This window comes from Amblyomma maculatum, chromosome 11 (assembly GCF_055883805.1).
Source record: "Amblyomma maculatum isolate TAMU_Amacu chromosome 11, ASM5588380v1, whole genome shotgun sequence".
Classification (NCBI taxonomy): Eukaryota; Metazoa; Arthropoda; class Arachnida; order Ixodida; family Ixodidae; genus Amblyomma; species Amblyomma maculatum.
In genome coordinates this window covers 139,265,191-139,328,844 of record NC_139354.1, presented here as the reverse complement: position 1 = coordinate 139,328,844, position 63,654 = coordinate 139,265,191, and the positions used below count along the sequence as shown (strand labels likewise).

Genomic DNA, 63,654 nt, shown 5'->3' with positions numbered 1-63,654 from the left:
GGGTATAGTCAGGCTGATGATGAAGATGATGATTTTAATTATTGATTTAGATTGGTTAACTAAACCATCATTCTATTGATTAAAAATTGGTTTCTACATTACTAACATTATGTCACTTCTCTGCTTTTAAGCCACCAATCTTCCAGTCGGTTTTTGCTAGTTTCCACCGCCGGTTTATTCACCCGGCCACTGGTATCTCTAAACTCCAGAGCTTCAGGAACAGTGACTGCGCCTGCATTAACTTCCGGATGGATACCATTACTTTCAAGTATAATATGGTCAATTGTTGCGCTGGAGTTACCACATACAGCGCATGCGTCATCTTCATTGTTAAATTTCTTTTTGTAGCAGCGTGTTCTAAGGCACCCTGATTTAGCTTCAAAAAGTAGGGCACTTCCTCTTGAGTTATCAAAGAAAGCTTCCTTCCTGATCTACATTTTACACTTTCGGTGTAATTCAGCACCCTGTTTCTTTTCCATCTAATTTATCCAATTTTTAACTTCTGTATTCCTCACCGGTTGTTTAAGGGTCTTCATTTCTCCGTCCTTGTGACTAGCATACTTACTAGTTAGTTTCGTAGTTCTTTTCCTACATTGTGAGTCAACGCTTTTTAAGTACAGGTATTTAAATACTTTAGCTTCCCATCTGTTGCTGTCCAATTTCCTCAAGCGTTCCTCATAGAATATTTTACTCTGAGCATCCCGCACTTCGAAAGATGCCCAGCCCATATCTCCCTGTATCGCCTCATTTATGGTTTCGTCGTGGGCACCTAGTGCTAATCGTCCAACGGCTCTCTGATTTATTTCTAATGTCAACTCTACCTCTGATTTTAGGCACAAAACCGCATTTCCGAAAGTAAGTCCAGACACCATAATGTCTTTCCAATTACCCCTGAAAACCTCATACCTGTTCTAACCCCACAATGCCCTATGCTTCATCATCCAGGCATTTCTTCGCCCTTTCGCCTTAAATGATTGCTCATGCTTTCCAATGTATGCCAATCCTTCGTTTACCCATACCCGCAGATATTTATATTCTGCTACTCTAAATATTTCAAGGCCTTGTATTTTAAGACTCTGATCAGTTGAGCCGTTCGAACTCATCAGATCCGACTTAACTGCGCTAAAACTGAAACTTAGAACGTCCTCTTCGTCTCCGCAATACTTAACTAGAGTTTGCAATTCTTCCACACTCTCAGCTAGCAGCACAATATCGTCTCCATACATCAAACCGGGGAGGCGCTGCTCTACCGCCTTTCCATCTAATCTATATGACAGGTTAAAACCTAGGTTACTGTCTTGTATCCTCCATTTCAGGTTTATCATATAAAGCATGAACAGCAGCGGTGAGAGAGGACAGCCTTGTCTTAATTCTTTGCATACTTTGACATCTTCTGTACTTCTTATCCCTTCCCATGTAATTTCTACTTTATTATCCCGGTATATTTCCTGTAACGGTGACAGAGGACAGCCTTGTCTTAATCCTTTGCACACTTTGATATCTTCCGTACTTCTTATTCCTTCCCACGTAATTTCTACTTTGTTATCCCGGTATATTTCCTGTAGGAAATCTATTATCTCATTACCTATACCTTCTTCTTTTAATATGATCCACAGGAGCTCTCTGTTTACGTTTTCATACGCCCCGTTTATGTCAAGGAAGGCCAAATACAAAGGTGTATTTTCCGCTCTAGATATTTCGATGTATTGGGTAAGCGCGAATAGGTTATCATCTAAGCGCCTACCATTTTTAAAGCCGTTCTGAAGTTCGCCGAGTATCTTGTTACTTTCTACCCTTGCTTGCACCTTTAATTTCACCGCCTGCATGGCTAACCTGTACATAACAGATGTTATGGTAATCGGCCTGTAGGATTTTATGTGCATCCTTTCTCCTTTTCCTTCATAAATCAAATTCATTTTACTCTGCCGCTAGCTGTCCGGAATTTTCTTAATCGTTATGACTGTTTCCGGAGCTTTTAACAACGTTTCCTTACTTTTTGGACCAAGTTCATGAATCAGCTTGATCGGATTTCCATCTATTCCTGTAGATGTGTTTTTAGGATTATTTTTTCTCCCTTTTCCTAGTTAAAACTGGTCAGTTCTAAGATGCTTTGTATTCTGCTACCTTGTGTTGCTTCCTGATTTGCGGAGATTACCCTATCGTCGCTCTTAAATGGCTCGACTATAACTGATGTAATGTAGTCCACTGCGTATCTCCCTTTAAACAATTTCCCTCGTTATGTTGAATCTGATCCTGCTTTCTCTGATTCTTCTTCCCAAGCCAACTTATATGGTTCCAAAATTTTCTTGCTCCGCCTCTAGAGGCATCGTGTATGTCAGCCGTCCAGCGATCGGTGGACTGCCTTATTTTACTTTGGACGAGGGCCTGTCCCTAAAGTTTGGTTTGTCGATATTATTCCCATTTTTGGTCAATTTCCTCCTGAGATACCTGTGCTTTCTTTGCACTCGGTGTTCCCTTGAAGCAGCCCGTCGTTGTTCAATAACTTCCCTGATTTCCTTATTCCACCAGCTCCGTGGCTTCCTCTTTCCATTCCAGCGGTTTGTTGCTGTAACCTCCTTAATTTTCCTCCTTATGAGTTGTTCTACCTGTTCATAATCCCAGTATTCCATGGGGCTTTTCTCTATTGCTTCCTCTATTTCTGCTGCTATCTGCGTTATTTGATTGTCGTTTAATTTTGCGTTTACTTTTTGTCTAAGTTCCATTTATCTTTTCACCAAGGGTCCCATCTGCAGACTAATACATTTATGATCACTACCCAGACTAAACTCCCCTTCTTCGTCTAGTTCCATTTTTGTGACCTTGCTACAAATTTCCTGCGACATTAGACAGTAGTCAATGGTCGTCTGCCTGTTGCGGAATTCCCACATGATCTGGCCGTCACATTTTGTTTCTCTATTAGCTATAACTAGATCGTGTCGCTCACAGAGATCTAGCATTAGCTTCCCGTTACAAGCCGTGTATCCATCCAGATCGTCGATGTGGCCGTTCATGTCCCCCAGCAGAATAATATTGGCCCCGTCTCCAAACTGGCTCATATCGTCACTGAGACATTCAACAAGATCCTTGTTTTCTTGCCTTCATTGGTGCCCTGTTCCTAAATGAACTACCCCTAGCCATGTCTTTACAAGATGATTTAATTCTTTGCCAATCTGTTCCCTGGTGTATCAACATACCTACCCCTCCAACCTTGTTTTTTTCGTTCTCGTTCTGTTGCACCCTTCCCAGACGTAACCTTCTATAAACGGCGGATCTTCTAGATCCCTGAGATGAGTCTCGCAAAGAGCGTACACACCTATTTTGTCATTTTTTGACTGCTGTTCTATCTCTAGCCATATCGCTCTTTTTATACCTCATTGCATGTTCATGTAGCTGTTAAATTTCTTTTTTGTACTTTTATTTCTCGACCTCCTCCTTGCCATTTAATGGGACTCAGCCTTCGTTATTACACTTGCTTCTGTTTCACGTCTAACTACCTCTGTGTACGCAGTCCTCTCGGACCCCCTAAAAAAGCTACAGCCCTGCTTGCCAGGCGCCAGCCGATCTGTGCTCCCACCCTTATGCTAAAATGAATGCCATCTCGCTGAAAAGCCCTACCAATACCGGCTTTATGGACCTCGCTCTTTACCTCAACCACTTCGAAACGCTTCTCCAGGCTTAAATTTCTTATGTCCTTATTAACTGTCACCACGTCTTTTTCCGGCTTTCCGTTCGATCCTAGCACCTCCGGTACTGTGCATACAACTATCTGCGCTTACTGTGCTATCTCACTGATATCGTCAACTTCCTTAGCTAAACTTTCCACCACTCCCGCAGCGTCACCATATAGGATATCGTTTAGCCGCGCGGCTACTATCACCATACTGCGCTCTGCGGAATTTTTCAACAGCCTATTTTTACTCTCTTCCAGCACTGCCCTCATTGTGTTCCCTGTTAAGGCTCCAACTAACACTCGCTTTTCACCGTTTACACGTTCCAAGATATCTCCCTTGCACCTGCTCATGTTAGAATTTCCGGCGATAAGCACCTGGGCCTTCTCTCTCTCTCTCTCCCAACTGTTGACTCCTGCTTTCGGTTATCTGTTGTCCTTCTCTGTGTGATTTTCATTCTTCCTTACTTCTTTTTTTTCCGGCTTCTTAGTAGCTGCTTCTTAATAACTCTGTCGGTTCGGATCCGCCTGACCTACTTTGCTTATGCCTTTAATGCCAGTGCAGGTCCCAGCCACATTGCCCGCATTGGAATGTTCGTCCTCTTTGTTTCCAAGGGCAAAATCCGCCTGACCTACTTACGCCTTCCATGCCTGTGCTGGTTCTAGCCACGTGGCCCACATTGGAATGTTTGTCCTCGTTGGTTCCAAGGATAAAGTCGGCCATTTTTTTTTTTATTCGAGGAAGCTGTCCAAGCAATTTCTAATTTTCTGCAATTTAACAAACGTACTTCATTTTCTAAATCATCCACACGAGACACTAAACTGCCCTTTTCTCGATCAAATCTATCTAGGCGCGCACTCAGCACGCTACACCGACACAAAAAGCCGCTGCCTTCCGCTTCATCTACAGAGTCAAAACGCGTTTCTTTGAAATTAACCTGCGCCTGAGACTGAGTACACTTTGTCTTATTTGGATTGCACATCTTAAGCATGTATCGACTGAACTATTTCCAATAAGAATTCTCAGAATATACAAACTGCCGAAAGAAGACACAAGAAACGACTAGCAAACACGCGTTAACATCAATTCTGCGAATGCCAATAGCCTAGAAAAAATTATTTAACTAAACAAAATAGTTAAAGAATGAACGCCGAGAAAACCTAGCTTTCGGCACGAAAAACCAGGCCGCTAGGACAAAGAGCTAAACTCTATTCTTTAGGCTGCACCTAACCTAAGTAGCTGAAGGCGGAATAAAGTTAATAAAAGAAAGAAATCATTTATTTGACGCTTCGGAAGGTGCCACTGTCGCCAGTCCGTCCGTTTCCGGTAGCCACGTGCAATCGGAGGAGCGATGGAACACGCGTCCGCACCACACGGCTGTCGACTGTCAGGGAAACTGAAGGGGCCCAAGGTGGATGAACATATTAGTTTGGTTTGGGCTTATAAAACTTAACGGTCAGCTTGGGTACAGCTTGAATGGTACGATATGACGAGAGTTGTCTGTCCTGAAGCTTCCCCCTGAAGTTTGGCATGAGTGGAGAGCATGATGCCCATTTTGACTGGCTTCCTGGTGTGGCCTAGAACTAAAGATATGGTGGCCGTATTGTAGCAAAGACAGCCGTCGGAGGCATTTCTCGGGGTGCCTTTTTAATCTCATTTGGTGAATAGGGCCACATATGGGCTTCTGCCGCACGAGGCGGACTTATAGTTGTGCGATGGCAGAACGAGTCATTGATCCATCGGGTCGTTTGTGGGAGAAAAAATAGGCACTTCGTTTACGCAGAAGAAGCAATGCCGCCTCTTGAAAATCGCACTGCTAAAGCTGCTAGCTCTCAGGGGACCGCAGTGCGTATCCCGGAGTATTGTTAACAGCAGCGTCAACGCAACAATTATTGCTATGCGGCTTACAGTGCACGAGCAGAAAATGCGCATCATCACCTGTACTATTACTAAAACAAATGAAATGATGCTGCACTATTTTGTTGGCTCAAGTTTTAAAACTCTGTTGTGCAGCTTTTTTTTCCCATTTGTCCGCTTCCGTCTGTGATATGTGCGTGATAAATAAGCGTATAATCGCAATTTCAATGCTCAGCCGAGTTATGTACGTGGCTCCGCGTTTTCATATCAACAGGTGCGACCTGAATTATTTCGATGTGGGTGTCATTAGAACAGCATACAGGAATACATTCCGACTGTCAGTCAAAACCTCTGCAGAGCGCGTGCTACAGTTGATGGTGCAGAATACGGTGGGCGAGTTGTATAAGGTCCATTTGTAAAGTCAATATGCCTGATATCAAGGATGCAAGTTGCTGGAAGACTTGAAACTTAGCTGCCTTTTATATGCGGAACCAAGAAAAACGACAAGGTGGCGCGAAGAGAATGGGCAAGTTTGGGACGCCGCATTTTCTTAAAAAGAAAAGACTTCAATAGGAGTGTGAGAGACAAGACAGGAGCTGCTTTAAATTAAAGGAATCCTTATTCACGAACGCTCTCGGTCGTTTAGGATAGGTCTGAAAAGATCGGTGGTGCTGACAGGGCATACATCCAATGGATTGTCAGCTCGCCCCAATAAAACTAGAGGTTGATGAGGTAGCTAGTTTTACGCCCTAATTCCGAACATATCAATACAGACTCACAGGTTCATACAAAAATTATATGTGAAGCAGAATTGTGTCAGCAGTTTTTATAAAGCCTGATAAAACTGTAGAGCGCGCATCGCACGAACCGGTCATTTGGCCAACATGTCATCTTAGTGAGCGTGGACAAGCCGCTGCCCAATCTTTTCTTCCTCCGCCTCGAACTAAACACATCCGTTAATAACTTCGGCAAACCTAATAGAACGATCGCGCTTATCGCAACAGACGCTGCTGATAGGAGAACAGTAGAATTTACGCCTATTACAAGATCATTTAATAATAAAATCAGCTCCTTGCGAATTTAAAATTGCATTTAGTATGCAGATTAGCGCCGTTAGGTGTAAGCCTGATAGCTAAATGATGCTGTTGACATTATTAAAGAGCCAATGCCGGAAGGAGTAGAGGCAGCTCCTCCCACATTAGGCCTCGAGGATTAGGAAGCCTTTCTGAAAAGAACCGGGGCGTTGGCCTTTCTGCGAGGGCTCCGTGCGCAATCCAATGAAATCTTGGATACATACTGCAGCCAAAATATGCATCTTTATGAACAGTCTCAAGATATTCACGAGAAGCCATGTTCTATAACTCTTTGCTAAGAGTGATGTCTACTAGTAAACCAAGAACCGCAAAACTGCAGAGCACAAAATCAAATGTACGTACCGCATTCAACATTAGAGTAAGGTATGTAATAAGATCCTCAGTAGAATTGAATTCACTAGAATAATTTGAAGTTGTAACGATACACATTTCCACAACAAACCTGTCGGGCCGTTCCTTGGGATTCCTTGCAGTGTCTGGAAAATAAAGTGTTCTCTTGTTCGCAAAGAGCTCAACATGTCATTTTCAAACTATGATTCAATCCAAACCTCAAACTCGAAACCCTCCCAAACTTTCTTCCTCAAACGTTGTAAAATATAAAAGGTGTTAGTTATGGACAAGCGCTAAGCCTTCACTAGTTTGCAGAAGACGTCGAATGAGCCACGCAAGAATTAGATCCCGGTGCTAAGCCTTTCTTATCCTAGATATGTGCACCCTGTGCACTCAGTAGTTAGTGTATTTTCAGTTAACTTCAGCGAATTCATTAGAAAAAAAATGCAGGCATCTACCACTGAGAACCTCCAGCTTGATACATACGTTTCGCGGTACATGTCGATTACGCAAGCTATGCATTGCCATACGAAAGTGTGAAAATTTTATTACTACTTATTGAAATAAAAGTGAAAGTTTCCGTAGTCGAATACCATTAAATTATCTCTGAATTTGCGCTCACTGAGTATTTGCCGGCAAATTGGGCAGAATATTGCGGTACCGTGGGTCCGCTAACGTGCATCTGCAGCCCGCAGGTGTTAGGAAAACGTGAACAAATTGCATTAAGTAAAACGTGCATACTGCTGCTTCCTTTCGTACTCAGTTAAACAGTGCTTTATTTCATGAAGTGTATTGAGAAACTAATGCTTACAATTGGTCAACGAGACACAACAAAAATCAAAAAATGTAGAAGCAAAGACAAGCCGAAACTGCTGTTTTCTTTTCCTAGGTTGGTTTGGCACGAGAATGCACTGGCCTTCCTGAAGGGTGTGCATGCGCCTGGTCTGTCAGCCGGGAAAACTGAGTGTCACTTCCAGATATTTCATTTCGTCTCGAGAACTGTTGTTATGATGACACGTTCCCACGCTGGGACCAAAATTGCTACGCCCAATGCTGTTTTTAAGTGCTCAGTGCAAAGCATGGGGATTCCCTCGTCGCCGTCTGTTTTTAAGGCGGAGCCGCTGCGCCTGTCTTCCAGGACAGGCGCACTTCAATGCAACAAACTGCGGGACTATATTCTAGTTGCATATTCTAAGCACACAAAGGAGCGACTTCGGCTTGCCTTCTAGAATAGAACACTGCCTTGTTCTATATATATCATACGCTACTTGAAGATAAAGCTGCATCAATAGGCCAACAGGGATGTGTTTTTCCAAACTGCGAGTTCGTAAACTCTCACTAGAAAACAGTGGCTCAGCCTTGAACAGTTTGTGAAATCAGATAGCATAAAGGTTGTACTGATACTATCATCGAATAGGAATGCTGTTTACGTCTTGTCCACCGAGTCGAGTTTGCGGACATCTGCGTCGCGATGTCGAATAAGAGTGGCCGGCAATATGCGTAACAGAGGCGTCATCGGGTGAGATAATAGCGGAGTCCGGAGCGCTGATTGACGATCACATGAGCGACTGCAAGCTGGCGAAAAGCAACACCAGTATGTCACAGTAAGATTTTGTGCCGACATTATCACGTGTCGTGGCACTATATGGCGCTCGTGTGACGTTGCACGTACCTGTGACGTCTTGCTGAGTTTGTTCTCGAAGAAATCTAAAACGAAACGGTTGTTGATAATGCTAACATAGTTAAACAATCTATGCTATGTCTTGCCTGGTTGCAATACATTTTTTTCAGCCCCATCGGGGGATCCATAAAATTAAAAATCGCGAAACAAGAACATACGTGAACATGCTCTTTTAATTCGTCAGGCTATTATTCGGCACATACTTATTATCATACACTCAAATGATGCAGCATTGGAGAGAAACCACACTACATTCATATAAATACCATCTTTGAACAAGCCACACTAATGTTCTTGCGTGATCTAGGGATAGCGTGTCGATCTTTAAATCTAAAGTCCCTAAAATGCTTCAATTTAACCTCTGCCTATCCCAAACCAAAGCCCGAGTGGGGAGAGCTTCCTAATTTTCAGATTTCATGCGGTTTTGTGAGGTGATTCAGCACAATGATCACTCAGACCACGAAGATGTCGCGTGCCAGCTGCCACCTTCAAAGCCCGTGCCCTTGATTTCTCGTTGACAGCGCCAACAACGTCGGTGCAGATTTTTTGACAAACAGGGCATCGCTTTAAAAGTCGAAAAGAAGTTTCTTCAAAAGTTTTCCCTAGCCAAGGTTTAACAGCCCCTTTTTAATTATCGTCTGCACACTATCATTTTGCTGGCAGTTGTATTGTGCGAGCTCACATTACTGATCGTCTTTAAAGCGCATGTAGCATAGCTGAAGGCACACCATAGAGAGGCAGTCAAACGTTCTTGGCTTAAGGTAGTGTCGGAAACCAGTAGTCATTGATATATTTTTACCAATTTTTCTTTTGAGCGTTTATTATTAGGGGCCCGGTCTATAACACCTCTGTACTGTTTTTATTTTAGTGTTTAGCGGCACAAATCTTTCAATATGAGAATGTTTTTTTGCTTCCTATACATACAGGGAGGCTCACCTAAAATCTGAGCAACTTTAAAAAAATGAGCTTTTTGAGTAAGGCAAGTGATTTTGTCAATAATGTTTGCTATTAAATATTCCAGGCCGATGTTTTGGCCCAAGCAAGAAGTGAACGCACGTGAAGTAATATAAAGTGTAATATCATAAAGGCCCACTTAATTGCATAAGGTAAAATAACACACATCCGAAAAGCAACAATATGACAAAACATTACATGTAATAAACGGCACAAGCGCATCTAGGAATGCCAATTGCATGCCAAAGTACTCATTTTCCGGAAAGCAGGACACAATAGACTTGATATACCTATATGATTTCAAATCATTTCATAATAGTATACGTAACTATTTTAGTCGTACTGAAATTGGAGCTGCATTGGAGAATATTCATGATTATGCCACGTTTTCGTTTACAAAGTTGTTTGAAATACTCGGAGTTGGTTATGTTAATATTTTCGGAAACACCGTCATATAGAAATGAGTTCATATTCTTCAATATAATATTAACTGCTATTCGCTAAACCCTTTCAAGCTGCATAATGCCTCTGTATTAAAGGGCTGCGATATGGCAGAGGCGTATTCCAGTTTCTACCTCAAGCATTCATTGAAAGCTTGAGTCTTTTTATTCACTGTGCACATTTAGGTTTTTCAGGAGTCATCGGTTTTCTCAAGCCAGTCACACAAATACTGAAAATTTGTTCCGATTATATGAGCTTGCAAATATTTGAACACAAAGGTATTTAAAGGTGTAAACACTTGAAATAATCTTTCAATGGTGTTAATATGTGAAGGAATTGAATACCATTTCGTAGCAGTCTACAAAAGCACATTTCTTTTTTAAATTCAGCGCTATATCATGGGGATTCGTCCATTCTCTATTTAAAAATACTGTTTTGTAGCAACCTATGCTGATTAGCGAATGCATTTCTTTCAAAATTGGAGAATCGTCTCTCAAGAGCCAAACAGAGGCCTCACCGGTGAGCGCGTAATATAAATTAGTCACATAGTTAGGAAAAAACGGCCCTAAAATACTCCTGTTTGGCACCAACTGGATAATACGAAGCACGCTATATGGGCAACTTATGCCTACAGATTGCCTTCTACTGTGAACGTATGCTCTGGTTCGTCGGTAGTTTGAGCCTTATAATTTATACAGTAGTTTGCTATGGAAGCTCATTGTCGAAGGGTTTACAAAATGTAAAAATAGAATCTCTTACTGACAAAGCATATGAAGCACTCGCAATAATCCATACAACATTGATGCCAGCTAAGATAGCATTCTCGTGGGTTTTCTGGAGCCGTGTTGATATGACGACTGCTTATTATCTTGTGCAAAAATCTTGAGTGCTGCATGCAGTAGCATGTTTCACTGATCAGCAATATTTGCTTGCGACTAAAACAGGACGACACTTATTCACAGTAACAATAAAAAGGTCTAAATTTTCGTGAAGTGGTGCAGCAGCACGTACGTCTGTTAATCTTGCACAGCGCCTTTGGCTATCACATTCACTCTGCCGGAACTCTGCTCGGTATTACGTCTCAGAGATCAGTTTTAAACGCCATCGAATCCTGTGGACAATTTAAATGAAGAAAAATTGTAGTGACTTATTCGCGAGTAATTAATAGCCCTTTTGCTGTATTTGTTTGGAAACCCTGATATTCTATTATACTTTGTAAGAAACAAACTGCCTGAATTATTTTATTTAAATCCGTGCATTTTCATTTTATCAAATGGTATTAAAGTCTTGAATTTCGATTTTTTGTGCAATGGATTACAGCTACGACAAACTAGCAAACTCGTGCACAAATCTAGAATTCTTGATGTTTTAGTTATTAATCCTACGCTCTATATTTATGAAGATATAGAGTGACCATAATTACCACCATTGTAAGAGTTTAAAGGTTTTAAAATGCCAGTGACGGTACCTCTAAAGAAGAAGGAGAAGCAGAAGACAATGAAGAAGAATATTATTTATTCAGGCATATAATCAGCGCATAAGTGAATTACGCGCGAATAAGGTATTACTGGTGGGAACAAGCGCCAGTAATTCTTTCTACTCCTCGCCACTCATCAACATGCTTAGGACTAGCTTTTAACCCACTCTGTAACCCGTTACGTGAGATTCACAGCAGAGTGCGTTGCCTCCTTTGAGATTGGATTGTCCAGTTTTAAGATGCGAGTGCGTATTCGGTGCCAACAGCGTGCATTCCCTACATTCTGTTATAAAATCTACCCCTTGGCTTTGAAAGCATCCCCTGCACCTGCAGGAAAGTGCGGTAAAGTATTTTTGCGCTGTTTTATTTAAATTTTGTTTAGTAATATATTTGGACGTTATGGAGCCAAGGAACGTAAAGGCCTAAATTATCCCGTGAAGCTATAGAATTTTGATTACTTAGCTCACTACGTAGGCTTTATTATGAGAAAATTTTGTTCGAAGTCAGTAGTCAACCGCCAAAAAGAATCTCTCGGGTATAATGTGGCATCGAGGTAGCAGGAGCTGTTTAATAAAGGTGTATGTATATTTATAGCTCTGCATATTGCAAATCTGCAGAAAGACTTGAACAGAAAAATTACTACTGTAGGTGCTTTACTAAAAGCAACGATATTTTCAGCAGTTTAGTTGGGCTCTAGTAGAATGAAAATAGTTTTGGTACTCGAGGGCTAATTGTACACAAAGGAATTTGTTGTGTACCTTATCGCTCTAGGATTAATAACGTAGAAACCATGCTTTCTGAACAGTACCTGATGGTAGAGAATCTCGCTCTTGAAACAAGCTTTCAGTGTCGAATAGATTTTCTTCACCTAATTCTGGGAAACAATAAGCAAATACCTCCTGTTATAGTGGTGCACACTTGTATATCACTCAATATTCATTTTTCACACGCACAAATCACAGTCTAGCATTCACAGCAGCGTTACAAACATTACGCAGATGCAGCTGCACGTTGATTGGCATGAACGGCGCTAGATGCGCTAATAACACCGCTTTTTACGACAACGTACCCAGTTCGTGTAGCCGAAAAAGCAGCGCTGCGTTTACGTCTCCATATACAAGAATTGAGCAAAACAGAAAAAATACGCACGTGATTTCAGGCCGAAATTTTGTTTCACCTATTTGTTTGCTCAATGCTCAGAGTTGTCATTTCCTAACTAGCATCCACCGGCTAGTCAGTTTGGAGGCTATATAACTACAGGGATTCGCTCCGACGGCATATGTACCTCCAACTGTATGATGCTTATTTTAAGTGTAGGTGTCTACAGAAAATTCGGGCACATACAGCGGGCACCGTTTTCGGAAAACAAACAACTTAAAACGTTTTCCAGGCTCTGTGCCACTCTCTTAATGGGCAAACTTCGTTCAATGAAAAGGAGACGTTGGAGGTGCTTGGAGTCTAGTATTAATGCAAAACTTAGACACCCTCTTAATATTTTTTGTTGTCCAATTCCCTGAATTGTGTTCAAACTCTGAATAAATATCTAAACATATATTATGTACAAAAACTTCTCTTTTAAAGCCTTAATTTGGCAGCAGATATATTTTCGTCTGTATTTTCTTGCTGTTTTATCGTTTTTATTTTTAATGTTCATTCAGTAGAAAACACCTTCCCTAATGTTCCCTTCATGCATATATTAAATTAATTTGGCTTTCAGGGCGTTTAGCGAAACATTACGCAGAGAGAGAGAATAGAATTGAAAGGCAGGGAGGGTAACTAGGCGATGCCCCGTAAGCTACCCTACACAGTGGGAGGAGAACAAAGGTAGAAAATAGAACGACTGAGCGCCAAGGAAAGGAATCTATCAGATGTCTAGAAATCTATAGTGAAAGGGGGTACAGAGCATACACTTAAAGTCTTGAACTCAACCTCGAGTCCTTTAATAACTTAAGGAGCGCCTTCGCGGCTTTAAAGCACACATATTGCGGATCAAAACGTGTCGCTTTCTAGGAAAGTGCATTCTTGAAGAGCTAAGGTGGTTTAGTCCCGAATATAGGAGAAAGTACTTGACTCGAATGTAGGTCTATGTGTTAAATGCTGCCGCGTACATGGGAGCTATTACTTTTTCGCAGCTCTGCACATCGTCGACATTGCCGCCTGCTACATTCGCCGCCCCTCTCCCCGTTCGGGAAGCATCGACCAGATTTAGCTACATTATGGGGAGAATAGTTGTCACTGTTATTTAGCATAAAAAGACTTCAGGTCTTTTGGACTTGGACAACCTCAGAACGTTTGGGACGCTCGGGTTGTGGTTCTTTATGAGAAACGACATAATATTCGAGGTTGCCAACATGTTGAAGACGGGATGGGGACCACAAGAGTTTTTCACTGAGTCCGCCTCGTCGGCTCCCGCCTCAAGCCCAAGCAAGGTCCGCTCGAAGATATTTCCCAGTTCGTCGTGCAGGTTGGAGCTCTCCGTAGCTCGGCCTTGCTGGTGCTGGATTTGCACCCTTGTAGGTTTGCGGGCCTCTTCGGCGCGTTGTAGAAAAGAAGCGACATCATCATTAGGACTTCCATCTACGTGGGGTAGCATGGAGGTGAGCATTAAGGTCACGTCGCCTCCATAAACTAGGCTGAAGGGAATCACGTTGGTCGTTTCCTGATTGGCACTATTGTATGCAAATGTATGCAATATATAGCATGCCTGCAATAGCCAGGTTTGAACGTTCTGCCATGGCGTATATTTGGGAGTGGTATGCTGTCGTCCGGGGGAGGTAGGTGCTAATGAGAAAAAGGATACGCTGGAGGAGCTCAGCAGAAATGCATCTCCTCTGCTTGTATTCAAAAGCTCTGGTGCGCCATGTCGCTGGACAATTTGAAGACCGAAAATTTTCGCTACTTCAAAGGCTCTAGCCCGAGGAAGAGCAGTGGTTTCCGCGTAGTAGGTGATGTAGTCATTATATACAATAATCCGCTTGTTCCCGCAGGTGTAGGCAGGCAACAGTCCGAGCACGTCCATTCCGATTAGTTGGAATGTTCTTAACGGTGATGTTTGGTTTTGTTTGGTTTGTGGGGTTTAACGTCCCAAACAGGAGAAGGTAATGGCAACCCACTCCAGTATTTCCTGCCAAGAAAACCCTATGGCCAGTCACAATACCATTATCGATATGGCGCCAGAAGATGAGCCCCCCCGGTTGGAAGGCGTCCCACATGTTACTGGGGATGAACAAAGGGCGATTCCTAGTAGCTCCAGGACGAATGAAGCGGCTGGGCTAAAGCCAAAAGGACGCTCAGTTGTGGATGTGTCGGGAAGCGACCGGAAAGTCCGATGTTGCAAGGAGATATATCACATAGCAACGTGGAATGTAAGATCTATGACGCAAGGTAAACTGGATATCGTCAAGCGAGAAATGGACAGATTGAACATTGATATCTTGGGTATCAGCGAGCTCAAGTGGACCGGAATGGGAGAATTTAACTCCGGCGACCATTATGTCTTTTATTGTGGGCACGAATCCAAGAGAAGGAATGGGGTCGCTCTCATAGTAAACAGAAGAATGGGCAAAGCAGTGCTAGGGTACAACCCCGAAAACGACCGAATGATTTCACTTCGGATCCAAGGTCACCCTTTCAACATAACAGTTATCCAAGTCTATGCACCGACCACTGCTGCTGAAGAAGCTGACGTTGAGAGATTTTATGCGGACCTACAATGCCTTTTAGACCGCACCCCATCATCAGACGTCGTTTTTCTCATAGGAGACTGGAATGCTAAGGTCGGGAGTGAAGAAATATCCGGAATTACAGGCAAGTTCGGTCTTGGTGAGCCAAATGAAGCTGGGCAGAGGCTAGTAGAGTTCTGTCAAGAAAACAACCTGACCAGAGCGAATACTCATTTTCAACAGCACAAGAGGCGCCTGTACACATGGATTTCACCGGACGGTCTGTACAGGAATCAGATCGATTATATTATTTGCTGGCAGAGATGAAGAAGCGCTATAAAAGCAGTAAAAACAAGGCCTGGGGCCGATTGTGGCACCGATCATCAGCTTCTTGTTGCCAAAATTAAGCTTCGATTGAGGAAAACGCAGAAAACCAGAAGGCCTTTCAGGTATGATCTGGATCAGATTCCATTAGAATATGCTGTGGAAGTGAGGAATCGATTTCAAGAATTAGATCTAGAAGACAAAGAGCCCGAAGAGATGTGGACTGATGTTCGTGATATAATACAAGAAGTTGCTACTAAGGTAGTTCCAAAGCAAAAGAAAGGCAAAAAAGCAAACTGGTTATCTGAAGAGGCTTTGCAAATAGCTGAGGAAAGGAGGATGGCAAAAGGTATGGGGGAAAGAGAAAGATACAAGGTTCTCAATGCGGATTTTCAGAAAATAGCAAGGAGAGATAAGAATGCCTTCCTGAACATACAGTGTCAAGCAGTTGAGGACAACAGCCAATTAAGGAACACAAGAGCTCTGTATAAGATAATCAAAGATATCAAAGGAAGCTTCTGTGCTAAGCTGGGCGTGATTAAGGACAAACGAGGCAAGGACCTCACTGAAGCCTCAGAGATAAAGAAGAGGTGGCAGGAATACACAGAAGAACTGTACAAGAAGGACCCGGATGTGCAAACCCAACATAGGACGATTGCGATTGCTGATCTCGAGCCCGGCATCCTGAAGAGTGAAGTTGAATGGGCCTTAGCCAGCCTTGCTAAGAACAAAGCTAGCGGAATTGATGGTATTCCAGCTGAGTTGCTTCAAAATCTCAACACGACGCTGTTAACACACTGCATACATCATGTCAAAAGATTTGGACAATCCTGCAGTGGCCACAGGATTGGAGGAGGTCAGTTTACATCCCCATTCCAAAGAAAGGCAGTGCCAAAGATTGTTCCAACTACCGCACGATCGCGCTTATTTCGCATGCTAGCAAGGTGATGTTAAAAATCCTGCAAGGTAGGCTGCAGCAGTATGTGGATCGGGAGCTTCCGGACGTGCAAGCTGGGTTTCGCAAGGGCAGAGGAACTAGAGACCAAATTGCCAACCTTCGCTGGATCATGGAAAAAGCAAGAGAGTTCCAGAAACCCATTTACTTCTGCTTTATTGATTATGCGAAAGCGTTTGACTGCGTAGATCACAGCAGATTGTGGCAAGCTCTCCAAGAGATGGGAGTTCCAATTCACCTCATCTGTCTCCTCAGGAACCTTTATGAAGGGCAAGAGGCCACAGTTAGAACTGGCCATGGTCTTACTGATTGGTTTCCGATTGAGAAAGGGGTGAGGCAAGGCTGCATACTGTCGCCCTGCCTATTTAACCTATATGCAGAGTGCATCATGAGGAAAGCCGGTCTGGACGAGTCTTCAGCTGGAGTGAAGATTGCTGGAAAACGTATCAACAACCTTAGATATGCGGATGATACCACTTTAATGGCAGAAAGTGAAGTGGAACTCAAGAGACTTCTGATGCGCGTACAGGAAGAGAGCGAGAAGTTTGGGCTTAAACTGAACATTAAAAAGACGAAGATCATGGCGTCTTGCCCTATCCAGTCCTGGAGCATCAATGGACAAGAAGTGGGAGCTGTGACAGATTTTCTGTTCTTGGGCTCCAAGATTACCTCGGAAGGAGACTGCAGCCATGAAATTAGGAGACGCCTGCTTCTGGGAAAGAGAGCAATGGTTAGCCTTGACCGCCTAGTAAAGAGCAGAGACATTAGTCTGCCAACCAAGATCCGTATAACCCGTGCTATGGCCTTTCCAGTTGTGATGTATGGATGCGAGAGTTGGACTGTGAAAAAGGCTGACCGCCGAAGAATTGACGCGTTTGAATTGTGGTGCTGGCGAAGACTCTTAAGAGTTCCTTGGACTGCCAGAAGATCAAATCAGTCGATATTGTCAACTATAAACCCTGACTGCTCATTGGAGGGTCAAATTCTAAAGTTAAAGCTCAGCTACTTTGGTCATCTGATGAGAAGAGAGGAGTCGCTGGAGAAAGATTTGATGTTGGGAAAGGTTCAGGGTTGCCGGAGAAGGGGTAGGCAGCGAACGCGATGGTTAGATGGCATTCTCGAGGCATCGCAGATGAAGCTATGTGATGTTAAGAAGATAGTGAGAGACCGTAAAGCGTGGCGTGACATGATCCATAGGGTCACGAAGAGTCGGACACGACTGAACGCCTGAACTGAACTGAACGTCCCAAAGCGACTCAGGTTATGAGAGACGCCGTAGTGGAGGGCTCCGGAAATTTCGACCACCTGGGGTTCTTTAACGTGCACTGACATCGCACAGCACACGGGCGCCTTGCTTTTCGCCTCCATCGAAAAGCGACCGCTGAGGCCGGGATTCGATCCCGCGTCCTTGGGCAAAGTAGCCGATCGCCGTAACCACTGCACGACCCTGGCGGGGCATGAACGGTTATGTAATAGGCATTAAAAGGCCTGCTGTCTTCACAGGCGGAACAGTTCGGCGCTTTCAATCATGGCAAGGTCAAACAAAATGCGTCATATTTGTTAAAATGAGGCCAGTGGTACCGATCTTTAACTACGGCTAGCGTCTGAGTGACTTCCAGGAGGTTAGGTGTGGGGTCGCCGTGGTAGTCTTAAAAAATTTCATCCCGTAATCCAGCTGGTACAAGCAGCTATTGTCGACTGCTGGCGCTAAAATACTTCTTGACGTGAACGCCGTCACATAAAGATAGAGAAGCCAAAGCGTGACGAAAAGATTTAGGTATCGGGCTGCTGTTGAAGGAGCCGATTACGTGGCAGATCTCGGGATCATTACTTTGAATTTCAGGGAAGTTGGGGGAACTTATCAGATTTAGAACTGCGTAGTCGTCACCAGCGGCTTCCGGAGCTTGTTCACAGGAGCAAGTCTAAATGCTAAATGCTTACGAAGAGACATATACGTTACAGTGATATTATGCTCTTGAAGTCGTAAGTTCCATGTTGCTAGGCGCAGAAGACTTTTTGAGGGTTGCCAGCCAGCAAATCGCATAATGGTCGGTCACAGCTTTAAAGGGTCCACCGTATAGGTATAGTCCAAACTACGAAATATACCACGCGATGGCGAGGCATTCCTTTTCAGTTGCAGAATAATGTCCCTCGGCCTTGGACAAAGCCTGACTAGAGTAGGTGATTACAAGTCGTTTCTTCTGCATCTGTCCTAGAACCGCGCCAAAACCGAAACTTCTAGTATCGTTGTGTCATTCGGTATCTGCGTATTCATCGAAATGGGCCAGAAGTGATGATGACTGTAGGCGACGTTTAAGCTCTTGAAATGATTTCATTTGCGGAGCTTGTCACGTGAAAGGCATATCCGCTTTATAACAAGTGTAGAGGGTGGCTATGTTTTAGGTGTTTTTCAGAAAATACTAGTAATTCCATCATAACGCAAGAAAGCTAGAACTTGTTTCTGGTGCCACGATGCCGAAAAAATAGCTATGGCTTCTGCTGTTTTCAGGATATGGAAGAAATCCGGCCTGGTTCACAGCATGGCATAACATCCCCAGCTCGTCGACAGCAAAATGGCATTTCTTGGCTTTCAGTGTCAAGCCCGATGATTGGATAGCTTCTAGTACCGCGTCTAGGCGAGAAAGGTTCTCAAAATTTGGAGCAAACACAGTCACGTAGTTAATTTTATATTTCCAAAAACATTGTCATAAGTCACTGAAAGGTTGCGGAAGCGACAAAAAGGCAGAAGGGAATGACTTGGAACTTGTATAGCTCGCCGTATGTGTGATGAAAGCCATCTTCCTGCGGTCCCTGTCATCGACATCTGTCTGCCAGTATCTACGCTTGAGATCTATGGAGGAGGAGTATTTGTGTGGCATAAGCGAACTAAGGCGTTGTCAATTCTGTGTAGGGGTGAGCATAGTTTTCTATAAGAAAACGAAAAAAGCAATTAGTACGCATACGAACAGCACTATCTGTTCTGCGCTGTTCCAGAAAACATTTGAGCAAAGAAAGAGCATTGCGCATACCTTTCTATTTGCACCACTTAGTTCGACCGAACGCTTACCACGAGGAAGGCCAAGAAGCTGCACCTAAGACACTGTTTGCTTTATCGCTGGATGTTAACGATTGTTAAAGGCTGGCCGCATATCAAAGAGGTAACCACGATGCTCTAAATAATTCCGGCAGTAGTTAGTGTTTTAGGCAATAATATGAAATGTCAGATTTAGGAGCACTATTTTACTGCTGCCTCCTTAAAAAGGAGTACCAAGGCGTTCTTGAGTTTAAGAAGTACAATTTTGGCGCCAATATCTGCACTGGCGCCTTAGAAACTTTTTGCTTGAGCCTTCAAAGGCAACTCCTAAGCACGGGATTCGTAGTGTGTGAATTAAAGTATTTAGGATTCCAATGCGAGAGCAAAAGCGTAATAGAACATCTTCTCACAGCCCCAAGCAATTCAATATGCACTGCGATAAAGATATCCAATAAGCAGGTAAATAAACGTGCTGCGGAGCAGGCCTAAAAACTGTCAAAACAGTTCAGCCAGAAATAGTTTGTACAATATAAACATTATTCATTGCAAAAAAGTTATACCTTTTTCTTGAGCTATGGTAACGCAACAATAATGTCCGTACTTGGGCGATCCTTTTTTGGCGGTGAAGTTATTGCGGTAGCATCGCAGTGGGGGTTATTCACGTCTACAAAATATACAAAGTTGCATGACAATACCTGAAGATTGTGTAGGGTCGTCTTGAGGTAGGTCTTCTCTATCCTCAACTTGTTCACCTAAATGCGTGAAAAAAACAAGAACTATCAGTTTTTACGACACTGCGTAGTTGTACTTATGGTCGAAAATAGTAAAATGGGCAAGCGCTCAGAATAGCTGAGTAATTACATGTGGCATCACAGTGCAGCACATAGTCTCGTTTCTATGGACCTAATAAGAGGGCACCAATTTTCCCAGCGCGACCTCAAATGATCCGGTTTAATAGACAGCGAACACAGTAGTAACTAATACTCCAAAACGTTATATTCTTTCCAAAGTATCTCATGAGGTGGTGCAACACCAACGGTAACATGTGAAGTGCCTGGTGTGCACTGAAATGAATTCCTTATTGAGTTGGATTAAGCGTTTGAAAGACCTAAGCAACTCGGTGGCGGAGATAGCAGAGCCGCCAGCGGGTTTCGAAATAGGCTTCTCAGCAGAAACAACAGCGCAGATTTGAACCTTGCTAAAGTACAATAGACCTGCCCAGAACAAATTGGGAGCAGACGTGCTTGGTTGTAACACAGCCACTCAAGTGCTCACTGACTGCATTTATTGTCTGTGCTAACAAACATCGGTTCCTAAAGAGAGAGGCTGCCATGGTTTGTAACTTCTCAGTCTGTCATTTTAGTCCAAAGAGAGTTTGGACGTTAGCTTAAACTACTCAATTTCCTAGTTACTAATGGTTTATTTAGGAGTGTCCTTCATTACCTAGAAATTTATGCCAAGAATCTAGGCAGAAGCTTGTTTCTGTTGTCTAGCAAAAGCTTAAAAAGATTCTGCACTAGCACTTATAGCTAAGACTTCCTTTGGCTTCTTTCGTGCTAGTATTTTCTGTTAAATTTTAAAATTTAGGGTAATCTGATACCACATTATCTACAGGTGACTACACCGCAACACACTAACTGCCTCAATATTCATTATGCTTGAGTGAGCACAATGGTGAACTGTATTTGATTTATGGTATCCTCACTCGAGCTCTCCACGTTCATTTTCGGTTCTCAAATCTCAGAATCAAGATACCTGTGATCTTTCGATGACATCTTTTGCAGGGAATAAGAACTTTCTTTGTGTTTCTAAAGACTAACTTTTAGTTAATGACTCCCTGATATCCGGCTACTTCTTTCATACCATAACTTTTGTTCGCCATTTCGCTTCGTAAATTCTATTTTAGACCGATTCATTGCTCAACAAATATCTTGATTAAAGTACTCTACAGCCTGGTGGTCATCGGTATATATGCTAGCTCCGTTCTCTTCCACTTTCATTTTCCTCATCCTATAATATTTTTTTTTACAAATGCTACCCTCTTAGTAATATTACGAATTTTGTTGATGTCACCAGCAATGTCTTTCTCCCTTTCCGCTTTCATTCCTACCTTCGTCCTTTCATTTACATCAAGGTCAGGTGTTCACTAAAAGTGGGATCGATACAGCGCTTTTCCTTTCCTGTAAATCAATTATTATTGCCAATAATATCATTACAGTATTCATTATCTCACACATATACTTCTTATCTTTTCTCGGAACGGTTCATCTGCGCCCTAATCTGTATAAATGCTATACGATAAATTCCATCCGCGCTGGTCACGGAAAACGCAATACCAGACTAGTCTCTATGAAATGTGCTTGTAGGCGTAAACTGTGTAAGTTCAGGTCCCAATAACGGCCAGTTAGGGACCAAATATTCTTACTACCCTCCCCTGCGTCACAGGTCTGCCTTCAGCTGCGGTCAGCTGCTGCACTGACGCTTTGTCTAAATGCCTGGCCTGAGGTTATTCATTTTGTTGATGTACGAGACGATGGTGATTTTTTACCGCAGACTGGCGAATTGTTCTCCTGGTAAGATGCGTTCATGACAGATTTGATGCTGAGGCAGCACCACAGGCCTAGGTGTGCAATTCAATCATAAAACTGTGGTTTTTTTTTATGTATAAAGTTGCTCACAAATGGATTTAAACACACGGTCTCTTGTCCTCAAGGTGGATGCTCTGCTCTATGGCATGCATTACAATGCCACAAACCAGCAAGCATTACATTACTATCTCCGACTTCGTCCTTTTGCTAGCCTGGTCGTTTGTTGTTACATTTCCATATTTAAGGCGGTGGAATTGCTGCACCGACAGCAGGGGGGTAATGCTTCAAGAGTGTTAAAAGTATTCATAAGCTAGACTCTAGGCGTGATTCACATCAGAAAAGAGAAGCTCTAGTCCAAGTTGACATTCCGGTTTCATAGCATTGGACATGAATGCGAAAGAGAGGCAAATCTCACTAAAAGGCCACACCGCTCTACGCACAACACTCAAATCTCTTACTTAAGGAGGGCTGATATAATCAGTGACTAAATACTGAATCTTCTACGCTGTTCCTGCAAATCAGGCGACATTCGAAAGCATCGCACTGACCGTTTATGCAAGCCACTTATTAAAGCCGTCAGCTCAAAGCGTTGCAGGACAGCTCAGTTGAGCTTGCGAAAGGGTGCAATATTTGCATTTTCACTCGCGGCTGAAGGAAGCCCTTTCTAGTGAAGTTTTGTTTTCCTCTTAGATATTTATATCTGTTTCTGAATCCGGCCGGGTCTAGTTCTACCTCGTAATACTAAAAAATGGCGGTGTAAAATTTTAGGTCCTCACGTTTGCTATTTTGACATGGTGTGCCGTAGTGTACCAATAAGGTGCGGTTTGGTTTAGTGTGTGCTGTTTAATGTTCCAAAAAGACTGAGGTTATGACGGACGCCATAGTCGAAGACAGGAAATTTTGACCGCCTGAGGTTCTTTAACAACAGTACACGCGCGCCTGGCTTTTCGCCGCCCCCGAAAAACGGTTGACGAGGCCGGAATTTGATCCCGCATCTTTGGGAACAGTAGTACCAATGGGGGTGAGTGCGACATTGTCATTCGTATGGCACTCCTTTCCCCCTGTATCTTAAAAAAATCTTTCTTGATTTTTTATGATGTATACCCATTTTATGCTACTGATATGAACGCGAATCGCCATAAGCACACTTTTTCATATACCATTTTGGGACCTACCTTTTCCATGTCGAATTCTCTCTTTGTTGGAAAAAAAATTAAATATATTATAGACAACATTATTAGGTCCGTCAGTGGCTCCTTATGCTCACTGACCTTCGCGTGCACTCACCGCTCACGGATATGTACCCTAATACTTGCCAAATCACAACTATTTTAACAGTGCTTATTTATTCTAATCCACTCTAATCAACATGCAAACGTATGTATCTCAAATATGTGTAAAACACTACAAAGCACAAAGACAGAGCGCTGCCTTAGTCGCGCGTGGGAGTGTGCCTGCTTTGCCAATTGGTAATAGGGGAAAGCTTCTGATTTGATCTCCATGGCAACTTCCTATTTTGCTCCCTCAGTTCCTTTAGTTTCATTCCACAGCTGAGCCCGTGGAGTAAAATCGCTGAACGGTTATCTAAACCTATTGAAGTGAAGAAAGGCATCCGCCTAATATGCCCTTATGTTTTCGCGTAAGCAAGACACGTTTGAAGAATATTGGAAACGCACCATTTTGTAAACGAAATTGTCTTCTGTCGCGGACATGGACGAGCTGATGCGGGATACCATCTTCAGAGGGCAAGTCATCATCAACCGGGGCAATCCTGGTATTGTGGTTAAGCATTCCTCTCTGAAAACACGGGATAAATTTTCAACTTTCTTGGATGCTGCGGTATGCTAAGGCATTGAAGGCGGGAGTATTCACGTGATGTCTAGATACAATGTTATCTACAGCTTCTTTGACATTCATTTTATGTTTGTGGAAGCTCTGCAATAATATGATTTTCTTGTGGACGCTACGTACGAATGGGAATAGTCTTTCTCATGCGTAAAAAATGTTAGCTTCTGAAATTTGCACTGTGATTTTACTGAATAGGTAAGATCTGATTGAAAGCCAACGAGATGGAATCTAGGGAATAAATAAAATACTAACTTTCTTTACGACATTTACGTGCGAGCGTATTGGTTTCTATAATGAAATCACAGAATGCGGAAAAAGGTGCGTTGATAAATATATTCCCATTCAAAACATCTTGCTTGTTGAAGCATTACATACGCGTGTTCTGCATATGTTATACTCGGTGCCACTACAGGGAACCCATGCTCAAGTTTCGCCGCGCGACGGCAGCGCCGCATTCCTGGCGTGGTGGCGAAATGTGAAACGATGGGGCTTTTTTTTTTTTTTTTTTTTTTTGAAGAGTTTGCCACAAGGCATAAGTTGAGAAAGCGGGAATGGGATGCAGGAGATAGAAAGTTAAAAGGAGTGAAGTCCAGTTGCGCTTATGTATTCGAGAAGGTTGGCAGTATAGCGATTGTCCATTGTCCATTTCTCATAATCACTATCGCGATTCCACCGCAGGCCCACCTTCATGATTATCCGTTGCCTAACTTAGGGCACTTAGGACACTTAGGGCACATTCACACATCAGTCTTGATCGCAGACGTCGCATCTGTTGATTTGGTTGCTTTCAGAGCACTCACAAAGCAGGGAGAGAGCACAGAAAATCGGCAAAACTAGAAACGCGGGGACCGGCGAGCAGAATAACCTTCCATCCTCTTCACTTTTTATGCATGGTGTTAAACCAATGTACTTTTCTGATGCCTCTCTAAGCCGTCTTTGTCAACTGTCAACATTTCTGAGTTTACGAAGAAAGGGGAAATTGGCTCTTTTCGTTTCCACAAAGAACGCGAGACTTTTCAGAACGCTGTTATGCGGTTGGAAAACAGGTCTTGCGGACATGCTTCCAAAGGAATCTGCAAAGTTTCACACGTGAGCCTCGTCTTTTGGTGCTTCGCCTACTATTGTGGCTTCCCATGACACAATTCTACTTAGTACATCCGTTTCGCGTCAGTGAAAGTGGTTTTGTATCGCCAAATAACCGCCAGGCGCAACGCGATCGCCGCGCGTGCACAGCAATCTAGCGGAGCGTCTGCTCCGGCGAAGCACTTTCACTGACGCGGAACGAATGCACTAAGTAGAATTGTGTCATGGGAAGCCACAATAGTAGGCGAAGCACCAAAAGACGAGGCTCACGTGTGAAACTTTGCAGATTCCTTTGGAAGCATGTCCGCAAGACCTGTTTTCCAACCGCATAACAGCGTTCTGAGAAGTCTCGCGTTCTTTGTGGAAACGAAAAGAGCCAATTTCCTCTTTCTTCGTAAACTCAGAAATGTTGACAGTTGACAAAGACGGCTTAGAGAGGCATCAGAAAAGTACATTGGTTTAACACCATGCATAAAAAGTAAAGAGGATGGAAGATTATTCTGCCCGTCGCTCCCCGCGTTTCTAGTTTTGCCGATTTTCTGTGCTCTCTCCCTGCTTTGTGAGTGCTCTGAAAGCAACCAAATCAACAGATTCGACGTCCCCGTTCGAGACTGATGTGTGAATGTGCCCTAAGTGTCCGCAGCTGCATTTTCATTTTTAGATTGAGCAAGAAAATATCTAGGAACGAGGCTTTTTTTTTTTTCGGGGGTGGAGGCAGCGTTGGAAAACATGCCTTGCTGAGACGCTTTTACAGATTTTCGCAAATTGGCCAATAAGTGAGCCATTTATTATTATTATTATTATTATTATTATTATTATTATTATTATTATTATTATTATTATTATTATTATTATTATTATTATTATTATTATTATTATTATTATCATTATTATTATATTATTATTATTATTTTTTTTTTTTTTCAAGATGGCGCCCAGTAAGGACGCATGTGCGCTGTGCTCCCGCCCGTTTTTTGGCAAGCAGCAGTTTTTACGATGTGCCGACTGTGCGAAACGTGTTCACACGAAGTGCGTCACCTGGGCGGATGACGAGCTGCAACTTCTGAAGTCCGGCTCTCGGCCATTCTTGTGTAATTTGTGTGCGTCGTCGTCGTCTGACGGTGTTAGTCTTAGCGACGGTGGTGCTAGAGTCCCTGGTGCCCCGCTCCTGCCCAGCCACCCGACCGGTTTTCCCCCTTCAGCCGCGACCGGCGAACATGGCGGTGAGTTTGCCTCGCTACGGGCTCTCCTCCTCGACGCGCTTGAGGGAATCTCTTTTCTGAGCGATGAGGTTGCCCAGCTACGGGAAGAGAACGAGCGCCTTCGTGTAGAGAACTCGCGGGCTTTCGTACAACAAGCCGAGGTTATCGCCTCTTTACGTGCCGATGTTCGCGGCCTACGCCAGGAGCTTGTGCGGTGCGCTGCTTCGCAGTGTGAGCGTCCTCTCGTCGAGCGTCCTCTCGTTGTCTCCGTGGGCAATCCTACCCGTGAGGAGCAGCCATCTGTGGACTACTCCGCCGCTCTTCATCGAGGGATGACTCCTGGAGATATTCCCTGTTCATCTTCTGCCTCTGCTCCTCGCCGTGCGGTTGACTTACCCAGTGAGATGAAGAAGCACCGAAGTCGAGCCATTACTGGCGCATCGAGCTCATCTGTCCTGAACGTTGCCATTTACCAAAAGAAGCATCCGAAGACTATTTTCGTCTCTAAACTCAGTCCCGATACTACATCGGTAGACCTTACCAACCATCTAAAATCAGTGAATATTACTCCCATTTCCTGCCGGCAGCTGAAAACAAGGTACGACTCCTACTCGTCCTTCCATATTGAAGTTGATGAAGAATCCTACAGTAAGCTTGTTGAGCCTTCGATGTGGCCGATGGGTTGCATATACAAGGACTTTCGTGGGAAGCTTTACGACGATAGGCTTCATCCCTCTGAACTGACGCAAAATTGCAGTGGCCCCTAATTTGGATATCTATTATCAAAACGCCCGAGGTCTTCGGACTAAGGGATCAGAATTTTTTTCTAGCGTCTTGTCCTCTTGTTATACCGCTGTTGTGGTTACCGAAACCTGGCTGTCAAGTGATATTCCTTCCAATGATTTCTTTCCAAATAATTACTCTGTTTTTCGTAGCGACCGCCCTGAAACAGGTCCCAAATCAAGAGGAGGTGGAGTGCTCATTGCTATTGACAGTTTTGTGAAGTGTGTTCGACGTTCCGATCTGGAAACTGTTGAAGAATGTGTGTGGCTCGAGCTCACTTTAAATCGACATGAAAAACTTTTACTTGCAGCTTTCTACATTCCTCCGAATCTACCTCCTTCAGCCTATGATGATGTTCTGCTCTCAATCGAACATGTTATAACCCGTCATAGCAAACACAAACTTCTTATTTTAGGTGATTTTAATACTCCTGGTATCAACTGGAACTCACTTATTTCTTCTCACAACAATCATTACATACTAAGTAAGTGTAACTCTCTACTTGATTTCATAGCCTTTAACTCTTTGCAGCAACACAATTTCATTGAAAACTGTTGCGGTAATATTCTTGACATCTGTCAATCGAATTTTGAAAGTGTTCGAGTCTCGAGTTCGGACATACCGCTGACTCGCTGTGACAAATTTCACCCTCCGCTTCTAGTTACTACTGCTGTCTCTGCCTCACCTTCTACTAACTCAGATCGGGTGGGGAATTCGCCCCGTTTCGCGTATGCACGTGGTGATTATGTCGGTCTTTTCAATTTCTTCTCTTCCGTCGACTGGTCCCTTTTAAATGACATTAATGATTCAGATGGACAAGTCAGTCGCTTTACAGAAATAGTTCTTGATGGTATGCGTCGGTACATACCTTTGCATACTCCTACGCGTAGGAAGTTCCCTTCCTGGTTTTCAAGGGAACTAATAACGGCGTTAAAGCTCAAGGAACGGGCCCATCGTAAAGCGAAACGCCCTGGGTTTCACAATTGGGCAGATGAGTTTCGCCGTGTGCGTTCTCTTTGCAAACGCTTATACAAGCGGGACTACGACTCCTATCTTGAGTCTTTAGAGAGGTATGCCTCAAATCGTCCTAGTCAGTTCTGGCGTTACGTTCGCAAGCGTTCCATTAAATCAGATTTAAGTATCAGCTTAGTTGACTCTCAGGGTTCGGAAATTCGGGATGTTGCCGACAGTTTTGCACAACATTTTTCCTCCGTTTACAAACATCCACATTGTGATTCCGTTTGCCTCCCATCTGGTGCACTATCTAATTCCATTCTCTTTGACGAGGAGTTGATAACTGAGAGTCTTAAGCGTCTGAGACCATCTTTGTCTCCTGGACCTGATGGCATTCCAGCTGCCATAATAAAAGCCTTCAGTTATATCTTCGTACCAGTACTGACTGCCATATTTAATAACTGTTTAAAAAATGCTGCCTTTCCTCGCGTGTGGAAAATGGCACGCGTGTTTCCTGTCTTCAAGTCTGGAAACAAAACTGATGTTTCCAATTATCGTCCGATTTCTCTTCTATGTGCAACCTCTAAGCTTTTCGAATTAGCTTTGCACAGCGTACTTTCCTTCCATCTCAAACATATCATAGTACCGAATCAACATGGCTTCATGTCGGGTCGCTCTACTTCCACCAACCTAGTCACGTTTATGACGTATGCCTCTGCAGCAGTCCTTCAGAGGGGTCAGGTTGACACTGTGTACTGTGATATGAGCAAAGCTTTCGACGTTGTTACTCACTCACTACTTCTTGAAAAACTTCTACTCTCTGGCGTTGAAGTCTCTCTCGTAGCCCTCCTACGCAACTATCTCCTTGATCGCTTCTGCTTTGTCAGTGTCAATGGACAGACTTCTTTCGTTTACCCTGCAACGAGTGGAGTTCCTCAAGGTTCGGTACTAGGCCCGCTTCTCTTCTCCGTTTTTAATAATGATGTTTCCTCGGCGATAAAGAACTCCTCGTTTCTTCTTTATGCTGATGATATAAAAATATTCAAGGTAATACATTCTTTTCAAGATTGCGTGTTGTTGCAATCGGACATATCTGCTTTTTCTGATTGGTGTGCGATGAATCGACTTACCCTCAATTCTTCCAAAACTAGGGTTGTGTCCTTTACTCGTAAAACACATAGCTTTCTCTACCATTATTCTGTCAATTCTGTGCTGTTGGATAGGGTTGATGAAATTAATGACCTTGGTGTACTTTTTGACCGCACCCTCAGCTTCTCCTCTCACACTAAACGCATTGCTCAGCGGGCTATGCGCACACTCGGATTCGTTTGCAGACTTTCGAGAGAGTTCCATACTCCACTTCCGTTCCTAAAACTGTACCTGTCCATATGCCTCCCGGTCTTGGAGTATGCGTCGGTTGTTTGGAATGGCACTTGCAAATCGAACTTGGACAAGGTTGACAGAGTACAAAAAAAAATTTTTACGGATATTTCATTATCGCTTTCCTTTTGCAACTTCCCCCTCTCGCTCCACCAGGAGCGCCCAACTGAATCTTCCTTCCCTTCACTGCCGTCGTATCAGACTTGATATCATATTTCTGTACAAACTCCTTCATGGCCACATTATGTGCCCTCAGCTCTTAGAGTACATCCTACTGCGCGTTCCGCGAAAGAGCATGAGGGAATTCAGACCATTTCAGGTTTCTCCTCTTCATTCCCACTCCCCTCTGGACAGGATGCAGTGGTTATTTAACTCTTTTTGTCCTCACCTTGACATCTTCCAAAACTCGCTCTGTTCATTTACATTGGATGTTCGTAGCGTTGTATTCTAAATAGTACTTTATCACATATAACACCAACTTTCTAGCCTTAAATTGTATTTACTTCACTTTTTGCTTTTTCTCCTGTTCAATGCTGTCTGTATCTTGAACTACTTTTTATCCGTTTCTTGCTTATATTTCAACTTTAAACTTTATATTCGAATCTTACTGTCCCTTGTTCAATTTTACTTCTTTATTGTATTATTCTGTATTTCTAGCCTGTGTTTTAAGTACCATGCACTTGTTGCGCCTGGAATGGTTGTTTATTTTATGTATATTTCTATATTACTATAATCAATGTCAGTCATGTTTTTTTTTCCTCTTCTACCTACCGTTCTTTTTTTTTTTTAATTATTTCCTGGTGTGCTAAAAAATTATCTCACTGTGTATATAAGTGATGATACTCATTGTTTGCTTAATTTCCGTGATACTTTTCGTCTCAGTTTCATTTCATGTATTATTTATTTCTTTTTTTTGTGTTCTCTCTGTGTGTGTAAACATGTTTGTGCTTTTTCATTTTTTTTTTGTGCTGCAGCACAAAGACCACATGGTTGTTCCTGCGCACATTAAATAAAGATTGATTGATTGATTGATTGATTATTATTATTACTGTTATTATTATTATTATTATTATTATTATTATTATTATTATTATTATTATTATTATTATTATTATTATTATTATTATTATTATTATTATTATTATTATTATTATTATTATTATTATTATTATTATCGAAGATATGTCGGAAGTGCAGTACAAAAGTAATCCTAGCTATGGCTCGACTAACACTACTCGCACGGAGCACCTCATTCGCGTCACAGGGATCGTGAGTGCAAACCAAATATTATCATAAATGAAGTACAACCATTTAATAAGAACCGAAATAAAACACTGTGTAGTGCAAGCTCGGATTTCACCTGCCTTCCGAGCCAGCGAGCCGGTTATGTCGCGTTCAGCGCACGGAGCACGCATGTGCTTATGAGTTTGCTTGCGTTCTTGTCTTTGAAGAACACCTCCTTCGGGCTATATACTTATTCTTCTACTGCGAAATTTCCTTTAGCAACGCCGTAATAATAAAAAAAAAACAAATTCGTATATAGATCGCATTGTAAAGGCCAAAACGATGGTCAACGAGCGGGCCACTTTATTCCACAGTACTGATGATACTTTAGCAGTTTTTAAACATATTATATACGACAATATAATTACATAGCGGACTTACCTCGAGATGTATTCGTACGTTTTTGCTAACGTGGGACGCATTCACAATCAATATTCACTCATCACCGTCTGTCGTCTGCTCTACAGTGCAGACGTGAATAAAAAGTTTCCCGCGCCTATAATAAAGTATCCTTCATGGAATTACGCGTCAGGTTGCCCAATCAAGACGGAATGCAGGCGGCATGTCGCTGTGCGCCTGTGGGGGCGCGTCAAGGTGCGTGCTCGTGCGAGAGAGAGCGCACGGCGCACGCCGTGAAGGCAGCTAGCTGAGCCGGCGGCGTCCAGTGTTTGCCCGCGCTACAAAGCAGCGCGAGACGTCTGCACGTGCGCGGAAGCGAGCGAGCGAAAGGAGAAAAATTGCACGGGATGCCTAGGTGGTGCCGCCGCGTGTATCCCCAGTTTCTATTTTTCTGTCAGAGATGGCGCTCCCTGTCAGTAGCAGCCGTCAGCTGTCAGCAGTCAGCAGTCAGTAGTCAGCAGCTGTAGTAGCAGCTGTCAGTAGCCACATCGACGATCTGGATGGATACACGGATTGTAACGGCAAGCTAATGCTAGATTTCTGTGAGCGACACGATCTAGTTATAGTAAATAGAGAAACAAAATGTGAAGGCCAAATCACGTGGGAATTCCGCAACAGGCAGACGACCATTGACTATTGTCTAATGTCGCAGGAAATTTATAGCAAGGTCACAAAAATGGAAATAGACGAAAAAGTGGAGTGTAGTCTGGGAAGTGATCATAAACGTATTAGTCTGCAGATGGGGCCCTTGATGAAAAGAGAAATGGAACTTAGACAAAACGTAAATGCAAAATTAAACGACGATCAAATAGCGCAGATAGCAGCAGACATAGAGGAAGCAATAGAGAAAAGCCCCATGGAAGACCGGGATTATGAACAGGTAGAACTACTCATAAGGAGGAAAATTCAGGAGGTTGAAGTAGGAAACCGCTGGAATGGAAAGAGGAAGCCACGGAGCTGGTGGAATAAGGAAATCAGGAAGCTATTGAACAACGACGGGCTGCTTCAAGGGAGCACCGAAATCTCAGGAGGAAATCGACCAGAAATGTAGATCATATCGACAAAAGAAACTTCAAGTGCAGGCCCTCGTCCAAAGTAAAATAAAGCATTCCACCGATCGCTGGATGGCTGATATATACGATGCCTCTAGAGGCGGAGCAAGAAAATTCTAGAACCATATAAGCTGGCTAGGGAAGAAGAATCAAAGAAAACTGGATCGATTCAAGATAACGAGGAAAATTGTTTAAAGGGAGACAACTCAGTGAACTACATTACATCTGTTATAGCCGAGTCATTTAAGAGCGACGATAGGGCAAACTCCGCAAATCAGGAAGCAACACAAGGTAGCAGAATACAAAGCAGCTTAGAACTGACCAATCTAAACTGGAGCAAGGCAGAAAAAAATATTCCTAAAGACACATATACAGGAATAGATGGAATTCCGATCAAGCTGATTAATGAACTCGGTCAAAAAAGTAAGGAAACGTTGTTAAAAGCTCTGGAAACAGTCATAACGAATAAGCGAATTCCGGACAGCTGGCGGCAGAGTAAAATGAATTTGATTTATGAAGGGAAAGGAGACAGGATGCACATAAAATCCTACAGGCCGATTACCATAACATCTGTTATGTACAGGTTAGCCATGCAGGCGGTGAAATTAAAGGATCAAGCATGGGTAGAAAGTAACATGATACTCGGAGAACTTCAGAACGGCTTTAGAAATGGTAGGCGCTTAGATGATAGCCTGTTCGTGCTTACCCAATGCATCTGAATATCTTGAGTGGAAAATAGACCTTTGTATTTGGCCTTCCTGGAATAAACGGGGTGTGCGACAACGTAAGCAGGGAACTCCTGTGGAACATATTAAAAGAAGAAGGTATCGGTTATGAGATAATAGAGTTTCTACAGGAAATATACCTCGATAACAAAGTAGAAATTACGTGGGAAGGGATAAGGAGTACGGGGGATGTCAAAGTATGCAAAGGATTAAGACAAGGCTGTTCTCTATCACCGGTGCTGTTCATGCTTTATATGATAAACCTGGAACGGATGATACAAGACAGTAACCTAGGTTTTAACCTGTCATATAGATTAGGTGGAAAGGCGGTAGAGCAGCGCCTCCCCGGTTTGATGTATGCAGACGATATTCTGCTGCTAGCTGAGAGTCTCGAACAATTGCAAACTGTAGTTAAGTATTCGGAGACGAAGGGGACATTCTAGGCTTCAGTTTCAGCGCAGTTAAGTCGGATTTGATGTTTTTCAACGGCTCAACTGATGAAGGTCTTAAAATACAAGGCCATGATATACCTAGAGCAACTGAATATAAATATCTGGGGGTATGGGTAAACGAAAGATTGGCATACATTGGAAATCATGAGAGTTCACTTAAGGCCAAAGGGCGAAGGAATGCCGGGATAATGAAGCATAAGGCATTGTGGGGATACAATAGGTATGAGGTTTTGAGGGGTATTTGGAAAGGAATTATGGTGCCCGGACTTACTTTCAGAAATGTGGTTTTGTGCCTAAAATCAGAGGTACAGTCGACATTAGAAATAAATCAGAGATCCGATGGACGATTAGCGCTAGATGCCCACAGCAAAACTACAAATGAGGAGGTACTGGGAGATATGGGCTGGGCATCTTTCGAAGCACGGGAAGCTCAGAGTAAAACATTATATGAGGAACGCCTGAGGTAATTGGACAGTAACAGATGGGCAGCTAAAGTATTTAAATACCTGTACCTAAAAAGCGTTGACTCACAATGGAGGAAAAGAACTAGGAAATTAACAAGTAAGTATGCTAGTAACAAGGACGGAGAAATAAAGAGCATTAAGCAACAGGTGAAAAACACAGAAGGTAAAAATTGGATAAATTCGATGGAAAAGAAATAGAGTGTGGAATTATACCGAAAGTGGAAAATGCAGATCAGAAAGGAAGATTTCTTTGATAACTCAAGAGGCAGTGCCCTACTTTTTGAAGCTAGATCGGGGTGCCTTAGAACACGCAGCTACAAAAAGAAATTTAACAATGAAAATGACGCATGTGCTGTATGTGGTAACTCCAGTGAAACAATTGACCATATTATACTCGAATGTAATGGTATCCACCCGGAAGTTGATGCAGGCGCAATCACTGTTCCTGAAGCTCTGGGGTTTAGAGATACCAGTGGCCGGGTGAATAAACCGGTGGTGGAAACTAGCAAAAAACGACTGGATGATTGGTGGCTTAAAAGCAGAGAAGTGACATATGTTAGTAATGTAGGAACAAAAATTTAATAAATAGAACGATGGTTTAGATAGCCAATCTAAATCAATAATTAAGATATAGGTAGAAAAATGAGCATGATAGCTACTGCTACCACTCCGTTTCAAAGGGGACGCTCCTATATTCCATCCATCCATCCATCCATCCATCCATCCATCCATCCATCCATCCATCCATCCATCCATCCATCCATCCATCCATCCATCCATTCATCCATCCATCCATCCATCCATCCATCCATCCATCCATCCATCCATCCATCCATCCATCCATCCATCCATCCATCCATCCATCCATCCATCCATCCATCCATCCATCCATCCATCCATCCATCCATCCATCCATCCATCCATCCATCCATCCATCCATACATCCATCCGTCCGTCCGTCCGTCCGTCCATCCATCCATCCATCCATCCATCCATCCATCCATACATTCATTCATCCATTCATCCATCCGTCCATCCATCCATCCATCCATCCATCCATCCATCCATCCATCCATCCATCCATCCATCCATCCATCCATCCATCCATCCATCCATCCATCCATCCATCCAGCAGCGCCGCTCGACGGTGCTTTGGAAGCCTACACCCTTTTGCTGGCTTTTTTTAATAGTCTATAAAATAACCCCTGCTATAGCTTAAATGCGGACGAGGTATACGAGCTTTGTGTCCCTTGTCTCTGATAGGGCTCCTGAGGGACTTCCGTGGTTTCTCGGAGCTGATGATTAGCTTTTGAGTGTTGCTCCCTTAGAAACGCGATCTTCTGATACTTGATGCACGTAGCTCTATTGTTCTAAGGATAGTGAGGCCATTTTAGAATAAGCAGTTGAGCTTAAAGTGACCTGAAGACACGTGTGATTAAAGGTAGGAGCTGATGTGTATCGAGATAAATTTGGTGGTAATGACAAAAAGGACAGTTGTTCTATAATGACAATAAATTAAATATAAAACGTAAGCGTAAAGTAAACAGTTAATAACATTTAAGTGCTAACCACTCATGGTGGTTGAAGAAAAAGTTACATGCGCGCTTAGAACATTTCAATCCAAAGATAACCGAACTATTTTCTTTACTATCGTTTAAATTTTTAGCGGATTGAAGGCTTAGTGTGATACAATTTGTGACGTAATTTTCTCTTCAATAAGCTGGTCTTTGGAATCTACTGAAACAACAGTACTGTCGTGCACTCATGAATATGGCACCAAAAGTAGTATCGGATTGTCGTTTTTGGATGCAGAATTATTATCACGGGCAGATTGAGGCCAATCTTGTTTTGCGCTTCCAGTAATAACGGACAAAAAAAAAATCTTTTGCTGCTCCTCTCAGCTGCTTGTTTCCGCTGCAGACAAAACAATAACGCCATTAACCTTTGTGGAAAAACGATCGCCCTCCTTTTTATTGTAAGTCATTCTGGCCAATCTCGACGCAGTCGTTGCATTCAGAGACACGCTTTTCGAGATCTCGAGTTTGCCAGAATGAAGACGAAGTGAAAAGAACAGTACTGAAAATTTTGAAGTTAAGACAGGTGGAAAGTGGATTTAAGCAGCTCATACAAAACAAAGAGATAGCAACAGGATGGCAAACAAAGAAATGCAGCAAGAATTGTCAAGAAGGATATTGTTTAACGGGAACAATAGAGAGAAAAGCGAGCGGCTGATAAAATATCTAGCACTTTTTGAGCCCTAAAGCGGGCTTATATAATGAGCGAAGCATTCATAAGTTTTTCTTTCACATGTGATATTGGTCTCTAAGGTACCTGCTTTAATTGAGAAATCCTCAAAAGTTCCACTTCATATTCTTTATATGCTTGAAAGTTTATTGGCCGGATAGAACACAAAGTGTTGAGAACTGCAGCAAGCGGATATTGGCCACAATAGAGCCACGGAGAAATGCCCAATGCAAGTCGCTCTTTTTATCCATTTTACGTTTTAATCTGACTACCTCAATTCTGGGGCGTCATGTTTTTTTAGCGCGTCTGTGATGAAGAATTGAAACATACTACTTGCAACCCGTTATCCAATTTCGACAAATGAAGAGAAGCCCTTTGCTGCCTGTCATGATACACGTTGTCTTCGAGGTCTGCACCGTTCACCTGTTAAAAACACATAGAAAAAGACGTGAAAATCACGAAATATAAAACTTTTTCAAAACGAGGTCAGATAACAATTTTGCTTTTAAACCTCGCGCTGTAACACCGCAGACTCAAATAGCAAACAAGCAAAAAGAGCTCAAGTCGTGTAGTACGTTATTCGTAAATCAACTTCACTTCTTCCCCACTTTGGCGAATAACACAAAGTTCATTTTGCATGTATCCAGGAAAAACTAGTTTTCATCAGTCGTTCGAAACCTGACGACATAAACATGAACCCCTCCCTCCTCCTTATACTGATGGAAAGAAATTTTGTCTTCTTATGATACCACCTCCGAGCCTTGTCTTGTGGGCTGTAGAATCTAGTAGCTGTTTTAGGTTAACTTTATATGCATTTTCAAATGAAATGAAATTAGTTGGTAGAAGTAATGTACATACCTGTGTGTTATATAAATAGAACATGTCGTTAGCGCGGTAGACTCCAATTCTTAACTAAGACGCTATGCTTGCGCTATTCACTACATCACTTTGGCTGCAAAGAAATTTCGTGGGCCTAGTACGTCCAAAAATAAGGAAGCGACCGTACACATATAATAACAATATTCTGCTGTCCTGCTTGCATATCCTTTTTTGAATACATGCAGTTTTCTACTAACCTTCTCAATCACAGCCTAATTTTAGCTTTTATTATCGGGCACCTACTGATCCACATGCAGTCTTACGGAACCAAATTATGCGAAGGATAAACCGACGAAAAAGCTGCGGGAACGTGCTGCCGTGGCCATTATGATCCAGTATGACTTTATATCCAAGTAAGCCATAATCAGGTTTCATCTCATGCGAATATTTAGCCTCCTGTTTGAGGTTGCTAACTCTTCCATATTATGTTGGTTGTCGTGTCACATAACCAACCAACCAAGCAGTCAATGAGCGGATACGGCACCGGCGAGCAACTGTCACAAGCAGACTACCGGTTTATAGCACGAACCATCAGATACTAGTATGACGGCGTCTCAATTTTCGCTTAAAGGCAGTTTAGATGTTATTTAGTTTTCTGAAAAATATTTAGACTGCCTTTGCGAGAGAATTGCGTTAAACTGGTGAACTAGAAACAGCGACTGTATAAAAAAAAGACCGCAATGCATTTTTCGACACATGTGCGCCGAAAGTTTGTAATCATAATTTGAAGGTACTAATTTGCTGCGTTCTCTGATAATAATTGCAGCCTATCAATTGCATGCAGCCCCAAGAAAATAAATAGTTTGGTTGCAACAAACCTCTATCACGCATGTTTATAGTTATGTGTGATATCTCGGGAAGCCATTATAATTTTTTCCGACAAGGTATCGAGTTTTTACAGGCTTTTCTTTTCTGCAAGCTAGGTTGTCCAGTACTGAATATGTGCTGAATAATGGGACAGTTTTTTTTTTTTTTTTTTTCAGGAGGAGTAAAGGTAGGGAGGCTAACCAGTAAAAGAAACCGGTTAGCTACTCTGCGATGGAGCAAGGGGGAGAGTGGATATATAAGTTATGGATAAAAGAGAGATGGGCAAAGTAAGTATAGTCACATCATAGCCATATCACGTTTAAAAAATTCTATTTACTGCCTTTTCTGCGAACATACGCGGCACCTCAGCGACTAGCGCAATATTCAGAAGTATATTAAATATTCCATATTAGAACGAAATTCAATGGACAGGCAATGTGTTACATTGACTGAATAGGGCTTTAATGGGTAACTATCGCTGTGCATCCAGATTATTCTATGTTGAATATTGGGCGCTCTAGAGTGAAGCTGATATTTTATGTTAATTATATAAGAAATTATTTTGGGTTCGTTCTCAGTTTCACCGACAGCTAGGACAATATTATTACTTCGAAAGCGAAAACGAATGTTTCTCTAAAATTTCTGCAATATACCGCTTTCACCTTTTTACAAGTGTGAGAGGAATACTCGCTTAGAAAAATTTGAAATGAGTGTGCAGCAGATGTGTATTTTTCCCAAATGCAAAATTAATATAAGCAGCATTGTCTTCACATTACAAATTTAAATAAACACTTATGTCACGAAGCTTTAGGTTAAGCCTACTGCTTGGCTGAAACAAATGGGGCATAAAAATGCATAAAGATCTGCAATTTGAATTTGAATGCTCGAATTCACGATGTGCGACCGGCTTAATTTCCCCGTGTGGTAAGATGGGCAGACGCTGCCAACGTAATCTTCGCCAAAGTGACTCTGGAGTGAGACCAGAATTCAGCCTTCCAGGATCTCTCTCACTCCTAGTAAATTCAGCGACATAAATCCCGGTCCTCGTGACGCGTGTGTCCTATGCAGAGGATGGCGAGAAGGAAGCGGCAAGGTGATTCATATCTGCCTTATACTACGATGCATTACGCCAAACTAGTTATTTCGCACGTTATACAAGATTACGCCACATTAAATATCTGCTATTTAAAAACGGTTATCTGAAAAGAACGTGTAAAACGGATAATCTCGTCTCAGAACAAAAATATACGGGACTGGCTCGCAGTTTTTTGTCGAAACCAATTTGTTTTGCTTTGGCAAGAATACTTTGTGGTAATTTTTTTCCAAATACATATTGCTAAATATCTATGCTGTGGTTACTGACAGAAGTACTACTTTACCTTCCCTTGAATTCTAGCTTTCTCATGCATGCTGAAGCCCACTTACGACTGTTGAGTCAAAGGCGTTTCCACTGGCAGAAGTGACGAACAAATCCTTTGCGAGAATTGAACTTTTTTCCAAATACAGAATTAGGCCATCATGAATGTGCAGAGTTAGAGCACTGCCTTCTTTGTTACTTTCTAGGATTCTTGGATACACATGAATATCTGTAGAAGAGGTGTAAAATAATTGCCTAAATCAATGTGCAGCTGTCACCATGCATAGCAGAAATGTTTAAGAAAAATATAGGCAAATACCGGGAATAACCTAATACGTTAGCGCCAGGAAAACATTTATTCAACCTATTTGCAGTAGATGCACACTCACTAATTGACAAACACAACCGCGCTCACAAAAGACTCCCCTGCCGATGACGTCCACCCGTAGTTTGAAGTGGACCATGTAGACATTGCAAAACATGTCAATGAAGTAATGTTTTCTGTGATACCTATGAATTTCCGGTAGAGAACGGGGAGAGTGCTCCTTACCTTTAGCGACCTTCCCTCTCGTAATTTTTGAAATCACCGAAAATTATTAATGCGTTAGCATTAAAGGACCCATCCGGAAGAAAATCCGATGTCGCGTTTTGGACGATAAATTAAGCGATTTGCTCAAGCATCTCGCAGCTGGCAGCAGAACGGCCTTGGAAGCCCGTTCGTATGGCGTTTACATTATGTTTACATTATGTAGTGTACGAATATATGCAGAAGAGGATATGCGTCATAGAGAGGGAACAAGTATTTGAATAATGAATAAACTTGTCGCCAACTACTTACACTATAAATAGAGTCCGCAAGGGGATCTCTGAATGGAACCGGTAGTGCGGGCGGGTCATATCCTTAAAGGCGGAGCCTAAACTTCTCCTGTTCCTCGTGTTTTTGTTTCGTAATGTTAATATTATGATAGAGATTGTTTGCTACTTAACACCCACAGCACAGAACAATCTGCCTCCTGTGCTGGTCGTTAAATTAGAATGACTTAATGGGCAGTACTAGCTTGCTGCATCCATAATTATTGCAACAGGTGTCCAAGCTTGGAGGCTGGAATGTACAAGGTGTGTACTTTCACCCAAATATCATGCGAATGCTTCTTGTCCGAAGTGTGCACTGATTCTTTCGACAGCTGTGACACACGATACCATAAATATTTTGTAGTATTATTTTTGGAGAATTCGAAGGCGTCCTGTTTTTACCCACAAGATAACGCATGAACATTTATCGGACAGAAAAAAACGTTTACAGCATTTGTCTAATAAATGTTATTTAGACCATTGTGGGGCTCTGCAGCCCCTTTAGTGTTTTAAACCGCGCGCGCGTTTTCCTATATTGTTTTTGCGCGGGCAGAGCGAGTGCGCATAAGCCAGCAGCCAATCTTGGGGGCGGAGTGTTAGCCATAGAGAAAGGGATTGGGTAAAGAGCGGACACTCGGCGAAATCTGGCCCCAGGAAATGACGCATTACTGATAACGTTAGTAATAGCTTCGCGCATCACGAAATGAATGGCGCCACCAGCATTTGTCGCGCCGAGCGCGCGGGTGCCGCAGACGCAGACCAAAGCAGACTGCGGAAGGGCAGGGCCGTCTACACGGGCTGCGTGTTCGTGAGGACTGACTGCGGCTTCCTTGACCTTCGAAGTGGAACTACTGCAGTTTGTCAGGACGGCAAGGTGAGGAACGTTATTTTGGCTTAAAACATTGCATTTCGAGCTGTTTATGCTGACCGCGCCGGCTGGTTTCTCGAATTGCGAAGCTCGTGAGCAGGCGCCGGTGCGCACGTCATGGGTCGGACAGTTCGTGACATCCCGGCAGCTTCTAGAAAAGGCAAGGTGAGAAATGTTCTCTGTTTGCAACCTAGGCTGCATTTCAAGCAGCTCAGCTCAGCACTCTGGCTGGCGTGGTTGTGAAGGCAAGGCCTATATGTGCTCGGTAATGGCGAGGACTCACTGGTTACTGTGCAGTTAGATAAGAGCGAACACACGCCTGACGTTCTTTGCTTGGTTTGCCTAGTGGTTACTTTTGCGTGGTTTCTCATTGAGTTTTCCGTGTTGCGGTGTTTTTATGGCCTTCAACAGTGCGCAATCTGTTTTAGGTGAGGTATTGGCCGGGGCAAATCTGAACATCGAAAGTAGGCTATTGCGTTAAAGACGTGCGTTCTCGCGTGGTATGCGCGGGACCGTTATTGTTAAGACGGCAGCAAAAAAAAAAAAGGTATCGCACCAAATCTGGAGAACCAGAAATTTGTGTGTCGAGGATCGTCATCTACACCGAAAACCCCGCGTGGAATGCGCTTTAAAAAAAGATAATAGAAAAGGAAATGCCGAGGTGCTCCTCAACAGCTGGATAATAAAGAAGTGGCGCGCCGATTATTCCGTCCTATCCGTTTCTGAAAAGATGCATTCATCCCACGCATTTATTTTCAGTGCTCGGGGACGTCTGGCTGGTATCCCCTATGTTGTTGCCGCCGGGTATCAAATATTTGTATCAAATGAAATGCGTAGTCGGCTGTCAATGCAGCTTTTAAAACCAGACTAACATCGGGAAATGGAACATTGCCTAGAAATTAATAGTAGGAATCTTCGCCGTATTGCTTGATTTGTGTATTTTACGTGGGTATGCACGCGAGGTTGGCTAAATCATTGACCAATATTTGTAACTTCATTCCTTTACAGATTTGTTGCGTTTAAACTGTTTACACAGTGTCGGCAAAAGGTGCATCACGATGACAGATATTACTACAGCAAATTTTCCACCTGATGCAGGATTCGGCGGTCTCTGCTGCGTGCACTGGTGAGACAATTGCAGCATACGTGCAAGAGGTCCGGACCAATATCCCGCATTCCACGAGTCTATAGGTGTGAGCTTTCACATTCGGCTTGCTATTTGTCGTGATTAAATGTGCACATCAGGTGTTTCTACAACGATAAAATTGTTACTTTATATAAAAATGTGTTAATAGGCATGACATAAATCTCCCAATTGTTTCTTGAAATATCAATATCAGTACATATATTCACATTCCAACAAACTGACCATCTGAGAACATAGCATGCTAAGCTTGATTAGTTTCTGTTTACCGTCCCAAAGAGACCCAGGCTTTAAAAACGCGCCTAATAGAGGAACCTATTTTATTTTGACACTGTTGAGAATTCTAGGCATGAATTTAACGAGTGCTAGTTGCATTGTCATTGCAAAATGAATACAAGGCACTTTGTAATGTGAGTCAATGTTTCCATCCTATTTCAGGCTTACAGAATATTTGTGATTAGGAACCCTTCAAACGTTCCGAAAAAGGTGATGCTGAGGATGAATGACGTGACCATCTGCTGGAATTTTGCGGCCAAGGTCATATCCAACAACCCATGATGGTATGGCGAAGAGTGCGAATTTAAGCCGAAAGCAATATGTCTGTGGCATAATACCCAAGACTACTGGAAGTATATTTGTTTGAAATCTGTGTTTAACATAAAAAACAGGGTGTTGTGAGGAAACTGAGAATGTTTTTTTAAGCATAGTGTATATCTGTTTTGTTGTGTATCATTTTCATTACTTTGTATATCTGCATGTAATGCTACATTTGTCTACCTATGTATTGTTTATTGCCTTGTGTAATTTTTTTACTTTTTTGTAATGTACACTTGGGCTGATGTATCTGACGTTTTGTCTGTCTTTCTTGTTACTTTCATGCACCAAACTGTGAGAGAATTGTATCTGTTTTGTATTTGTATTTGTATTTAAGTCCGACCTTCACGTTGCCTTACAATATATATGAAGCTAAATAAATGTTTATTTCACAGAGCTACTGGCAGCTGCTTTGATGGCCAGTCAGCAGTAATTGTGGCCTAATTTTATATTTGATGGCTGAAAATAAATAGAAAATTATTACTACACCGTTCAGAATAGAAATAATGTGCCAACAGGGCACAGGAGTGCGGCAAGCGCTTGCTAGCATTCAAATTGCGCGCCTTTAACGAAAGCGGATGTGCGGTGAGCTTCACCCGCTTGGCCCACTACAGTAAATTGGGCTGCTGGACAATATGGAAGTGTCCGCTCTTTACCCAATCCCTTTCCCTATGTGGTAGCTGCGAAAACACGAGGGTAGATAAGCGCGCCGGAAACCAGGCGCGGGGCCTTTTGCCCCGGCGGGGAGGCCAGCGCGGGGCGGCCAGCTAGCGTCACGCGACAACGGAGCGTGCACGGACGAAGGAAAGAAGACCGGCGACACGAAGATGAAAGAAGTACCTGCAGCAATGGCCTAGGCGTATTTGCGGGAGTTGTTTCCACGAGCGAAGCAATGTCGCTTGGGTCGCAGCAAGTGCTTTGGCGCCGTCGCTAGCCCTGTTCGCGCCGCAGTGTGTATTTTCTTTTTTTGCTGCAGGAGGTCCTGACCCTGGTTCGGTTTTATCCTTGGCAGTGTATTGTCGTACTCGTCGACATCATGTCTCCAGCACAGTAGCGTTTCCTTTGTTTGTTTCTTTTATTGAACGCTCTTGAGTTTATCCGGAAATAAACCGGTGTTTTTAAAAGAGACTGGAACTAATTGTCACTCGTCGAGAGAGACCATGGTTCGCGGACCCCTTTTTCGAAGGCGAGGCCTTCACCATTTTTATATGAAGAACATTTTTACTAGTTTAAAGGAATCGGAAAATATTATGTCAAAGTAGTGTAGAAATAATGACAAATTAACATCTTCCGTAATGTTTACTGCTGGTCCGAGTGGTTTTTGAAACTTCTTTCAAAATATATGATCGTGGTATTCTTTAACGTTCATGGATGTCGCACAGTACGCCAGTGTTACTTGTGTTATTTTCTCGCCGCCAAGAAAAAGCACTAGCTGAGACTATGTGGCGATACACATGAATCCTCTGTATCATTCTTTGGGCTGCGCTTAATTATCACGCGAGTTTATTCGCGCGGTGCTCTGGAAGATCGGCGAAGAGGGCTCATTAGCCACCCTTCACTGCCTACCAGTCTCCCGTAGCGATGCTGCCGCGGGTTGCCCTCTTTCCCTGCGGCGTAACCCGGAGACGTCTCCATAGTCCAAGATGTGCGCGCCTCTCGCGAATGTCTTGGGTTTTCGGCGTTTGATCGGGCACAAACAAACATGGTTGTATTTTCTGCAGGGAAGACTGCCGCCGTCACCTTCATCGCCCGGTCATGGTACGCCCTTACCGCTGCCAGCGTTGAACATGAAGCCACGTCAAGTGAGCAGAACACCCCTTTCACCTCCTCGCGTGTGCTTCCCATTCGATGGCTTTATTTCGCCCCGTATGCGAGCGCGACGTTCACACGCTACGGCGGTTGCAGTCGAGTGTTGTGTCTTGCGTACTCGGCCACAAAAAAAAATTTTTCTAGTACGTAACTCGGTGTTTGTCCCCTCTGGCCCAACAAGCCACAGTGGCGACTTCTCGCACAGTGGGTTGGGTGTTACGGCTCCGTCAGTTAGGGCTGGCACACCGAGGGGCGCATTGCTCCATGAGTGACCCCCATATTCGTGGTGCTCAACTTGAGGCCAGAGTTGTGACGAATAGAGTGTCTGCCTGTATCCGACTACCGTCACACAGACTAGCCATGACAGTGATCAGGACTGACATTCAATCTCTTCTAAAGCCGCGTTCAGACTACGTGCACTACGCACGTATCCTTCGTAAGGATCGTAAGCGTAAGCGCAAAAAACGTAACGTGTCGGTTCAGACTGCTGTCACATTGAGCGTAAAATGCGCACCGTCCGCAGCCGGCGTGGTCGTAAATGTCCGAGGACCCGTGACTTTTACGACTGGTAGAGATGCGTCTGTTACGACGTGACCAATGAGCACAGCCGTTTCAGTTTTCCCTTTCCGGTCTCTGGGCTTCCGGTCCTCCCAGACTTCGCGCGCTGACTGATACCAGACGGCACCACTCGACGTTCTGATAGTTCCGACACTGCTAGATTGTTTCGGCTCGCCATTGCTCGTGTTTTGTTTCTGCCCGCAGCTTAACAATGTGCAGTACAGGAGTGTCTTCACTGTGCAATAATGAGCTGCTCATCGAAGAAGTACGGCAGAGGCCGGTTCTTTATGATCAGCGGCTGAAGTCACACCGTGAAAAGCAACTACAAAATGATGCATGGCTGCAAATATCCACTACATTGAATCAAACCAGTAAGTGATTTTCAATTTTTCATTTGCGGACAAACTGTCAACAATCAAATGCTTCCTCTCGTCTAGAAAATTGAGGTTATGGCGCAGTGCGAGTGTTGATAATGTTTATGGTAATGCGCTGTCCATTTTGTTTCAGTGCATTTTCGCAACCCGTCAGATATACCTGCGTACCATTTTTACCGACATGTTTGCAATAATGCTTTTATGTGCTAGGGTAACGATCCTGTCAAGGTGTTTTTCGGACGTTGTTGGTGCTGTGTTGCTAACACAATGTGAAGCGGCGATTTCTGGTGCAGAGGTGGGCTTGCAAATCTCTCACGAGTGCGTCACTGATTTAGTTTAAATCAGCATGAAATCTAGCACAGAAGGGCTATTCGCTGCATGTGACAACAATCGGTGTAGAGTTGAACCGCAAACCGAAACATTCAAGGCTGTCTATGGGAACGGTTCGCAGTATGAGTCTGCAGGAGTGTCTACATGAGGACCGACTATGCTATCACTTCGTCGCACATAATAAGCCATTACCCTCTTTGATTCTGTTGCCACCCTGCCGAACTCAGACTGGCAGGCCATAATAAACGTTCATATAGCTCACTTATACGTCGGTGTGCATAAACATCATGCTCGGCTAGAAATACGGCAGCAGCCAGCTTCCTTTCAGCGTACGCCGTTTGCAATGTGTCGTTTGCATTGTGTAAACACGTTCTTTTTCTATTTTCAATGCAGCGGTAGTGTTAGAGCACCGCTGGAAGTATCTGCGACAGAAGTTCCTTCGACTACGAAAGGTATATGTAAAGTCTGGAAGTGGCGCAGCGTACGTGGAGAAAGCATGGATCCTTATGCCAAACCTTATGTTCCTGGTTGACGCTATACAACGCCGAAGGTAAAATCGAATTATTAGCTTTATTGCTAGTCAGTAGCTGTGGAATTTTGCTGCTAAGCATGGGTTGGTAATTTTAGAAGCAGCTGCAGTGGCCATATTTTGACGAAGAAATGCATAGGGAAATGCAATGCAAACGAAAAGGGCTGTTGCGCATGAGGAAAGCATGCTCCCGCTGTTCCTTTTTGGTTTTAGATTCGTTAGTGCTTTGCGACCGGAGGCGTCCAGGCGTTTGTAGGACGTTCTTCGTTGACAACAAGTGAAGGAACAGTATTGCCCTGCAGCAAAAGGCCGATGCTTGGCAAAGTTGTGGTCGGGCCGCAGAACCGAGCTGGCGTGGACCCACTGGTGTTTGAAAGAAGACCGCCGTAAAAGACGAAAAGTAAACAGCATCTGCCAATGGGGGGGGGGGGGGGGGGGAGTTAATGGGACGCGTTTCGCGAACGTTTGTGTCTATTGCGCACCCCGACTCATTGTTTCGATACAGCTGCACGACATTTTTAGTCGCCGCACCGAAACGTCTCGAAAATCCCTTTCCGACATTCGTAAAGTGGATCTCGTGGGAAGCGCTGCTGAAGGACCGCGCGCCAGAAGTACGTGCGAACGGGGGTTGTCGAAAAAAAAAAGAAAAGGATGCACCGACTGAGATAGGACCTTCGCCCCGAAACAAAAAGACTCACCCTGCTATGGGCCAGATGGAAACTCCCCGCGGGCGTCACGCACCGCCTTTCTTCTTTGACCGAATGTTGGGGAACTCTTGTGAGCGGCAGCATCAAACGTTTGCCGGAAGAGTATGGGGAAGCGTGAGGACAAAAGCTGACGTGCAAGGCCACTGTCACACTGCCTGCGGTGGACAGGCATGCGCGTGAACCCAATTCGTTCATATTTCTTATTTCTTGCTCTGCTGTAGTTTACATTAGAATTTTTATTGAAGAAAAAAAAATGTGCACCGTCGCAAGTAGTGCTGGAGAATTTTTTTTTTCATCAGAGCCAAATTCATTGAAGAGAAAATTTCTAGCATTTGTGCTCAGTTGTACTGTAACAAAGGGCGACCAGGAGTGGAATATTTACAAGCTAAAGCCAGCTTGTACAATTGGCCACAGTGGCTTGTCAATGTTAATGGGAAGTTTAAAGACAGCCCCATGTGATACAGATTTGCATTGCACTGTTCTCTAATTTTAATCGTGCCTGAGTTTGTGTGAATATAGGCATCTAATGTGTTTTTGTTTTTGTCATTACTGTACGCCGCCTGGCGAGAAGAGACGAATATACAGCTGCAGTTCCTTTGACTCAGCAGCCGCTTGAGCCAGTCAATGACTCAGTTGTATCTGTTGAAGGTCTGTGCCGCACGTTCTATGTTGACAGCACTCAGGAGGAGACTTCACTTCCTGAGGATTATGCAAGTGTCGCCCCTTCCAGAGGCTTCGAGAGAGCCAAGCAATGAGGGAGATAATAGAAACGGCTGCATCGGCTAAAAACAAGCGCACAAAAAGAAAGAAGAGCGACTTGGATGATTTATGTTGTCAACGCTCCAAGCGAATCGCCATAGGCTAAATGAGCTAAAAACAGCTGCCATGTCAGTAGATGACGACGAACACTTCTTATTGAGTTTGAAAGGCCTCCTCGGTAAGGTGGATGAGCGTACAAAAAAGCATCTAAAACTTAAGGAAGCATTCAAGCTGAACGATACAGATGTTTAAAGGCGTAGAAGCCCTAAAATTTTGGAATGTATTCTGTTGTTCTGTGTGATGCAATATGCTCCGCCTCGGAGGTGGTTTGCAGCACTGTCAAAGACGGGAAACCTGGCCCAATGAGGATCATATGCACTACAAAAGATAATTGTGTAGTTACTGTCGCCTACAGGCATCAGCAGCCCAATTACCTAATGTAGTGTGCATGATCCTCATTGGGCCAGGCTTCCCATATGTGCTGCAAACAGCTTCTGAGACAGAATAAAACAATATGCTGGGCAGATTTTTTTTCTCTTACATATAGAAGTAATAGTTCCCATACAACCTGAAATAAATGGATGCATTTGTCTTTTTTTTAAGGTAGGAGAACAACACAAAAATTAAGCACGTCACCAGATAATGTATGAAAGTAAAATTGTCGAACACCTGATGCCCCTTCAACTAACTGCAACCTCGGACAAACACGCTGTCTCGACCCCACGGCATTCGTCTGCAGCCTCATCCGCGTCTGCGATGGGGGCTGGTTGTCGGACAACGCTGTTTCCACTGTGTTTTGAGGTGTGTTCCGTGCTGGCCGGAACTCGATTCCGAGCAACTGCGCCGAAGACGCGGGCGTGTCCCGCCGTCTGGCGGCTTGGCCGTATCGGCAACGCAGCAAGCGCCGTCCGGTGCACGAACGCCACGGCCTCGTGCCGCGTGCGCACCGGTGAGCGCGTTACAAATGTTTCTGCCCAAAGGCACGTGCTCTCTTGCCGCCCGACGAGGTCCGGCCCCACGGGGCGGACGTCGCAGCAAGCTCGAACGACGCACAAAATAAGATGCGTCGCGCGCTGGGGCGCCTAAAGGCGGCCTCAAAAGCGCTGCGACAAAGGCACCCGTGGCGGGGTATTGCCTATGCATCTACCTGGTTGATCCTGCCAGTAATCATATGCTTGTCTCAAAGATTAAGCCATGCATGTCTAAGTACATGCCGAAATAAGGCGAAACCGCGAATGGCTCATTAAATCAGTTATGGTTCCTTAGATCGTTTCTTTCTACTTGGACAACTGTGGAAATTCTAGAGCTAATACATGCATTGAGCCTGAAGGCCTTTGGCTGACGGGCGCTTTTATTAGACCAAGACCCATCAAAAACCCCCTTCATGGATCACTGCCTTGTCGTGCCGGAGGGGCTTGCGAAACTCGATGAAGTCGTGAGCTCTGCTATGTAGGGCCACCCAAGATAGACAGGTCACGGCAGAGAGTTCTGACAAAATGTGATTCACTGGAGAAGGTAATGGCAACCCACTCCGGTATTTCCTCCCAAGAAAACCTTATGGCCAGTCACAATACCATTAATGATATGGCGCCGGAAGATGAGCCCCCCAGGGTTGGAAGGCGTCCCACATGTTACTGGGGATGAACAAAGGGCGATTCCTAGTAGCTCCAGGACGAATGAAGCGGCTGGGCTAAAGCCAAAAGGACGCTCAGTTGTGGATGTGTCGGGAAGCGACCAGAAAGTCCGTTGCGTTGTTGCAAGGAGATGTATCACATAGCAGCATGGAATGTAAGATCTATGACGCAAGGTAAACTGGATATCGTCAAGCGAGAAATGGACAGATTGAACATTGATATCTTAGGTATCAGCGAGCTCAAGTGGACCGGAATGGGAAAATTTAACTCCGGCGACCATTATGTCTTTTATTGTGGGCACGAATCCAAGAGAAGGAATGGGGTCGCTCTCATAGTAAACAGAAGAATGGGCAAAGCAGTGCTAGGGTACAACCCCAAAAACGACCGAATGATTTCACTTCGGATCCAAGGTCACCCTTTCAACATAACAGTTATCCAAGTCTATGCACCGACCACTACTGATGAAGAAGCTGACGTTGAGAGATTTTATGCGGACCTACAATGCCTTTTAGACCGCACCCCATCATCAGACGTCGTTTTTCTCATAGGATACTGGAATGCTAAGGTAGGGAGTGAAGAAATATCAGGAATTACAGGAAAGTTCGGTCTTGGTGAGTCAAATGAAGCTGGGCAGAGGCTAGTAGAGTTTTGTCAAGAAAACAACCTGACCATAGCGAATACTCATTTTCAACAGCACAAGAGGCGCCTGTACACATCGACTTCACCGGACGGTCTGTACAGGAATCAGATCGATTATATTATTTGCCGGCAGAGATGGAGAAGCGCTATACAAACAGTAAAAACAAGGCCTGGGGCCGATTGTGGCACCGATCATCAGCTTCTTGTTGCCAAGATTAAGCTTCGATTGAGGAAAACGCAGAAAACTAGAAGGCCTTTCAGGTATAATCTGGATCAAGTTCCATTAGAATATGCTGTGGAAGTGAGGAATCGATTTCAAGAATTAGATCTAGAAGACAAAGAGCCCGAAGAGAGGTGGACTGATGTTCGTGATACAATACAAGAAGGTGCTACTAAGGTAGTTCCAAAGCAAAAGAAATGCAAGAAAGCAAGCTGGTTATCTGAAGAGGCTTTGCAAATAGCTGAGGAAAGGAGGATGGCAAAAGGTATGGGGGAAAGAGAAAGATACAAGGTCCTCAATGCGGATTTTCAGAAAATAGCAAGGAAAGATAGAATGCCTTCCTGAATATACAGTGCCAAGCAGTTGAGGACAACAGCCAATTACGGAACACAAGAGCTCTGTATAAGACAATCAAAGATATCAAAGGAAGCTTCTGTGCTAAGCTGGGCGTGATAAAGGACAAACGAGGCAAGAACCTCACTGAAGCCGCAGAGATAAAGAAGAAGTGGCAGGAATACACAGAAGAACTGTACAAGAAGGACCCGAATGTGCAAACCCAACATAAGACGGTTGTGATCACTCATCTCGAGCCGGGCATCCTGAAGAGTGAAGTTGAATGGGCCATAGCCAGCCTTGCTAAGAACAAAGCTAGCGGAATTGATGGCATTCCAGCTGAGTTGCTTCACAACCTCAAACATGACGCTGTTAACATTCTGCATACATTATGTCAGAAGATTTGGACAACCCTGCAGTGGCCACAGAATTGGAGGAGGTCAATTTACATCCCGATTCCAAAGAAAGGCAGTGCCAAAGATTGTTCCAACTACCGCACGATCGCTCTTATTTCGCATGCTAGCAAGGTGATGTTGAAAATCCTCCAAGGTAGGCTGCAGCAGTATGTGGATCGGGAGCTTCCGGACGTGCAAGCTGGGTTTCGAAAGGGCAGAGGAACTATAGACCACGTTGCCAACCTTCGCTGGATCATGGAAAAAGCAAGAGAGTTCCAGAAACCCATCTACTTCTGCTTTATTGATTATGCGAAAGCGTTTGACTTTGTAGATCACAGCAGATTGTGGCAAGCTCTCCAAGAGATGGGAGTTCCATTTCACCTCATCTGTCTCCTCAGGAACCTGTATGAAGGGCAAGAGGCCACAGTCATAACTGGGCATGGTCTTTCTGATTGGTTTCCCATTGAGAAAGGAGTGAGGCAAGGCTGCATACTGTCGCCCTGCCTATTTAACCTATATGCAGATTGCATCATGAGGAAAGCCGGTCTGGACGAGTCTTCAGCTGGAGTGAAGATTGCTGGAAAATGTATCAACAACCTTAGATATGCGGATGATACCACTTTAATGGCAGAAAGTGAAGCGGAACTCAAGAGACTTCTGATGCGCGTACAAGAAGAGAGTGAGAAGTTTGGCCTTAAACTGAACATTAAAAAGACAAAGATCATGGCGTCTTGCCCTATCAAGTCCTGGAGCATCAAGGGACAAGAAGTAGAAGCTGTGACAGATTTTCTCTTCTTGGGCTCCAAGATTACCTCGGAAGGAGACTGCAGCCATGAAATTAGGAGACGCCTGCTTCTGGGAAAGAGAGCAATGGTTAGCCTTGACCGCCTAGTAAAGAGCAGAGACATTAGTCTGCCAACCAAGATCCGTATAACTCGTGCTATGGTCTTTCCAGTTGTGATGTATGGATGCGAGAGTTGGACTGTGAAAAAGGCTGACCGCCAAAGAATTGACGCGTTTGAATTGTGGTGCGGGCGAAGACTCTTGAGAGTTCCTCGGACTGCCAGAAGATCAAATCAGTCAATATTGTCGAACGTAAACCCTGACTGTTCATTAGAGGGTCAAATTCTAAAGTTAAAGCTCAGCTACTTTGGTCATCTGATGAGAAGAGAGGAGTCGCTGGAGAAAGATTTGATGTTGGGAAAGGTTGAGGGTCACCGGAGAAGGGGTAGGCAGCGAACGCAATGGTTAGATGGCATCCTCGAGGCACTGCAGATGAAGTTATGTGATGTTAGGAAGATAGTGAGAGACCGGAAAGCGTGGCGTGACATGGTCAATAGGGTCACGAAGAGTCGGACACGACTGAACGACTGAACTGACTGAACTGATGCTTTATTTTCTGCTTTACATGTTATATCTTATTTGCTATTATCTCACTTGATTTATTTTTGCATCGCGCCGTAATTTTGCTAATTTTTCTATTGCTTGTTCGTGCTGTATTTTGCTGTTTTTTCCTAGCATATCCCACAAATGTTCCATATGTTAACTCTACCTCTCGATCTGTACACAATGCCTTCGGGTCCTTAAGATCGAGAAAATGAAGTGAAAATTTTCTGTTTATTATTATGCACCTAAATGACCGAAAAATCTTGTTAAAAAATATTTATGCAGTACATATGCCCTTTACGAACGAAATAAATATTATCAAAACGACGCTTGTGTTCGCAAAACATTTATTTCATTATTAGTGATACATCACCACTTATGCAATACAGTCACAGCAAAAGTACGGCGCACAATTAAGGCAAATCACGATGTTGTCAATACATATGTCGCTGAACAGGATGCCACAGAAAAAAAGCTGCTCTGCTTGTATTTAAACCTAGTGCCAGCTCACGCAACCCTCACCATGAAAATAAGCAGCAAAGAAGTCTCTCACTTCAGACGCCTTCTTAGAATAAGCATTAGAGCCTTGTCTAGGTATTTGTGGCAGGGGTTCAGTGCCGTTTCTTCATTCTCCTGGCATGACTGCACCTGCACTGTTTGTAGTATCTCCAAACTGCGGTGGACAGTAGCCACCTGGCAGTCTCCCCTCCTGCATTAGGCAATTGTGCAGGCAACAGCAAGCAGCTGAAACTGCAACTGCATTCTTCGGCATAAGACTCATGCGGTTCCGGAGCACCCTCCATCGTGCACACAACATTCCGAAAGCATTTGCTATGCACCGCCGCGCTCGCGAAAGCCTGTAGTTGTACACCCTTTTTGGTGTGTTTGGTGGTTGAACACCAGGGTACGGCTTCATTAGGTTGTGTTTTAAGGGAAATGTGTCGTCTGCTACCATTACAAACAGGAGCTCAGGGCCATCATTGGACAAAGCGACGGGGGATGGGAACGTTTGGGGCGCGCTTTCAACGATTTCACCAAGCCCGCAGGCTGGAAAACCACCACCGTCGCTTTCGCTGCCAAATGCCACCATGTAAACACTCGTGAATCTGTAGCCAGCATCGCAGGATGCCATGAGGTTGAAGCGAAAGCTGCGCTTGTAATTGAAATACACGGAGCCAGAATTTGGCGGTGCATCCAAATGAATATGCTTGTTATCGACAGCACCAACACAGTTTGGAAAATTCCACTTCCACATAAATTCATCGGCGATAACCTTAAGTTATCTATGATCTGGCTGCCTCAGCACCCTTGGTTTGAGCACCATCCATATAGCGATGCCCACTTCAGGTTGGTCTTCAGGTAGTCGACCAGTTGTGATATGGTCGACTTCCCAACCCTGAAGCTTATGCCAGGGACTGGTAGTTGTTTCCACTTGCCAAGAAGATCTAATATAAAAAGACAACATATATGTGCTTACTGCATTCTGTTAAAAACACTGCATGTAAATAGCTGTTCCCAGCTGCTCTGTAGATTATGAAGGGGCGCCAATTATTAATCATGGACTATGATGTGAACAGGAGGCATTCATAGTAAAAAGTAACGTTCACTTCTGAAAAAAAAAATTATCGATCTCTGCAAAAACCTTAATTTATTATTGCGCACTTGTTCTCTTTGTGAAATAAGAATGCTGTACATAACCCCTTTAGAAAGAAAAACGGAGCGTGAATTTGCTATATTTAGCATATTGCGCCCCCAATACTCCAAATATGTACCCGATACGGGCTTCAGAGCGTGCGACACTGTCTTTAAAATATGCGCATGGCTGTAACTAGACAACAACAACTATACACGCTACGTACTGCAGCTTTCTGTCGGCAAAACGCAAACTAATTTCGCCAACAGCCACCTGCACAAGTACGATGTTAAACGCTCGCCTACACCCGCATCTACCGTCCGAAGCAGAGAACGAGAGATATGCTTACCTCAGGGTTGTAGCCAAACGCTCTGCAGATGACAGGGATTCTCGCAGCGGAGTCCCTTGGACTTGAATCAGCGGACTGACGAGGCTTTACAGAAAGTCGAACTGCTGTGGTGACATCCGGACGAAGTTGTAAAACAGGGCGGTATCGCCAGCCCTCAACTTCTCAAAAAGATTGTGAAAATCTCCATTCGCGACTCTATCCAGGAAGATCTGACACTCCCACAATCTTCTATTACGTCTCCGCCTGCGTCGGTTGAGTGCGTAGACGATTTTAAGCTTTTTTTGAGTTTGCAAAGCTTCGACCTCCGCTAACAACCACTTGCTAACCGGCGCCACCTTGGGAAATGCGAGCCGAGAGCGTTGATTGGCTAGTCGTAAAGAACGTATCTTACCGAAAGGCACAGTGTGAACAGGCGCGGTCGTAAGCCACGTAAACGGGAGTTCCAGCAGCTACGCGCATTACGATACATACGACATTTACGACAGATGCGGCTGCAGTCTGAACAGCGGCTTAATACTGCAGTAGCAATTTCACATCGGCAACAAACTAAAACCACCATAACTCAGAGGTTAATAATCACTGTGATGTTGCAAGTTTCTTCACGAGCAGGAGGTCACTTGACTCCACCACTCTGCAGGTGAACAGCATGTCAGCGCGGTCCCGATCATTTTGCTTTGAAGGGAGATAGTGGATTGCGTATGCCTTGCGGCTCGTGATGTACGCTAGAATTGGTAGAGTGTGTTCCGTCCTCACAGACCCGCGTGCCGACTCGCCACGCTCCGGTTAAGACAAATGGCTTCCGGAGTACGGGCCTGGAGAGCTTGGATGGTATCGCCGTGCGCACCGTGGGATTGAACCGTGAGGCACAAGATGCGAATCTTGGAGACTGGAGGAATGAGGTGATTACTTATAGTGAGAGTTGAGGTTTTCGATGTCACGCGGCCTGGGGCGGTAGAGTAAGAATTCTGATTTGGATGGTAAGCAGGCTAAGTAGCGCGCGTTAACCTACGAACCGATATGTTGAGGGTCGATTATAAGTTGTATTCCCTGTCGCCATCGCTGCACCAGTTAGCCCAGAAAATGATGTCATTAGTATAAAAGCTCAAGTGTATGTAGGAGACATGGTCGAGTTGGGGGAGTTGAAGAAGGGCTATGTTGAAGAGGATGGGAGACAGCTCAGCACCATGAAGCGTCCGCCGCGGTTCCAGTGAGACACGGGAAAGCTGATGGTCACCCAAGGTGAGTGTGGTTCTTTGTTCGGATAGGAAGCCGCGAATGTGATTCTACATTTCCAGGTCTACGTGAAGGGCGTGAAGGCCTTCTGGATGGCTCCGTTGGAAACGTCGAAAGTTTTTGTTAGGTCGACGCCGAGGACAGCACTGGCGTCGAATGTGGCGCCGTCATGAGCGTGGTGTTTCAGCTGTAGAAAGGCACCCTGGTTGGACAAGCTGGGGGGAAACCAACCATGCACGAAGCCGTGAGGTTCCTGTTCTGCAGACAGCGGCTGAGCCAGATTTGGAGATTGTGTTACATAAACTTGGCCACGCAGGACATACGGGAAATTGGACGGAGTTTAGTGGGGTGGAGAGGTCTGCCGAATTTATGAATAAAGACAACCAAGGCGTCCTTCCATTGTGGTGGGAGGGCGCCGCGCAGCAGCATTCATTGAAGTTGTTGGTTACGGCTGTGTTGGAAGGGGAGTCAAGGTAGTGGAGTGCCTTCTTATGCACTCCATCGGGCCCGGGACCTGAGGACTTGTTGAGGCGCTGAAGTTTTGCCCTGACTTCAGCCTCGTAGATGGGTTGGTCGTTGAGGTCGTTGGGTGATCCTGTATTGTCGGGGTAGTCTGTGGAGGAATGTGTGGGGAAGTAGAAATCACGAAGCTCCTCAAGGATTTCCTGCGTGGATTCCGTGGATTTGTTGATCTGCTTAACGAGTTGGTGCTTTTGGGGTGTCTTGAACTGCGTCGAGTCATTGAAATGGTGGAACAGGTTCCAGGTATGGGGCAGGGTCATGTTGCCGTTCAGTTTGGTACAGACGATTCCCGATTTTGGTGAGGGTCTCAGCATGCGTCGTAATCTCTTTGTTGAGTCAGGCCAGCCGGCACCTAAGTACTCTATTCCAGCCCTAGCACGGTCACCTCCGCGGGCGTTCCAGATGCAGAAATTGAAATCCCTTTATTGCAAACACCAGCTCATGAAACACCAGCTCACCAGAACACTGCTCACGAAACACAGACTTGGATGATCTTGGTGGCTCGGCATGTCGGTCCATCATACAACTTTGAGAGTTACTCGATAGCCCCATCAACACAAATAGATCATAAGGCAGAAGAGAGTTTTTGTGGGAGGCAACAAATGTTATTGTACATGGTGTAATTTCAATGTCCTTCTTACTATTTCGTGTAGTATGTTCACAAAGAACATAGCATCACGGCACAGAAAAACGCAATGATCAGTTGTCTCAGGCACGTTACACAGGCGTCAATTTACCATCCAGGCAAAACATCTCCTTATCATGAAGAAATGTCTTGACAGGCAGCATCGCTGTGTGTAATTTGAAAAAGTATTTTTATGGCTGCCTGAATGCACATTCGCCCAACACGCTTTAAAACACTGGTGTCCAAAACCCCTAGATAAAACAGCCGATATAACGGTGTAGGTAACAAAAAGTCAGTGAGAACCTGGGTCATCTGCTTTCTCGAGTGGCTATACAGGCAATCTAAAGACAAGCGCGCAGTGAGGAAATTTAAGGTTACAGCAACCTCCTAAGAAATTCCTTAATAGCCCACTCATGAACCTGGCCAGTCGGTGCGAATAAGCAATGCAAATAAGAACTAAGATGCCTAATGAGCACAACTTCTAGAAAGAAGTGGTTTGTTGATTTGAAAAAGAAAAAAAAGGGGAAACGAGTTGATGCAGAAACAAGTGAACAAGTTTCACTGCACGAGACTCTAAGGGAAGGAACAAGTTCTCACGCCGCAGGGGCTCCCATTGACACCGCCACACGAATGTTGCAAATGTTATACGTATTATTGCATGTACCTTTCTCCTCGCACAATGCAGGACTCAAAGGAGATAGGCAAGCTTTGCAAAAAGTATGTCACAGGCCTGTGCCCTAGAAAACACTAAGAGTTCTCTATTCATCCAAGCTTGTTTGTCGCCGCATAGGTACGACTTGTGAATCCCAGTAGGCAGCGCTGTTGAGAACTTAGTGCAGCGGAACCCCTAGATGCTGAAGAGGGCTGCCGTCCCAGCATATGCCACCAAACTGGCTTGGTCTAGTGCTCCAATAGTCCAACCAACAGCCATTATAGTTATCTAAATTTAGAGACACGCGCGATACATCGCAGAACTATTTAATAAACTGTAAAGCCTCAAGTACACTCTTTTTGTCAAAACAAAACAGGGTGGTGGTGGTGGAAAGCATTTATTACAAAAGGAGACGTTGCTTGGAGAGCCACCCCTAGTGGGCCACTCCCCTTACAATACTAGGTGGAGTCCATTATTCCGGGACTCCATTGGTCTGGGCCGCCACACGAGCTCGCTGGACCAGCGCTTGTTGTGCCGCTAGATCCAGGCAGCCGAGCAGGGCCGCTTCCCAGTCCTCTCGGGTAGAGGAAGGGGTTATGGGCAAAAGAGAAGGATTTAGCTGGCATGCCCAGACCATGTGAAAGGTGTCAGCCACCTCTCCACAGAAAGGGCAGATGTCAGAAAAGGAAGGGTCGAAATGTTTGAGTACTGCCGGGCACAGTAGAGTGTTAGTAAAAGGTCTATGAAGTATTCTTTCGCCCGCTTTCCCTAGCTCCTTAAGAGGAGCCGGGTACTGACAGTGCGAGTCCCGGTAACCGGTAATAGGCCCAGATGTCTCGAAAAGTTAAGAGAGGATAAGTGTCCTGGTCCAGATCGGTAGGGTCTACGCCGGGGGCCAGGTTAGTGAGTGGGCGGACGGCCGAGTTGTTGGCCTCATTCCCTGGTAGTCCCGGTGGCCTGGAGTCCAAATGAGAAATCGGGTTGGGGATCCTAATACCAAGCTGCTCTCCGAAGTATTTTTTATGCTGTAGGCATTATCGAGCCCAGCTCATAATTCCGACAGGCCCCTCACGAGTCGGATAGGATGAATGTAGATTGAGGGTGGGAGGCTGCCAGGGCGATTGCTACCTCTTCCGCGTTGGTTGCGCTAGGGGCCTTAAAAGTGAGGTTTTGTCCATCGAACAGAAACACATTCTCTGACCAGAAACGCACGATGCGAGAGAGGCGGGAAGGAAGTCCAGGGATCAAGTGAACAGTTAGTCTTCCCGTTCCTCTTCTTTTTAGTCTTTTTCGAACCAGGACTAAACATTAATCCACTCAAATTTGCACACGGCACACTTCTCGCCACAGTTGCTCCACTCGCGGAGTAACGGCCCGATTTGAGGACCAAACTGAACGTTACTCCCCATTTCAGCCGATTTTTTTTAGAGTGTAGACTGGGGAAGTATTAAGGGATGCCTAAAATAATATGCAGAAGACTAAGCCAATGGTGAGCAGCCTAGGAAATGAATAGCAGTTTAATATAGGTAGCGAAGCGCTGGAAGTGGTAGGCGAAATGACTACTTAGGACAGGTACTCGCCGCAGATCCGAACAACGAAATGGAAATAACTGGCAAAATAGGATTGTGAATAAGCGCATTTGTAAGGTACTCAAACATTATGTATATCAGCTTCCGGTATCACTCAACAGGAATATGTATAACAGCTGCATCCTACCGAAACTCGCCTATGGGGCTGAAACATGGAGACTGACGAAAGGGGTTCTACTTAAGCTTAGGACAACGCAAAGGGCTAAGGAGCACAAAATCGTAGGTGTAATGTTAAGAGACAGGAAGCGTGCACATTGGGTCTTAGAAATACCTCAGGTTACTGACAATCTAGTCGAAATTAAGAAGAAATGAGCATGGGAAAGACATGTAGCGCGAAACGAGGACCATCGATGGTGTCTAAGAGTAACGAGCAAGATTTGAAGGAAGTTAAGCGTAGCAGGGGGCGGCAGAAACATACGTGGCCGGATGAGGTTTAGAAATTCGCATGGCTCATGTGGATGCAGCTAGCACATGACCATAACCGGTTAAATTGTAGGAAAATGAAAAAAGCCTTTGCCCTCAAGTCGTTATATTCCGGCTGTTGATGATAGATGATGACCAATCAGAGGATCAATTTTCACTGTGGGCCGGCTCTGAGCTGTTTCTTTCGTTGGATTAACAGTTACACCCCTACGCTACAAGTGTGTCTCAAGCCGCTGAGCTCTAAGGAATGACTCCTAGCACAAAAACCATACAAATTTCTGCATGCAATGGAGGTATACACTATTGATTTTCGCAATAATGTTCTTCTCCGAAAGAAGCAACATTTTTGTTAAGGGAATAGAAATTGGTTACAACGTAGGTAGCCAAATCGCGCTCAATGCACTCTGGCACCTTTAGAATGTCTAAACGAAGTCACGATCACTGTATGAAACTGAGTTCCAATTGATGACGAGAAGAAAACGTCTTCAGCCAAAACAGTACTTTTCTGCAGACTCAGCATTAAGTTCTCGTGTATGCACAGCTAGAGGGTATTATCAATCGTGCTGTCTTCAATATTCTTTGAATACACAAAAAATCTCAGAAAAGAGCAGCAGCCTTACTAAAAAATAATGCTAAATTATGCCTACCCGAATGGGACTAATTTATTCATAGGGGTTCCTGCAATATAATGGTTGCAGCATAAAAACTCTAGAAACAAACTGAATTCATCTTGCTGTCGATTTATGTCGCACGTTTTTGATCTTATCACAGTTTATGCCATTCGAAACATATTTCACAGGAAACCACTCCGATTGGAATTGAATTGATTCTTCTTTTCCTTTGAAAGAGCACACCACGTAAGCACAAAACTTTGTGCTGTGGAAGCGCTAAGATTCAATGAGAATAGGACAGGAGCAATCCAAAGAAAATTGTATTAATCTCTCAGACGGCTCTTGCCAAAATTTAAGCGCTCTCACGTGGAAGCTGTGTATTCCCAATTTATTGTTTGAGATTAGTAGACGTACCAGGCCAGCTATGCAGAGCCAGTAATGATACCGGGCTAATAATGCTAGAGCCCATTGTGTCGCCGTATTTTTTAACAATCTTTAGTGGCACGACCACCCCGGTCCAAGAATCTGGTAAGATTTTTTTGTGCCCTTGCTTATTGGCTAAGCTGTTTCATAAGCTCACAACCACGCAACTTCGCACTGATAATTCAAAATCTGTCCGGCCCAGGAAACGCAACATTAAGCCCACACACTCTCAAAATTTGACATCAGCCAGTTTGGATTTGGACTAGAATCAATGTCAAACCTAAGATTGCGGCAAACCCGATGACGAGCTCCAAACTTCGCCCAAAGCAAACCATAATTTGCCGCACTCGTCTCATTAAGTTGTGCTCAGCCTATTTGGGCCACAACTGATGTCCAGCCGCCGTTGGTGACGTCCCAGCTTGGTCCGAGCCGCCCTCAATTTTGGCACACTCACGCCAGAAATTCGATTATGGTCAGTTAGCATTAAAATCTCAGTCTGTCTATAGCTTACCATCCCTGACACGATGGTAATCTCCAACTCTGAATTTCAAAAAGTTGGCCTGGGCTACCTTCAAAGTTTTACGTGGCTAACTTGTACCAAAATAGATGGCCTGCAATATAGCTCCTGACCGAAACGATGACCTAGAAATTAGACTACTACCATTCCGAATATTTGGCCTGAGCCATTACCAGAGAAGTCCCTCACTTCGCGCTAAAATAGGTTTCCTCCTAATTTATCAATTTCTTTTAACACAACGAAACAATTTCACGTTGCACCTTTTTGTTTATTCCCGCGTTCCTCTCTGTACTGGTCTCTACATGCGTTTTACGCTGGTGGTGACAAACATTTAATTACTCTTTGTACAGAGGTGCTTGGACCGAGGCCCTATTGGCCCAGGCCCTCACAAATCTAGGTAGAGCTGCTACCCCGGAGCCCCAATGGCGTCTAACGCCGCTCGCGCCCTGGCGACCAAGGTCCGCTGGGACTGTAGGTCTTGGCAGCTGAGCAGCGCCGCCTCCCAGGCTTCCCTAGACGGGTGGTAATGAAGGATTGGGAACGGTGGGGATTGAATGGACAGGCCCAGATCATTTGGAAAACTTCCGAGAAGGTCGCTCCACACAGGCTGCAGTGCCCATCAAAGTCTGTATTCAAGTGCTTCAAGGCTGCCAAGCACAGCATTGTGTTGTAAAAATTTTGAGAAGCCTTTCATCCGCTCTCCGGAGACCTTTACAAGGTTCCGGAAAGCGGTCGAGGCTGTCCTTATAATATGTGGTAATTTCTTTTAATGTAATAAGACATTGAGTGTGCTCGGAGTAGACTTCCCGAGCAAATTTGAGTGCTCGGCGAGAGAGCGCGCGGGCCGCCTGATTGGCTAACTCATTTCCCAGGGGTCCCTGATGGCCGGGAGGCCAGATGAGTTTACAGTTTTCAGGGTCGCTGGGCCGACAGCAATTTTGTAGGGTGCACTTGAGTTTAGGAGGTATCCAACCCAGCCCATAATTCCGACAGGCCCCCTTGGAGTCGGTAATGATGTGTTTACCATGTGGTAGGGAGAGGGCGAGCGCAATCGTGATTTCCTCCGCGTGTGTTGTGTTGTGGGATTGGAACGCAAGTCCAGTCACTCTGTTGGTGTTGTGGATGACTGCCGCGTTATACCCCCTCTCACGGTAGGGACCGGCAATGTCACCTTAGTGTACATGTTATTGTCTACCATAATGCCTCTCCAGTGCTTCTGCACGCGTCTGGCGACTGCCATTTTAATCAGAGTGTGACATATTGCGGGGAATTGGTCTGACCCTGAGGGCGCGTCTCCAGGGTTCTGGCTCTCGTACCCGTTCGTCAAAGGTGGTGGTGCATTGGATGTGTAGTCGGTCATGAATGCGGCGACCGAATGGCGTTTGTGATAGGCGCGTGTATTGGCTGAAAAGATGGGCCTCTCAGAGTTCGCGATAGATGTTGATCATGCCAAGGTCCAACAAACGCTGGTTGGACGTGGCAATGGGGAGGTCAAGAGCGCGTTTGATAACTTTGAGATGTATAACCTCAAGTTGGTCCTCGTCACATTTGCGCATGTGAAGGAAGGGGATGTAGTAGAGAATTCTACTCGTAACGAATGCATGTGCCAGCCGCAAGGCATCTTTACTTCGTAACCCCCCACGCTTATTGGAGACCCGGCAGGCCGCACAGCCCGCCTGGTCGCCATACATGTGAAGTTTCGTTAGTGTTGTGTCCGGTTTGCGTTGTTGGTGAATAAAGTGACCAAGGATGCGGATCTCCTTGGCCTCTCTAATCGAACCCGAAGGAAGTGTAAGGGGAATTGATGTGTTGTCCCGAGAGGATGGACGGATGTGGACAAATTTTGATTTGGGGGAGAGGGGGCACATTGCAGACCACAGTACGCAGCGTGAGGGTCCACCACCTCCGCTGCTTGTCATAGGCATGTTTCCATGCGTCCAAGATTACCTTCCGTTTCCAATATAGAGATATCATCCGCATATAGTGCATATCGGATGCCAGGAATAGAGCTTAATTTTGCGGGAAGGTTTTTCATTGCAACGTTCAAGAGGAGAGTATACAACACTGCGCCTTGTTGTGTAGCCTGGGATCCGATGGTATAGGGTTCATGGTCCGTGTCTTGAATTCGAATGCAGGCGTGTCGACCCGTGAGAAATTGCCATATGTATCGATACGTATTGTGACCACAGTTGGTATCTTGGAGATGATTTAGCATCACTTCAAGTTTAACGTTATCAAAGGCTCCTTTCAAATCTAAGGCCAGGACTACCTTGTCATTGTGAGGGAGTTCTTTAGGATTTAGTATGTCATGATGAATTTATAGAAGGATATCTTGTGCCGATTTCTGTGGTCGGAAACCATAGTGTCCGCAAAAGTGCGATGTGTTGCAAGGTAAGTGGACAACCTGTCTCGCATCATAGTCTCTATCAATCTGCCGACACAAGATGGGAGGCAGATAGGGCGTAGGTTTTCCAGATCAATTGGCTTGCCTGCATTAGGAATAAATGTCACCAGGGCTGTCTTCCATTCCTGGGGGAAAAGAATCTCTCCAAGCCAGATTTGATTGGTAAATTCAAGGAGGGTATGGTACGCTGCATCCGGAAGGTTCGCGAGAAGTTTGACGGTAACCTTGTTACGGCCCGGTGCAGTACCGCGCTTTATTTTGGCTAGGGCTTCATTCAAATCACGGAGCTGGAGCGGGGCATCCAGCTCCAGATTTGCTTGGCTTACGTATAAGCATTGGGAAAGACGAGGGTCTACTGTGGTACAAAGATATCTGTCACACCTGTGTTCGGACCAACTGTGTTGTATTGCCGGGAAAGTTATGAATGACATGGTGGAGATACCGCGTCGTTCTTGCACGTGTTTGAGAGGGGTCTGTAAGCGCACAAATCAAACGCCACGTATTACGACCACACATCTGTTGCGCCGCAGTGTTACACCAATCCACCCAGTTAGTGCCGGCTAT

General features: G+C 44.3%; 1 protein-coding gene and 1 pseudogene across 1 annotated transcript; both read right to left on the bottom strand.

Moving 5' to 3' along the window:
* Positions 1–19,329: 19,329 nt before the first annotated feature.
* Positions 19,330–39,442, bottom strand: LOC146175072 (uncharacterized). The gene is made up of 5 exons (XM_084585517.1): positions 39,394–39,442; positions 39,047–39,207; positions 36,266–36,358; positions 23,799–23,862; positions 19,330–19,370 (listed from the first exon to the last, which is right to left on the bottom strand). Exons 1-5 carry the CDS (start codon positions 39,440–39,442, stop codon positions 19,330–19,332), a joined length of 408 nt encoding a protein of 135 aa, XP_084441643.1.
* A 13,163-nt stretch (positions 39,443–52,605) lies between these two features.
* LOC146175071 (uncharacterized) lies at positions 52,606–56,106 on the bottom strand (annotated as a pseudogene).
* Between the last annotated feature and the right edge of the window lie 7,548 nt (positions 56,107–63,654).

Bases quoted from the DNA above. Each gene is read 5' to 3' on its own strand.
- LOC146175072 (XM_084585517.1), bottom strand. From the start codon at position 39,442: ATGGTCCACTTCAAACTACGGGTGGACGTCATCGGCAGGGGAGTCTTT. The intron at 39,208-39,393 runs GTGAGCGCGGTT...CCTCTTCTACAG, and splicing joins CATCGGCAGGGGAGTCTTTT to ATATTCATGTGTATCCAAGA. The intron at 19,371-23,798 runs GTATCCCGCATC...GTTTTCTTATAG, and splicing joins TGACTTGCCCTCTGAAGATG to AAAACTATGCTCACCCCTAC.